Genomic DNA, 70606 nt, shown 5'->3' with positions numbered 1-70606 from the left:
GGCAGCTGGAAAACTGGAAAGGTGGTCAAAACACTGTCCTTATCCTCATATTCCAATAAATCTAACCCAGTGAGGCTTAGGGAGCGAACCTGGTAGACCTCCAAAGATTTGGCTTTGGAGTCAGAATGACTCCTGGCTTTGCATCCAGCAGAGTTCTCATGATTCATAATGCTAATGCTGCTTATTCAAGAGCCCAGCTCAAGAGGGCAGGTGTAAAGAAGGACACAGGGTGGTTTTGGAAGGCATTTCTCTCACCCCTCTCCTAGATAAGACCTGACATATTTATTGATTTCTATTTGGTATGGACTAGCATTTGCATCACTTAGTGTTACCCCACAAATGGAATAAGGAGATGACTCAGGTCACAGCTGGTTTCCCAAATATGGGTTGTTTTTTTGTTCAAGAAATATGCAGTTTCCAAATGACTAGCTCTTGGCCTTCTCTTCCGTGCTTGTATTCCAGTGACTTCACCTCCTAGCAATGGGGTGGGTTTCCTGGCTGCCAGACCACTTGCCTGCAGGGAAGTCTGTAAGTGATGCAGACACCTCCTCCCTTCTCTTCCAAGCAGGGTTTTGTTTTCCCTGTTTTTGACACAGCTGGTTTTGAATCTCTCTGTGGACAGCAGAGTCAGGGTAGAGGAAACGAACTACCTAACCTCACTCTTGCAGCAGGAGTCCAAGACCCAATGTATCCTTGTCAAATGCCAAGGAAAGCCACTAATCAGGATATGATGTTGGTTAGATGAAATTTGCTGAATGGAGGTTGAAACTGCACATTTATGCCTGGGGTAAGAAAAGTACAGACAGCAGAAGTGTTTCTGCTTTAGATGAATATTTCCACATAAGAGTTTACCTCCCTCACACCAGTACCAGCCTCCCTATCTCCAGTATCAACAGTCATCTTTCTGAAAATGTGGGTACACCTGTAGGAAATGCCCAACTCCACTGGAGGAGTGTCCAGTTTGGGTCCAAGATGGTGAGTTCAGAGGTAAGCAGCCAGGATGATCAGGGAGACACACGGCATGAACAACAAGAAAAGACTGAAAGAATTAGGGCTGTTTCTTGCTAAGAGAAAGACTGCGTTCAAATCAGATAAACAAAGGAGCAAGAGGGAGGGAATAGTTTGCTTTCTGTGTCCCTGGTGGGCAGGTTTAGAATACGATGCAGCAAGAGAGATTTAGGCTAGACATTAGGCAAAGCTCCCTAACTGGAAAGAGTGAAGCAATGTCTGGGGAGGTGGGGGATCTCAAAGACTGGAAGAGTTCAAGACCAGGTCAGGTGAAACACCTCTGAAGAGCAATATGGGTCTTGCTACTTCTACCCTCAGGAGAAGGAATGGCTACGTGACCCTACGGTGCCCACCCCAGCCCTGTTCCCAGGGATTACATGCTATGTTTCCAGGTAACCAGAACCTCAACTAGAAAACAGCCTTCACACAACGAGACCTTTGGTTTCTACTGATCAAAGCCAGACTCAGAGGACTGACTGAGAGCTTACTGACTCCGTGGCTGATCACTCCTCAATGCTTTCAGCTTTAATGAGCTGTCTGTGAGGAGGAAAGGGAGACGTGAAGGTGCTCTGCCATATTGAGGTGACACAAACATGTCACTGATGCCTCCTTTGATGGCCTTTTACTTGGGGAATGTGCTGCAGGGAAGCCCAGCTTGTTTGGGGTTTGTATTTTCTGCCCCTCATCATTATCAGTCTTTGACATGTGACAGCAACAGGTATCACCCTACGGAAACAGAAATCATGCAAAGCCACACCAGCAAAGGAGCAAGGATAAATGCAGCAGGAAGCCCACACAAGAAGGCCTTGTCTGCAACCCATCCACCTCCGTTCAGTGCAGGCAGGTGGCACTGAAGATGAATAGAGATGGCAGGGCTGGCAGAGCAGGCAGAAATCCTCAAAGACAGTGACATCAACCGTCAAAGCCAATTATAGCAGAGCTACCGAAAAGAAGATTCTCTACTTACGCTGGTCTTTTCCAGATGGGGCAGCCCACAGGTCCCAAGACTGTCTCCTCCACAAAGTGTCTAGATCTCCTCTGTTGTGGCAACAATCTGTGCAGATGTCATATTGCTCTCTACATACACAGATCCATCAATATTTTCAGTAATTTCCAGCCCAGGACCCAGAGTCCCTGTTCCAGGCAGCCTAAGGAAGGACAGAGATAGGTTTGGGAGTTGAGGTCATGTTTTCCATTAAGTCCAGGAGAGACACCACTCCCAGAAATCCACGCAGGGCACACCACATGAAACTCCACCTATACACCTAAAGCATATTGGGATCGACTATGCTCCAGCCAGAATCCTGGGAGAGCTGAAAATAGGAAACAGTACAAGCTGAGTAGCAGGATTGTGAGCCTGAGTGGAACTGTTTGATTGGAGACTGGCAGATGTAGTTGCTGGCTTAAGAATACGCTAAATTGGACAGTTACAGGGCTGTTAGCCTGGTCTCAGGGGCATGCTACAAGCCACTTACTGAAGACTTGGAGCAAATGGTAAATGAAAGGAAATACATTTATTAAAGATAGGAAGTGTCCTTCTTTCCTGAGATCTTCCTTGGACAACAGATTTTCCAGAAAAAGCAGAATGCAGTAGGTCTCACCCAGCTGGATTTAGCAAAGCATGTGATGTGGAACCTCATGGATAATTACAGATGGAGCTGGAGAAGATAGGATCTGTAGGAGAACCACGAGGTAGGTAAAGAACTTGATGACAGCGAGGGAACAGTGGTTGACAGGGGAAATACCAGGCTGAAGGGAAATGAGTAGTGGAGTTCCTTAAAGATTCCTTTGGAAACACGTTTATTTCAGAAATTCATGCAAGAATTTCATTTCAAAGAGGAGGAGTCCGCCGATTAAATATGCTGATATGAGTTCAGGAGGCAAAACCCATGTCCAGGAAAGTGCTGGATGACCTTGAGAGATTGGAAAAGGCAAAAATGGGGTGAAACATAGTTATGCAAAGCACAAGACGGTGCATATATGGAGTTACAAAAAGATTCTCTGTTATAGCCTGGGAAAAAAGTAAAGGAAAGTTGAAGTTAGTCACTGTCTTGATACTATGAGATGTCACTGCATGCAACTGTCAAAAAAAGTGAAAGTGACTGTAAGATATACCATGGCAGGGATTTTTCTTAGAATTGGCCAAGGAAGAACATTTTTGCTCGAGGTGGGTATGGCAGAGCTGACACTGAACTGGGACAGACAGATGAGGTAGGGCTGGGGAAATGAACAACACAGCTTTAAGGAGTAAGCAAGAAGATTTTGGCTTGCTTAGTCAGCAAAGGGTGATCTGAGAGAAGTTGTGAATTATTTCTATAAATGTGCTGGGGACAAACATGAGGGAGGGAAAAGAATGGTTTGGACTGAACACTGTAAGTAACATAAATGAATATAAACTGTCCAGAGAGGTTACAGAGAAGTTGGATTCAGATTCTTCTTGGAGATGCACAGTGGTGGGTGGAGAGGGAACAGATGGACTTTTCAGTAGGGGAAATTTTCACTTGACACTAGGATAAAAATGTGCTCATGAGGTTGATCAGACTGGGGATTCAGAGAAGGTGTGGGTTCTCCATCCTTGGAGGTATCCAGATCCAAGCTGGAGAAGGCCCTGAGCATCCTGCTTGAGCTTTGAAATTGGATCTACCTTCAACATTGATATGCTTTATGCAGAGGTTTGAACAGGAGGTCACCAGATGCCCCTTCCAGCCTCCACTGGTTTTGGATTCTATGATTTAAAAAACAAACAAAAAAAGGCCTGAAAGTTCAAAGCTGGTTTTTAATTGACAATTTAATGAATATCTTGAGTACTGAGCCTTCATGGCTACCCTGACTACCCCAGGTTAAAATACGATTCCAAAAGGCCTGCCCGCCTCAACGTGTGATTCTGCTAATCAGTTTGCATTTCCTCAGGATGCAATCACATCTTATTAATTTTAAATTGCATGGGTAGTCATTACCTTTGTAATTGTCTGCTTAGTAAATACACTGATCCCCAAGGGCTTATTGAGGCTTATCTATTCCTAGGTGACCTGCGTGGGTATTGATTATTTGCTTGTTAGTCGTCATTAAGTATGGTTTTTAATAAACAATTGGAAGATAATCAAGAATCAGGCAGAAGCTTTTCTGGGGAAACATTGCACACCTACTTCAGACGGGCCATCTGAATAAACATGTTCATCTGCAGTTCTTCAAGGGAGAAACACTGAGTCTCGGCTTTGAAATCTTGACTTTTTTATGACCTGGGCTTATTTCTGCTTTATGGTGTCCTCCAACAATGTCCTCCAATCAGGAAAACATCCTCAGAACTGGTACCTGAATCACACAGTTTGCAACCTCTTAGAAATCAACTCATTTTCAGTGGGATCTCTGGGCTTTCCAGGCTGGATGTGACCAAAAGTCACGGATGCTCTGTGTGTAACAAGCTCAGCTCTGTTGTACTATTGGTGTTAATAAGGCCTTTTGTTCCAGGGATGTTGTTGTAAGCATAGTGGATGCAGAAAAACCTCTGCCCTAGGAGAAAGAGTGAGTTCCTCTTCTGTCCCTTGCCTTGGTCACCAGATGGTGGGACTGGACTAGCACCCCTTGAATCTACAGGACACAGAGGCAATGATGGTGCTGAATGTAACTTGGGAGAGGTGAACTCAGCTCCTGCCTCTACCTTTGCTCCCCTCTCTCTCCTTTGATGCCCAGGATTCTGGTGTTATGGGCTCAGTATAGAAACATGGGGCATCAAGTGTCATCTGAGTTGCCTCAAGGTATCTGGGACACCCTCCTGAGGCTGGCAGACGTTTTATAGGACCTGTAGGAAACCCTCTTGACCCTCTCTGGATCAGAAGCTGGAGGTCAAGCTGGAGAATGGAAATGCATAGACAATTGAGAGCCCCATCATTCCTACCCCTTCTCCTCTTGTCTCTCTCCTTCTACGAGTGGGGGCAGTTCTCCTACAGGCCACCCTGCTGTAAATGCACCCCACCTCACTGGGAGAGAGTGTGCATGTGGGGTGCACTCAGCTTGTGAAGACATGAGGGGTCCAGGACCTGTGCACAAGCTTTTTGGAGATGCATGGGTTGTGCAGAGAAGGTGACAGGACTGGAAACGAGCGTGTGCACATGGGTGAGGTTTGGCAGGGTGCATGTGGGCAGGCGTGGAGATGTCTGGGCATCTGCGTGTGCACCCGTGTTGTGGACTAGGAAGGGAAAGGACACAATACTCTGCTGCAAGTGGGGCTGTGGCCTCTCATCAGAGACTGTTGAGCAGGGGCTGTGCAGGGTTTCCTACATGGAAGAGGCAAGGGGGGATTTCTGAATGTGAGGCTTCCACCCCTTTCTTCCCAATGGCATTGGGAAGCACTGACTTGCCTTGCTGTCCAGGGGTACGTTTAAAGACAGAATTATGAAGGGGTGGGGGAGAAAGAAAGATTTCCCTTTTTTTGGGGCCAAATTAATGAAAAATCAATCCCGCCTCAAAAATCCATTAATGGTGATAATGCACTGGTTACGTAGCAGGAGCAAGAGCTGCAGCAAAATCCAATAGTGTGAGTTAAAGTGGGCCTCTCACACCTTCCTGGAGTCATGGTAATTTGTTGGGGATCATGCAAGGGGCAGCAGATTCAGAAGAATACAGCTTCTGCATTGCCTCTTTCTAAGATGTCCCGGCTTCCTGCTGTGGCCATGCCTAAGCCTCCCACGACAGGTCCCTCCTTGCCCAGAGCATGATGCTGTTGTGAACATGCATTTGTGGGAGGAGAGTCCGCATGCGAGTCTGTGGAGTGAGGGTCCATGGTGAGGGTGATGTCCCTGAGCAGAGGCAGGGCTAGGACTCCTACCCCCAAATTAGCTGCAAAAATTCCCTCACTCTTTGCACAGCAGAGATTACTAATTCAATCCTTATTTGCTCCTTATTCCTTCTCATCATGGCTGTTTCCATGCAAGCAGACACCTTGATGACCATTTAATGTTCACAGGCAGACTAATCTCTGCCCCATCTCCGCCCCTGATGGTGCAAGAAGAGATCTTTGCCTGACTGGTGAAGATCCCTCAGGAGTGTTAGCTCTGCAAGGCTTTGCTCTTCTAATCCAACAGCCAAGTATTCCACGGGTCTCTGAAAGGATGATGTGGTTCATTTTCTAGAGACAGCCTCTTCCCAGATGTACCAAGGTAGAGACAAGTCCTCCCTGCCCTCAGTTTGGGGCACTCTGGAGTCTGTCACAGGCTGGATCCGGGCTGTCCCAGAGTCCTGGGATGTCCCAGACACCCTCAGGGAAACAGGTCCTGTTTGGCTGACTTCCCCGGGGGTAGGATACAACTTCTAGAAGGAACGAACCTTGGATGAAGGCTGCTTCTCTGCAAAACATTTGACCCCATACTGCGAAAAGTAAGGAATTCTTGATCTTCAGACATGCAGAGCTTTTAATCAGGATGCCCCAGGCTAAACACAATGTAGTGCCATGAGCTTTGAGCCCTGTACAGAACTTTCCATAGGGTGCAAAGTTCTGGGACAACATGGATCACACCCACCAGCTGAGCTAGGCACATGGTGTCCTTGAGTAAGTCCCAGCATATCACAGCACTGTCCTACATATGGGCATACAAGATCGAGGTCTGGGGAGACAAAGTGAGCTCTGGAGCCCATGTTTGGATGACCATCAGCCCCCCCAGAATTGCACATCCACATATCCCCATCCTCTAGCCTCATTTCGTTACTGATGGACCTTTCTGATTCCACATGTGATGAAATTTGTCTGGCAGGTCCATCCAGACCCATGAAGGTTCCCCCTTTCCCTCCTCCTTCCCCCAGCCCAGCCTGCTCCCCCACACCCCACCACACCAGATCACTGAGATTTATGAGCCAGACTTGCATTATGAGGTGAGTGACTTATCGGTCTGTCAGGGGGAGCGTTTTAAGACATAATTATATGGGAGAGGGAAAAGATTTTTACCAAATTAATGAAAAATCAATCCAGCCTCAAAAATCCATTAATGGTCATAATGCACTAGTTACAGATAGAGAGATACCGCAGAATCCAATAGTGCCTGTTAAATACCTCTCCTGGAATGGAGTGTCTGGGATATAACTCATTCATTAGGCTGCCTATGTTTACTTTTTAAAGTGACACCAATCTCTGTCCCTGCAGGAATCCATGCAGCATTTATAAGCCACATGCCCCCAGTGCCCATCTCCGGGGCCAGCCTGGCCTCCACCCTGAAGGAATTGATCCTCTGTTCCCTTTTCTCCCTCTCCCCAGGACAATCCTTGCTGAGGCTGTGCTGGGCTGACTCCGTCCCTACAGCTGATAGCTTCCACCCTTCCCCAAATGCTGGCTTTCACCCTAAAGAGCTCTCTCGAGATCTGACCTACAGCTGAGTGTGTCTTCTTTCCACTTTCCAGGTCTTAGCTTAGTGCTTGACTTAATCTCTCCCCCACCAGCCCTGCCAGCAGTAGCAATACTGCTCATCCTGGGGACTGGCCCTGCTCCCAGCCCAGTGTCATCCAGCTGTGGGTAGTGGTGATGGCTCTGGGGAGACGCAGTTATCTCCTGTCTGTGAACTGTTGCTGGTGCTCCCTCGTCTCTCAGCTTACTGAGGTACGTGCTTTAAGCCTCTTAGCTCTCAGATGGATGGGTAACTTGACATCTGGTTTGAAGGGTCAACTTCAGCCACCTCATCTCTTGAAAAGCATCCTCTACTCCATCTCCCCTTGCTTCTGCATGTGTGGGCTGTTGTGTGCTCTTTATCCTGTTCCGCCCCACACTTCAGACCTCTATCTACCCCAGTTGTTTCAGCCCCCGTGGGGCAGGTGGGCTTGGATGCCCAACACCCCCTGAGTTGGAAGCCCAGATCACACCAGCAGGCGGATCTCAGGTGGCTTGTGAAGACAATCACCCTCTCCCCATCTGCCCAGATGCTGTCCTCAGCTCTCACTTACTGGGTCTGCCTGGTCGGAAAATTCAGCAGATGCAAAATACACAGCAAGTCAGGGCCAAAATCAGACTAGGAATTGCAGACAGCTGGAGGACATTACGACCTCCTTAATATAGGCTCCCCCTGCAGTGGTGAGACCCTAGCAGAGAACAGTATGTACCTTGAAAGAATGGTTCACACCATTCCTCCCCATTATTGGATCTCCATGGAGTCGTCCAATCTTCCACTTGCTGCAGAGGGCACTACAGAGGGCCAAGTCATGAAAAATGCGTGGTACTGTGGTAGCTTCACAATATTGAATAGTCTTAGAGATGGAAAAGAAGGTGCCTTCCTTCTGCAGAAGGCCTAATCTCCTGAGTAGACAACTTGTCTAAGATCATTGCTCAGCCTGGGGGAGGTTGGATGAACCACTCCCACTGCCCAGCGTGTCCTGACCACAGGCTGGAATGAAGTGGGAATTCTGCTTTTCCCATGAAGCTGAACGACAGTGTGGCTAAGGATGCAAGTGCTGGGCAAAGTGAAGTCAGACAAGAAGGACTCTGAATCTACAGCCTTAAATGAAGACATTTCCCTTGGGGCGGTGTCTCAGTTGTATCTTGGCTTTTTGCTCATGTTATGAGGATCCTCAGAGGTCACTGGATCAAACACATCCAGCTCCAGTTGTGCACTGACGTATCAGAGAACAGCTGTGCGCATTTGATGTGTATCACATGTGTGTTGCTATACTTTATCAGGCCTGGAAAAAAATCTCTTCCTCCCACTGTCATGGAAAAGTGCAGAATGTTGCATCTTGACTTGTCTATGAGCCAGAGATGAGGTGCATTTGGTACTACTCTGATCTCTCCTCCCTTTGCTTCACAGCCATGGGATTCCTGCACCTGCCACTGATCCACTCCTGATTTATGCTGGGCTAAGCAAGGGTGGGATCAGGACCCAGCGTGTTTCGGTGTGATAGAGTCAGATACACATATCGACCCTGCTAAATGTCATAATGCACTAGGGTTTTGTTTCCTTTAAATCTTTTAAAAAGCAATAAAAGGACCCAGAATACTCGAACTACCAAACATCTAGCAAAGTGACAGGCTGTCAAAGCTGCCTCACCAAGAAACCCTGGGCCCAGCAAATTTTAAGCAGGAAAATTTATTCCTGTGTCGCTCATCTCTCCGAGTGAAAAATGGCCAGGGCTCCTCTTTTGCATGAAGTCTTGAAACCACCACAGTGCTCAAACAAGCGGATCGGCCTGAAACAGAACCATTCATCATCTGGAACAGGCAGCTGCGACAAGCACCACCACCACAAAGAAAAAAAAAAATTAAGTTGTGGGTTTTATCCAAGCTTAAATGATCCTGCCCATTAATATGACACGTCAGGCTGCAGGGCACGCTTCCTTGGCTTGGCCAGTAAATGGCTTCACTGATATCTAACAGAGGTCTCCAGGAGAGCGGCTCTATTACCTGGTCACTTTGCTGCCATGTACCTGCATGGGGTTTCCCAGTTCCATCTCCTCCCCCCACCCCCCCGGGAATTTTTCTGGGGGATTTTGATGACAGACGTCTGCTGCCCAATGTCCATGCTGAGTTTGTGTAGTGTTGACCTCTAGGACGGGGCTCAGAACATGAGGGCAGGATGAGGAGTGAAGAACAAGAAGATGTGGAGGGAGCACTTTCTGAGCAGAGCTTTCCATGCCTGGGAGATGGGTTGGGAATGGATTTTGCTGGTGAAGGTTTTGAGTCAGCAGATTGACTCCAGATTGGCTATATATATATTCTTTTTTATTTTTTTCTGTACTGCTTGTGCCACACTTCCAGCTTGACTTTTGTTTGACAGCGGGCACTTTGGGATGGACTGCTTTTGAGCTTAGAGGAGATGATCCTTGTAAAGCAACTAGCTCTCCTGGACCCCTCTTCTTTCCAAGGCTGCATCGCATGGGATTCTTCTGGACAGCCCCAGGTCTTCTCTCCAGATGTCCAGGGCTGTGATCCTGCTTTTTGTCTTGTTGTCTTCCCTCAAGATCCTGAACTTCACGATTTTATAGTCAGTGCAGCCAAAGAAAATGCACTCTCTGACTCCCTGAAGAGAAAAAACATTTACTCAGAGGCTGTGTGTGGCTTGCCCATCCACCAGATCTGAGGCTTAGGCTTAGTTCAGAAAGGTGGAGACCAAATAAACCAGCTTTTGTTTCAAGTTCAGACTCTAGATGACTTTCCAAGCCACTGAGAAAAGCCACATCGTCTGCATCATGATCTATAGGTGCTGCATTGCTCGTGGCAATTTCTGAGCTGAGCACACCATTCCCAGGACACCGGTCAGTGGCACCAGCCCAGTAACTGGGCACCAGCCCAGTTGGCCTTAGCTGCCAACTGAAATGCTGAACTGGTGCTGGAGTCCTCTGCCCAGTCTGATCTCAACCCCTAAGCTCAGCTGAAGGTTGCAAAGCAGCATTTGAGTTGGGGACACCACACCTGGGACTTGCACAAGATGTTTCTATTCCCTGCGTGTCCCTGCTGGTGAGCAAGAATAAGCTCCATAGAGGTGGACCAGTGGTAAACCCAGTTTGCTCTTGCTGGTGTTACAGGACGGTAGTGGCGGAGTTTGGCAAGGTGAACACAGAGGTGGGCTTCTCCAGGAGGTGACAATTGGTCACAGCTGCAGCCTGAACGTCTGACCTTCATTCTGGGCAGGGGTGCGATACTCTTTTCTCCCACCCTGCTGGGATTTTGCCAGGTCCCATCACGCTCGGTCCCGTCACGTGTAACACAACACTTGCAGGGCAGTTCCACAGACTACAGGCGGATGTGGATGAGGTTTTAATTTAGAAATGCTGACAGGTAAGGAGCTTAGATCCGGCATCACGGGCAAGTACATCTTGTGGATGTTAATTCCCATGGAGGTTTCAAATGCAAAAACAAAAAAAAAAAAGAAAAAAGATGAAAACTTCACGTTCTTCCCTAAGCCTCCTGCTCTCAGACCTGTATTTAAAAGGTTGGGTTAAAGACTGTCTTTAAAAAACAGAGTCCCCAAAGGATGCTATTGGTCCACCCGGTGTCAGTCACGCAAGATGAAAGGATTGTTGGTTTTCACTCCATTATCTTCTCTCTCTTTATTTCTGTAAGAAACCCTCTGGAAGCACAAGGGTACAGAGGAGACGGGTATTTTGGTTCACTGTGTGCCATCCTTGCCCAGCCAGTGCTGGCAGAAGGTCAGCTGAGACTTCAGTGTATCCTTCTCACCTCAAAACCTATTACCCTGTCAGTATTATTTCTTGCCTCATGCAAGTCCCCTGCTAAAATCAGACCCCAGCTGTGCCTGCCATTGTGCAAAACCCAGGTCCCAGCCTCACAAACCGTCCTATGCATGGTCACAGAGACCAGAGGGGGCTGGCAGGGGATTTGTCTCCTGCAGAGCTACGTGCAGTGGATCTGCAGTGGTGTGGAGGTACCTGCAGCAGATCCATGGTGACCCTTTGTCCCCCAGCCAACCGGGCCTGTCCCATGTTTGCAGCCCTGTGTGGTGGCATCCTTCCCCCTTTGCAACCCCAAGTGCAAATACGATGCTCTCAGGGACTTGCACAATGATGAAAAGCCCGAACAGGAGCCTGACAACATGTTTCCCCGCTGTACTGTGACCCATGGGTGCAGACATGTTCCCACCACCCCAACCAGGCTGCTTTGGCACTTCCTCAAGCCTGGGGAGACTATGGGGATGCGCAGGTGCTGCAGCCAAACCCAGACACGCCACACAGCCCCACTGCTCACACGGGTAGGAACATCACAGGCTTGAAGATCTGCCAGGCAGATCTCTCCCTCCCCTTCCCCAGGACTTTGCAGCTCAAACAAATGTAGGATCCTCTTCAGTTTATGGTTTTTTCCTCCTCTGTCCCGGTCTTTGTGAACCCAAGGATTCACTGATTGCAATAAGTTTTAGGCAGAGCCTGGCACCTTGCCCTTGGCTGCACTGCGCGGGGTAGAAATGCTACTGGGAGAGATGGACGGGGAGCATCAGCACTGGGAACGGCACCGGTGCTGAGATTGCTTTTACAGCGTTCCTCTGCTGTGTTAAAGCACATAACAAAAAAAACCCCAGTCCAACCTTTTATTTTAAAATAAAATCTATACGTTGGGCTTAGCCAGACCTGAGAGCACCTCTTAATTTTTCTTTAAATAACAAGTTGAGCGCTTGCCAAGACAAGAGGAGGAGAAAAGGGAAAAAATCAAAAGCATCTTCCTAACGTGTTTGGGAAGCCAAGAAGTCCCCTATTACACAGTCGCGGTATCAAACAGCCTTTTTCCCCATGCAGATAAAATAATTCCCTAGATCTAATTTTAGACAATTTGCCGTTTTGTGTGGAAGCTTAACAAAAATTTAACTGGTGTCTCATGAAAGTCAAATCGAGTTGGGTCTTGGGTCTTTTTCTTTTTTTTTTTTTTCCTTGAAGATGATTTTCCCCTTTAGATTTTAATATATCTTGGTGTTCTCAGTAAGTGAAGCTGTGAACAAAGTCCTTCAGCCCAAACTGAGCTCCTCCTCGGCTGCTTTCATGCTGTGCTCGAATATGAGAAGGAAATACATATATATATGTGTCCATGTGTGTGAGCAAGAGATACTTAAGACAGTGGTTTTATTTTTTCAGATATTAATATTTAAGCTGACCCACCTCTACAGTCCACCTCATTATTAATGTTATCCAATTTAGAGACGGGCAAACTGAGGCACACCAACTGCACCCACATTACGGGTTGGATCCTGGTCTCAAAGCACCCTTGACAGGACAAGCATCCTCCAGTGACAAGGCACATGCCTGGACATCTGGGGAGTGTCACAAGGCAGAACCGCTCGATGACGCTGGCCCCACATGGGGAGGTTCCCATGGCTCCTGAAGTAATTTGTAAGCAATTTCTGACCAGTCAAGCATTTAAATACTTTGCAGACTCAATTAAAAGGTTTGGGGGAGTTGCTGGGTTTGGGGTTGTTTTTTTTTTTTTTTTTCCATAAAAGCCTTTTAAATACCAATAAGAAAATCTTTATTCATTTCTGCTAGTGTGACTGGCAGAGCAAGGATGCTGAAAGCCTGGGGTCGTTCGGTAAGCCATTAATCCTGCTGGACATAAGCTTTGTTAGCAATATTTTCTTCTCCAGCTAGGTGCGATCCGACTGTCACCGAGAGCCTGGTGGAGTCAGACCCACCTTTGGTCTTGAGCTGGGGCAGCGAGCATTAAGGCCATCAGCACAACACCAAGTCAGGCTGTGAGAAACAGCATACAGCCAAGACACGAGGGCTTTGTGACAGCAGTTTCTCCTTGCTGGGAATTTCCTTCTCTCTTCAAGCACTGTTGCCCTCTCCATTTGGTAAAACACAAAGATCTGGGCAAGTCTTGGCTGTTGGCTCATGCCAGAGGAGCCCTGAAGATGGGCAGGGCTCTTCCGGTTGCTGGTTTAGCTGGCCGCATGAATTTGGGTCATTCAGGTGATTGCTTCAGCTTTCCTTTCTGTTAGACCCATGGCTAGATCCACTGTTAGATCCACAGGGGATATTTCATCTGCAGCATCACATGCATGTCACTCAGTGTTGAACCCTCCGGCTTCATGGAAACCAAATCTGAAGTGCTGCAGCTCTCAGCGGCTGCCTACCGCAAGCAGAAAGCAGGACATGCTGTGTGATGAGGACTCGTGCTGCTCAGGTCCTCGTAGTGGCCAAGAGGTTTTCAGCTGGCCAATCATCTCCTGAGCTGGGGAGGAAGGCTTCCCAGGTCCCTGCCAATCTATCCCGGTGAACAAGGTTGCTCCTCCGTTCCCCTCCTGGGATCGGTCAGTCTCTGAGCACCCGCCAAGTGGTGGGAGGATGCCCTGAGTTCACCTCTGCTTCCTTTCCACGACATCACATTTCCCACTTGGGCTCATTTCTTGCACTTCTGGCAGTTTTGGAGCATCTTCAGGAAAAGCAAAGCTTGCGCTTTCCCCTCCACCACCCTCCACCACTGCCGTCATCCCAGTCAGTCCAGGATGCTGTCCATAGCAATACTTATCATTGTCAATACTGTGTTTGATGGCTGGGTTCACCAGGGTCAGTCTGGTCAGAATTCACCCCAGAATATTTTACAGCATTTGTTACAGATAAAAACAATCAATCCATGAATGACTCATTACCAGCAAGTATGGGTTGGGCTTTCTGGATCCCATTGCAGTGTGAGATTGTGGGATAAGTTAATTTTCCCTTTTTCTTGCCCCACCCCATTCCCCCTCTACACCACCCCCCCGTCCCTTCAAATATTCATATTTCCAATCCCAAGTCTTGGAAGGTGCCTCTAATGAGCCAGCTGGGCTCCATAAGCTTTTAAGCAGCTCTGGACATGCCCACGTCACAGAAGCCATCACTGTGATAGTGGAGGTGAGCGGGACAGATTTTCAGAGGAGCTCATCTTCCACTGAGATGCTCCAAGGCTTGGGCAGACATTGGATTAGGTGCTTATTATCCTCCCCCAGTTATAGCAACACATAATCCAGGGATGATATTTTTGACAGGCAGGGATAAGCAAGTAGACCCATTCCTCCTGCCATAAGGTGCTTCCAGCAGCTCCGTAGCTGGCCAGACCCCCATCATCCACTGGGCTTGCTATGTCAACCCTACCCTGCGTCTAGCTTGCTTCTGCTGAGGTTCCTAAGGGTCCGCACCCTTGCTGCTGCTGGACCATCTCCCTAGATTTCAGCTGGAGATAATAAGCCCCTTTGACCCCCTACCAGATTTGTGAAAGGGTTTCCAGTGGGACCAGAGGGTTTCCAGCAAACGGGAGGGACCGTACCTTGAATCCCCCCATTCCTGGGGACGGCGGCTTTGGGACGGAGCAGCAGGCCAGCAGCTCCTCAGATTTTTCCTCTAGTGCAGCAACTGACTTGGCACTTTTGCATCTGTGTACTAACAAAGCAGTGATTAATTTCACTGGGCCATGCTGGGATCTTATTAAAGAGAGAGCAAGCACATCCCGAACCTGTCTCTGGCTCCCCTAGAGTGGGGCTCGGCTCTCTCCTCTCCCCCCTCCTTGCTTTTCCACTCTGCCTTCTCTCTCCTACTAAATTAATCTCCATTGCTCCAAAGGTCTCTCTCGCACACACCGCTGACCCAAGCTCAAATTGATTTTTTTCCCTTACCCCTCACCCCCTGCTGTTTTCTGCCAGCAAAGCAGAGAGAGGATATTTTTTTTACTAGTATTATTTTTATTTTTTATTTTTGGAGGTACTAAACTTTGACCTTCTGGGCTCTGGAAAAAAAAAAATAATTTAGAAGTGAAAACTAATTATTTCAATGCAGGAACGTGGGGAAGGAGCCTGGAGGGTGGGGGCCCTTTTTATTGACTGCTTAAGGGGTGAAGTTATCAAGCCAGCTGCTGGGGTTTCATTCTTTCTTGGTTACTCTCTGCCTGCCACAATTCAGCTGTGGGTTGGGGCCATTTATTTCTTCTGTTTCAGACAGAACGGGGCAGCAGCATCCTGTCCTGTGGCTCCGACGCATTACGATGATCTGTTTTTTGGTAAGTCCTTCAAATTCACCCTTTTTGGTGGATATGTGGTGATTTTGAGCAGCGGAGCCAGGCATAAGGCTCTGAATTATAATGATGCTGATTATGGTGCCTTGGGAAAGAGCCTGCCTCTCTCCTCCACTCTCTACCTCTTGTTAGCAAAGAGGGCCCTTGCAATTAGGTCATCGTCCTGGGGATCTGCTGCGTGCCAGTCTCAGAGCTACCTGGGAGAAGTTGCTGCCAAGACTCAGCACCATCTAAAATCCTGGTGCTGGTCAGTTTATCGGCTCAGTGGAGCTGGTCTCTTACCTCATCCGTCCTTAGCAGCCCACTTCACTGGGGGCTTCTTGATGTGGCCAAGAGAGAAAAGAGTTCTGCTGCAAAGCTTCCTTCAACAGGAGATGCTCGGAAATTGCCATTCAAATCCTCTTGCTGACAAAAAAGGAGGCTACCTTGGCAAGTGCTTGCTTTTGATGAAGTTTTTCAGGTCTCCAGAAAGAACAGGCAGTGGAAATGTTTCCTGCAAGAGGAAACCAAAAGTTCTCATGTCTTTGTAACAGAGACATTTAAAGTTTTCTGTAAAAGAAGAAATCATCATGCTGGCATGTGGCAGGATGGTGGGGATGAGAGCTGGTCGGTCTCCACTTTCAATCCTCTGCATAGAGGAAAATTCACTGGCAGAGGGAGCAAATGCATGCATGAAGGCAAAGGAAATCTAATTAGTAGCCCTGTTCAATAAGTCATGGATGAATTAGGCAAATAACAGGTTCCTGGTGTTTAAGAAAAGCCACAGGACAGAGAGATGAAGATCTGGGCATGGGAAGGGGAGCTGCAGTGGGGTGGTTATGCTGTTTAGGGTGTTTCTGGTGGTCTAACATCACCACCAGCATGAAGGGGATGGCTTTGCTGATGGGGCAAAGCTGTTGCTGACACACAAGTTGGAGGAAGCCCTGCAAGGGCCTTGTCCTTGTGCATTGGGGCACTTGAAATGCAGGGTGTCCCTACAGCATCAGCCATCAGCCCCTTCACTGTTCTCAGGTGTGTGTGGTCTGCTAAGGGCAGGCACAGACTGGTGGGTGCAGGGAGCAGGAGGAAGGAGGAAAATCAAGGAGTGGCTCTGATCCATTGACTTCCACCTTGGGGTTGAGGGAGTCTTGTCCCTGCAAGCATCCTCCCATGAGTTCCCCATCTCTTGTGGGGTCAGGTGTAGCACAGGGGGTGCTGGATCCTCCCTTTCTCCTCCTCCTCCCACTCCGGAGGGTAGAGAGGCTGAAGGAACGTGTCCCATGGAGGAGCACGTGGGACCGTTGCTTTACTTGTGCAAAGAGTAAAACATGCCACGACAGAGCCTCTTCCCTCCAAGCACAGCATCCCCATAAGGAGTTTCCAGGCTGCTCTGGGCATGCAGATGGGATGTTCTGGAGCCTCTTACATGCAATGTGAGGACTGTTCTCAGCCCTCTGCATGAAATGGTTGGCTCACCATTCTTCTTGTCCAAGGTGTTTAGACAAGGAGATGGTCACACTTCAGCAGGTGCACCGAGGGCAGCGGTTGTTAAACTGCATCAAGGCCCAAGGGGATTTGTGCAGACGAGGGTCATTCTGTTGTTCTTTGGGACAAGTGGGTCTGAAAAATGGGTGGGAAAGTTTGAAAGCCTGGCCTGATCACACCACAGACAGAAGTCTGGGAGCAGCATCCCAGCTGTCCACAGCAAAACTCCTCTCTGGCAGGGACAGGACAGTCAGCCTCCTTCCAAGGGTCAACCTGGTGTTGGATTTCAGCTCCAGGGTGCAGGTGGGGAAGCTGGCCCCAAAATGCCTCTGTGTGTGAGCGCAGCCAATGCACAAAGTCAGCAGCTCGGGAACTGGCTCCTCAGCAGCTTCTGGGGGACGTCTCAAGGACAATGCTCCTGCAGAGGCCACATGGGGCTGCGATGCCGGGGTGCCACACACAGTGTGGTGTGGCCAGTGTGTGGCAGGGGTGGAGTGGAAGGAAGAGGGCAAGCAAGACGTGCAAAGAGTTTGGGGTGGACTCATCCCTGAATCTGGGTTAGGAGCAAGTCTGGGATGGGTGGGTACTGGGTGAGTGTACCTTCTGCAAGTGACTCGGGGCCATCTGGTCATCAGACAATTTGTCTTCCTGCTGAGGAGCACCTTGGTCAGGGAGTGAGGGGTTCAGGACACCCCTTACCATGCCCGTAAAGCAGGACTTCTGGGGCAAGCTCTGCATGGGGACAGCCCCTGCTCCAGGGACTCCTGGTGCTCTTGGAAAAGTGGAGGGAGGCGTGACCTTCAGGAGGGAGACAGAAGTGACGGACTGAACGCACAGGGGCTCTGAGGCACCAGGGATCTCCAGAGTCCCAGCCTAGTGCATGAGTCAATAAGGAAGAAAAAGGCACCAGGTTGATCCCAGGCAGCACCGCTGTCCTTTACAGGAAGATTTCTCCTTCTTTTGCTGAGCACTAAAGCTCTGGTGCCACGATGTTGTCAAAGACAATGACAGTCCAACAGGAGAATGAGGCTGGACTTAAAGTCATTGAAAACAGCCCAAATTCAAGCCTCCTTTCTAGACTCAAATGCAGCCAAAAGAGGACTTTTTTTCCCCCACTGAAAAATCATGGGAAAACATTTCCTTGGACAGCAGAAGTGATATTCACAGCTTCTCTATCCTTTCTCTAAAGAGGTCTCATGTGCTCTGGAGGGGCTTTGCTCCTTGCACCCCACCAGAATCACCTCCCAGCTGCCTCCATCTTGCAGCAGCCCACGAGCGAGTACAGCAAGCCAGGGATAAGAAAAAGGAAGGTATGGGGAGCAGCAGGGATGGGCTCAGCCATTCCCTGAGCTGTGTAAAAGTTCTTGCTTGGTGCTGGAAGAAACCAGCTCCTTCTCCTACAGCTCTTTACGGTTGGCACTTCACAGCCTGGAGGTTGGTGGGGTCAGAAAAGGGTTGAAGCACCCAGAAAGGAAATGCTTTGGGGGCTCTTCTGCAGGGTGAAATATATCCAGGTGGTTATGTTGTAGTCTCAGAGGCAGCTCAGGTTTCTTTTGCTTTGCTGTGCAAAACAGCCTGGGGTTGGATGGCAGGGGAAGGGAGAGGTGGTAGCTGGGAGACAGAGATGCTGGGGGACATGTCCAGCTGCTGAGCAATATGGGGATGCAAATGCCCAGGTACTGCTGGCCCACAGGTTAGGGTATCCGGCAGCCAGCAGAGTAGTCTGCAAGGCAGGATGAATACCATGAGCCTCCCACAGGGCATGGTGGAGATGGAGGTGTGGTGCATCAGGTCCTTTCGGTTGTGCGCACATCACAGCCAAGGGTATCAGCATAGGCAGTGTCCAGCTACCCTGGACTGGTGCAAAAATGGACACAGCCCAGTTGTCAGGGCCTTCAGACAGGTTGGGTGATGGTAGGAAGGCAGTCAGTCATGCAAGGTTAGGGCCAGCCTGGGCACTGCAGGTTGATGCTGCAATCCTGGCAGATACATAGGTGTAAGCGTGCCCTCTGCCTGCCCATTTGCCCCATGCCTGCAGGGGGGCCAGGTGAGAGCATGGGGCCGATTGGCCCCGCAGCTTGTGAAGAGCAGTGGGATTTTTTGGGTGAGGGTCCCTAGGTGTCAAGGCAAGGCTCTCCCTCTCCTTAGCAAAGCCTCTTGGTCTGCATCAATGGGATCCACTCAGATGCCCACAGCATGTGCAGAAAGGAGCAACAAAAGAAAACAAAACCCAGCAACACAGCGTTTACCCAGATGAAACATTTATATGCCCATTTGATCTTGGAAATGTAATTACTGCTGCTTGCCCATTGATCGCAGGGAGGCGCATTGACCTGTCCTAGTGCTCGTGGAGTCCTTATTCGACTCCACTGAGCAATGTATCGCTGAGGCCAAGGCCAGAGCCAACTCCCCCCATGGCCCTAGCCCCTTACGGTAACCCCACCTTGATGCGCATCACCCTAGGGACAGCAAATGCCTCTTTGCTCTCAAAAAGGGTTGTTTTAGGATGTTGCATTGTTTTTCTTCCGTCACCAGCTTGGCTCCCCTGGGGCCCAGATGGATTGAACCTGCATCTCTTTGGGACAGGAGTGTCTGGGGTGAGCCTTGGCGTGAAGTTGCTCACCTGGAACCAGCTCAGGAGCTGGAGTGGTGGAGAACAGCTGGTAAATTGCATGGGGTGCCAAGCAGAGAAGCTGGGACCACCTGGGACCTGGGCTTTCAGTCTGAGGAGAAGATGCCTATTGCTCTGGTCCCAAGGATTCAGGAAACATCAGCCTTCCCGAGGGCTGCCCATGCATCTGCAAACGCACACAGCAATCCCACGTATGAAGATTTGTGTGGGACAGCCCTCTCGTGGGCACCCACGCTTTTGGGGGAAGTGGAGACCTGCGCCCCCGCCTCCCACCCACTGCTGGCGGCCCTCTGGGGGTTGTGCTGAGCTGGTTGCACTTGCAGCTGCCTGTTGGCAGGGAGAGCAGCAAGCTCACACGAGCAGAAGGCGCTCGCTTCCCTCTGGACGTACGGGTGCATCACTTCCCTTGGGTCTAGGATGGAAAAACCCAGAGTGAATTCACAAAACTCCCCCATTCCAGGGCAGCCATTGCTTCCATGACCTGTATAAGCTTTCAGCTACCCGAAGGTGAACATACACACTTCCAGTGTATTTCCCACCCTCTGTGCAATCCTAAACAGGGGGAAACCCTCTGATTTCAGCCTTAAAAACCCCAGAGTGGATCAGATCAGCCACTTTTTGCACCCCATTTGCACTAGTGAAGTAGTTTGTGTATTCACTAACAAGGGCATGAAAATCTATGGTTTTAATGCAAGCGCTGTTTTCTCTCATTCATATTTATTTTTGTTGAAATTCTTCATGTTTTCAGTGAGAAAATGAAAATGCAGTGCCTCAACTTCCGTGTCTTTGATAAACTTAAACACTTTTAAAAGCAGATTTGATAGTTTTAAAAAAACATGCCTAGATAATACCTTGAAGAGGTCAGTAGGATTTGGGTTTTTAAAGAAGACCATCCAAACACCACTTTTTCTGGAAATTTTTCATAAGCATCAAATTCCATTTCCCAACTACTTCTTCTTCAGGTGAAGGTTTATGTAGGCTCCAGAGGGTTTTCATCTTTTTTTTTCCCCTTTCCTTTTCTTTCTTTTTTTCTTAAAAAAAAAAAAAATCTTTTCATTTAATATTTCTGAAGGAAACCTACCGTTAATCTGTCCAAACGCTGCAAGTAAGGGCTGCCCGGTGTGTGGTAACAGCCATCTACCTTACAGCAATAATACTGCAAATGGATCCCCGAGGGCAGGTGAAAATCCTGATATACTGTCGGCCGCGGATCTCTTTCAGCAGAGATGTAACCGCTTTACAACCAGGTAGGATCGTGGAGAAAGTGTGTGTGGCGGGGGGATCAAACTGGAAAGGGATGAGCATGGGGACCAGGACCTCTCTGGCTGTGGATTTTTGTGGTTGCTGGAATATGAGTGGTGGCACTTGCATGGTGACACTGGGGGACACTGTCAAGTCTCTCCTGGCTTAAATCCACGCAAGTTTGGTCATGCCACGAAAACCCCTCCTGGTTTCCACCAGTGAGCCCTGCATTAAGCAGGGATGGGCACAAGATAAAGACCCCGCAGCGAAGGCTCCGCTGGAGAGTAAAATGAGTGGGGTTGCTACTGGGGAGAGGGCAGGGTGTTGGGGTTCATTTCCCAGGGGTCCTCCCCCAAAAAAGATCCCCTTCTGCTACTGGACACTTTGGGAAAGCGGGTTCATCCCTACCCTGCACCTTGGTTGCAGAAAGGGGTTCACACCAATGGCTCTTGGTGGTGCTGCTGCAGGACACGGAGCTGTGTTGGACGTGCTCTGCAGATGCCTCTGGTTTCTGAAATCCTGAATTTTTCCCCCTCTGAAACTGCTCTGAAAGCAAGGCAGCCCTGTGGGGGACACATGGGGAGGTCTGAGGGTGTGCTGGTCTCTGGGACCATTCCTGGTCATCACCATCCTGCTGAGCTGGACCTCTCTGGTCTTACACTGGTCTGAGTCTTGCATGGGCACTTTATACTCCTAGGATGCAGGGGGATGAGGAAAGGGTTAAGAGGCTTGAGGGCTGCTCAGGCCTCCCTGCTGTGGGGCTGGCAGCCCCCCCATCATGGTCTCAGGGTGGAGAGGAGGGCTGCGGGTTAAGGACACCCCAGGGAAGGCTGCCTCGCACGCAGCCCATTTCTAGAGGCTTTTTCCAAGCCGTGCTTTATTTACCTGTTCAATATCGGAGAGCAATTCCCACTGCAGCCTTAACGTTACACGCTACAAAGTGCTAACTCCGCGAAACACGGCTTCCTCTTAAAGGAGCACGTGCCATAACACCCTGCACCCCACCGGCATGTGGGGCACCCGTGCACCCCAAAAAATGTCCCACGAGGGGCCCGCAAGCCACACGAGAGCATCTGCATATAGATTTGTGCGCACAGCGTCTTCCCACATGCACACAGGGTGCATTTGCATGCTTGGAGGTGGACGGCAGCCCCACGTGCATGCTTGCAGCAAAGCTCTGTTCATGGCATATTGCAAGCGTGCACTGTGCACACACATGTGCACACACACGCACACACACACGCACGCACGCATGCAGAGCTGGTGGGGGGGGGGTGGCATTTGTTCAGATGCTGCCTGGAATTTGCTCAGATGCTGCTGTGGGCTCCAGCGTGCTTGTCCTGTGCCCATCTGGCTCCAAAGCTGTCCCTTGGAGGTTGTCCAAGGAGGTAGGGAAATGGTAGCCCACTGCAGCAACAGAGTGCAAGGGCACAACAGAGGACAACACATGGAGGGACAAGGAGGAGTGTCCCAGAGCTCTGTGTGTTGCTATATTTTTTTTCCAGTGGTGTCTGGGTGAGCTCCGGGGAGAAAAAGGGCTGAGAAACCACGGCCAGGATGAGAAGACGCTACAGGGTGGCAAGTCCTGTGCAGCACCTTGCCAGCAGCAATGGGCCTGTGACCCACAAGTCTCAAAAGACCTTGCTAAGCCCTGGGTGCTCCCTTGGGTGCACCAGCCCTGAAGCCCGTGGGCAGCCCAGGAGCCCTTGAGCCACCGGTAGATCCCATCTGCGGTGTGACACCCCTGTCCCTCCCCAGCCCCCTGATTTGTACCATTCTTGATTGCATCTGCTGTGGTACTGGCTCATGTGAAATCCCATCTCCATCCCTACCGTCAGCCTCAGTTGTGTCCCAAGGCAGGGAGGAGGATGGAGGATCATGGGCATCACAAGCTGCTATCCCTTGCTGCAGCTCCATCCCCCAAAATAGGTGCCTCTCCCTGGAACCCAGGATATTGCCTAGGATTTTCTGGTACTGGGGAGGCCCTGGAGTCCCCCCTGCCTGCCGATGACAGATGTGCTTATCTGCTGGTGGCTTGTGTTGCTGGTGGCTTCCCTCCTTGTGCCGGGGTGATAAATGGATTTACCCTGCATGAAATTGCTGGCAGCAGCTCGGCCGATCCATCAGCTGCTCCTTGCTCACCACTTTTCATTTCCCCAGGTAAGCTTGGTATCCACAGCTTTCCCTTGAGGTTCAAAAAGCCTGGAGACAGGGATAGGGACAGGAGGAGCTGGGATCCAGGGGAGAAGGGACAGGCTGGTAGGGTTCACACCGTGGGCTCCAGGGCTTGGCATGTGGCGTCAGTGCTTGCAAACCAGCCAGAAAGCTTCTTCACATCCATATTTTTAATTCCAGATTTTTAATTTCAGACTCTACTGGGTCACACCCCAGCTGTGTGATGGGTCTTGTGCCCTTGGAGACCCTGATCTGAGCGGGGGGGGGTTAGCTCTGCCCTCCATCCCTGAGCCTGGCAGAGGGGTGATGAGACAGGCTGTGGGGTGGTGGAGAGGGACGGTGGGGCCAGGGGGAGGCGGTGGGTCAGGGATCATGCTGGGGAGCTGCTCCCTGCCTTGAGCTCGTGCCCATTCTTGGCGGAGCCGAATTCCACAGAGCCTGAGGCTTAATGCTTGTCCTTGCATTTCCGATGGAAACCTGTCTGCTCCGGAGGAGCCAGCTTGCCTGGTACTTTTCCTGCATAGGCCTGGATGCTGGGACAGGGAAAATCCTCCCTGGGAGGATGCTGCAAGGTGGTGAAGCTCCAGCCAAGCCTGCTCTTGGGTTGCCATCATGGCACGGGGCAGCAGCTACGGATGTCAATGCAGCATTGACCTGGATTTGGATGGGGATGTTCATTCAAAGGGATGAGGAGGGTTGACAGCAGGGTTAAAACCTTCAGCCACAGCCAGGAGAAACATGAAATAAGTCCTGCTAAATCGTGGATGCCCAAACCCCCAGCCAAGGCTTGAGGATATTCTAAATGTCTCCACCAAGGGGATGCACTGATTCACTTCCATCAGTTTTCGCTGAGCTGAAACCTTTTCCCTCCTCCTCTTGCCCTAGACTTGCATTCAGATGCTGCCTGCCAGGGCTGGGAGCCATTTCATTCTCACCCACAGCAGCCAACGGGAAGGAAGAGCAAGGACAGGAAAAAAGTAAGATTGCAGCTCCTGGGTCAAGGATTGCCCAAAGTTCCAGCCCCCCTGTGAGCAAGGACTCTCCTGTTCCCTGCGGGTGAGGTTTAAAAGAACAACTGGGCAGCTCTGACAGCTCACAAGGAGCATCCTGATGCCTCAGCAAGGGTGTCCCTGGTGAGGGGACCCCCAGGGTGCTGCACCCATGCAAGCATTGCTCTTTGCCACTGGAGCATGGTGTTGGGGCTCAATCAATAGCCCTGGATAGAAAGAGCTGCAGCAGCAGCGTTGGCGTGGGCTTGGGCAGGGTAATGGATGGGAAAAGCCAGTTCACCGAGAGGGAAAGAAAAAAAGACAGAAAAAAAAAATCAATGGGCAGGATTGAGATGACATCATATCGCCATTATTATATCATCAGCCCTGCGCTACTGATTTATCGCTCGGGTAATCACTCTCCTTCTGCACCCGGTGACCTCGGCTTGGCGTCTCCTGCCCTACTTGCCTGAGAACTCTCAAAAAGCAGCTCTTGGGTTAAAAAGCAGACACCGGGGCCATTACGGGCCCTGTAACATCCCTCTGGCCTCCTCAACCTCTCTGCAGGTGTCCCCAGAGGGATTTGGGGAAAACAACGCTGCTGGTTCTTCACTATTTGCTTTTTCGCCAGGACACAGTGGTGCCTCCTTTGGGGATGAGCTGTTGCTTGAAGGCTTCCTGAGCTGGTGCTAATCTCTTCTCTCTAATCATTTTTTCATTGTTTGCCTTTTCTTCTGCTGAGGGAAGCACGGAAAGGAGAGCCCAATCCCCTTTGAAAGGGTAGATCCTCGGTGGGGGGATCAAAAACCTTCTTTCAAATCTTCTGATGCATCATCTGTTATACCTGGTACCAGGATAGAAATTCAGCTTGTTGACTTTCCCACTTTCCCAGCCTCCTTTCCCGTTCCTTTCTGTTGGATTTTGGAGGAGATAACATCAGCACAGCACAACACCTGCAGCTTTTCACTGTGAACATGGAAGGGAAAAGGCCACGGTGAAGATGCCACCTCCAGCTACAGTTTACTCTTATAGCACATAAATAATCGTGTTGGCCTCAGTCTGATTTAAATAAAAGACAAAAAAAAAAAGTCAGGAGAAAGTAAACACACCCTAAATTGGGCAATTAAGAACTTCAGGTCTCTGTAGAAACATTAGCTTAGTAGCATTACACATGTATGGCAATTTTTAATGGCTGTTCAAGCAGTTTAATATGCACTTTAATATATCTGTGTTCTCCACAATACAGGGCCTGGGCAGGGAGGCTGATTTCGTCTCAGCAAGGATTAAATGATTTGGTTATATCGCATAAGAAGCTGAGGAAATGCCACCTCCCAGCCCTCAACCGATTAGAGAAGACAAGGGCAGCAGCAGACCCAGCCCAGCCTGCTGACGCCACGTGCCTCAGTTTCCCCCCTCTGTAGAACAGACTGTTCCAAGGAAGTCACAGTATGAGAGTTTTGGGGACCCATCTGGAGGGCCAAGCCAGCTAGACATGGGAAAAGCCAAATTTTCATGCAGGGCTGAACTGAGTCCAAGTAAAGCATCCCTCCAGAGCCCTTGCAAGCCACGTAAACCTCCTCCCTTTTTTTCCCAGAGCCCAGAAGCACCCTCCCAGCCTGACCAGCCATTCCCACTGCGAGAACAGGCACTGAACCCCCCCAACCCTCCCAGTCCCGCCACCTGCTATTAATTTTTGAGCTTTGCCAGGCAGTGACTCACCGGTTTTGCTCATGTCCTACTTGCTGCAAACGTCACTTTCCCTCTGCGGCTAATTTTGTTGCCTTGTTAACAGTAAAAACAAAACTGTGGCAATCACGTTCGTTTTGGCAGGCCGAGACCACACAAAGCCCCTCGGCCTTTTTTATTGCTGTGCTTTCGCCGTGGGAACAGCCCCCTTCCTTGCCGTTAAACGCGAGTTTGCGATCCGATCCCCAAAGCTCGGCACTTCAGGGCTGCAGCGGTGTTGAGGCCGCACAATCCCGTTGCACCTGACTCCCTCCCAGGCTCTGCAGCATCCAGATGTGGTGGACTCAGCGTTCAGCGCCGCTGGGTTTGGTGTCCAGCTGTGCAAGGCTCCACATGCCTGTGCGGAGCTCAGTATCCAGCTGTGCAAGGCTCCTGATCCCTGCATAGGACTCATCACCAGCCCACGCAGAGCTCAGCAGAGGGCTGAGCAGCATCCATATGCGCAGGGCTCGGCATCCAGATGTGCTGGATACGCTGTCCAGCTGTACCAGGCTCCTCATGCCTCTGTAAGACTCAACACTGGCCCGTGCACAGCTCAGCATTAGGCCTCACAACGCCCAGATGTGCAAAGCTCAGCATCCAGCCACGCCGGAGTCATATCCAGCTGTGCAAGGAGCCTCATCCCTGTGTAGGGCAGCGTAGCACAGCTCAGCCTCCAGCTGTGCAGCACCCAGCTGTGCAGCATCCAGCTGCGCAGCACATCAGGGCTCAGCATGCAGCTTGCAGGAGTCAGCATCCAGCTGCGCAGGGCTAAGCAACTGGGCTGCCCTGGGGTATCCCGGCCACGCGGGGGATCGGGCTTGGACGTACATTGGACATCCTCACCAAGGCAGGAGTCCAGGGAGAGGCAGAGGCGATTCACAGCCAGCGGCTGACGGCAGGGATTCGCTCCAGGGAAAGGGCAGGGAAAGTTTTGGCAGAATGGAAATGTTTCATCACCGAGATAACATCAAGCTGAGATCTTTCCTCGGGGAATTTTTTTTTAAACAAAACATTTCCAATGAACATTTCCTTATCTGAAAGAGTTACCTGCATGTTAATGGGGGTGGTGGGGGTGGTGTTCTGCAGTTGGTTTTTCTTTCAAAAAGCAGAAGACCTTATATTCCTGGATATTATGGCATGAGAGGTGCTGCACACCAATGTACTCATTGACCCTGCCTGCAGCATCCGCGTGTCTCCTCTTGGCACCTCGCAGCATCATCAAGAGGTTAATGAGGGAGGCAGAAGGGACCTTTGAGACCCCGCCAAGCTGCTGCCTGGGTTCCAGCAGCCTAGACCATGCTCCCCAGCTGAGCTGGTGGCCGGAGGTGGCAGATGCCACCACTCTGCCCGGCCGCATGGCTCTGGAGGCAACAATTTCCCCAGGGCTTGGCAGCACAAGGTTATGGACTCTCTGATTTTTAATTAATGCGATTGGCTCGGTGCGTGTTGGGAAAGGGGAGGGCCGGGGACGGGAAATTGTCCCTTCGAGGGACAAACCCTGACAACCTTGTCATCCCCAATTAGCGGGTAATTACCTCAATGACGTACATCTTTATTAATCCAATTAATAGAGCGGGTGGCGTGACCTCGGCAGATCTGCTGACTCAGGGTGATGCTCGCCAGGAGGGGACGCAGGAAGGGGGTGGAGGAAGGAGTGAATTCCACCTCTCCCAACCCCTCTTCTTCATCACTAATTAGAGAGGCTGTTTGTGAGCCTACACTCTGGCATGTTTTGAACAGACAGGGATGTCTCCCAGCCTGATCCTAGCTCTTTCCTCTTTCATTCCTCCTTTCCCTATCTACTGCCACCTGCCTTCTTGTCTGTTTGCCCCCTTATTCGTCCATCTTCCAACAGACACTCCTACAGGGAGAAACAACCCTATCTCAGGGTGTCTAACCCCAAATGGTGGTGATCCATGACACGGGGATATCTCCCAGCCCAAAGTGTTGGGGTCCTCCCTGGTGGCTCCTTTAAAGAGCTGCGAAGGTCTCAATGCACAAAGCTTCTCCCTGGATGGAGAAAAGCTCAGTGCTGGATGGCAGGATAGATGGAGAGATAGATAGATAGATGAACAGATGGATCAATGGAAGGATAGAGAGGTGGATAGATATATAGATAGATTGATAGATGCATGGGTAGATAGGTGGATAAATGGACTGGTAGCTAGATGAATGGGTAGGTGGATGGAGAGATGGGTGGACAGACTGATGGATAGATAGATGGCTGGATGGATAGATAGGTAGATAGACTGATAGAGGTGAATGAATAGATGGATGGATGGATATTGATGGGGCTGAGGTAAATAGATTGATGATGCCGATGTGAATAGCTATGTCTATCGGAGCACGTGTCTAGGAACCTACGGGAATAGCTGGACAGACTGATGGGTGACTGGAGGGCCACATGCAGGCCAGATGGGTGGGGAGACAGTCAGATCAGTCACCCAGGCCATACCTCTGACAAGGGCAACGCAGAGGACGGGCAGCCAATGCTGCCCAGGAGGAAGCTGGTGCCGCCTGCACAAGCTGACGGGCTTTGTGGACCGTAGCTGCTTGTCCTGGCTGATCGTAAAGGAGACACCCTTGCAAAGCTGGCGGGGATACATCACAAATGGGGGTGCCCCTGTCTCTGCAGCAGACCGTCTTGGGGTGCTGGTGGTCTCCCCTAGGGAGGGAACCCTCTGAAGGTCCCACATCCCCAGGGCCACCGGCTGGGGTGTGATTTGCTGCTGGGCACTAACCAGGCAGGGCAGGAGCGGGGGAAGGTAGAGAGCGCTCTTTTTTTTTTCATAGCTCTCTTGTGGAGCGACCTCTCCTCTGTCTTTCCCCACAGATGGAGCCTCAATTAAATTCGGAAATACATTTTTTAATAGGACTTTCACCTCAGCTCCCTCCCGGGCTATTAAAGCCATTATGGCAGAGTTAAGTAAAGAACTAGCGGCCAGGCAATAAGCTTGAGAGCCTCTGTTGCTGTCATCATATGTTTATGGCCCAGGCAATGTTTGCTTTATTAAAGATTCAGGAGCCATTTCCGAACGGCTCAGTTCTGTCCTTCCCATTAAAGACTGGGCCCTGGCGAAGGAGGCCTTTCATGAGTGCAGGGAAAAAAGAGGAGGAATGCTCCCGAGATGGGGAAAAAAATAGCCTGAGTTTGTTGGGTGAGTCCAGGGGCATGGCAGGAGTCGCTGCACGGCAGCAGAGAAAGAGGGAAGAGGCAAAGCAGGGACATGTCACCACAGCACTGCTTTGCATTTATTGCCCCTGGGTGCTGCAGAGAAGGGGCCCTCCATATTCTGCAGGGTTTGTTTGCCCCTTGTCCCCAGTAGTTGAGCAGGACAGGCTGGAGAGCTGGGCCAAGGGGAACCTGGTGAAATTCAGCAAGAGTAAGTGCAAGGTCCTGCACCTGGGGAGCAACAACCGCCTACACCAGCACAGGCTGGGGGCTGAACTGCTGGAAAGTGGCTCTGCTGAGAAAGACCTGGGAGTGCTGGGGGGCAGCGAGGTGACCCTGAGCCAGCACCGGGCCCTTGTGGCCAAGAAGGCCAAGGGTATCCTGGGGTGCATGAAAAGGAGTGTGGCCAGCAGGGCGAGGGAGGTTATCCTCCCCCTGTACTCTGCCCTAGTGAGGCCACATCTGGAGTGTTGTGTCCAGTTCCAGGCCCCCAAATTTATGGACAGGGAACTGCTTGAGCAAGTCCAGCACAGAGCTGCCAAGGGGATCAGGGGACTGGAGCACCTCCCTTGTGAGGAAAGGCTGAGAGATGTGCGTTTGTTCAGCCTGGAGAAGAGAAGACTGAGGGGGGATTTCGTAAATACCTATAAATATCTAAAGGGTGGTATCAGGACGATGGGGCTTGACTCTTTTCAGTGATGCCCAAGGACAGGCCAAGGTTGCAGTGGGCACAAGTTGGAATGCAGGGATTTCCACTTAAACATGAGATAAAACTTTGTTCCTGTGAGGGCGGCAGAGCAGTGGCACAGGCTGCCCATGGAGGCCATGGAGTCCCTTCCCTGGAGACATTCACACCCCGCCTGGACGTGGTCCTGTGCCCCCTGCTCTGGGTGTGCCTGCTCAAGCAGGGGGTGGGATGGGATGATCTCCAGAGGTCCCTTCCAAACCCCACCATCCTGGGATTATGTGACCCACAGCTCCCAGAGGGTAGTGCAGGCTGCTGGCTTGGCTCAATGCAAGGGCACATCCCTGCCTAGCCCGGCCACTACATCCGGGCATGCAGAACGAGGTCACACCAGCTGGGCTTGCTCTGAGACATGAGGGATCCCAACTAGCTACCAGGACCCTGAAAGCCCTCTTTCCTCACAACACAATCCCCTTGCTCGATAGCATGACCCCCATTGCCCCATAGCATGACCCTCTTGCCCTGTAGCATGTCTACCTTATGCTATAGCACGACCTTCTTGCTCCGTAGCCCAACACCCTTGACCCACAGCATGACTCTCTTGCTCGAGAGCCTGACCCCATTGTGCTATAGCATGATGTCCTTGATGAATAATATAGCCCTTGCATCCATAGAATGACATTCTTGCCCCCTAGCATGATCCTCTTGCTCTACAGCATGACCCTCCATCACAGCATGACCTCCTTGCCCTATAGCATATCCCCCTTGCTCCATTACATGACCTTCCTTCATCATAGCATGGTCTCCTTGCCCCACAGCATGGCTGTCTTGACCTCATTGCTTGCTGTAGACCCAGACTGGTCTCCCAGTGCACCCTGCAAAAGTCCTACATCCCTGCTCTGGCCTCAGCCACCTATGCCAGTGGAGTTTGTGCCGCAGTGGAAAACGGCACACCTCTTGTTGCTGCTATTGCAAAGAGACGGTCAGAGGCAGCTCCTCATATGGGGATGCAAAGCCCGAAGTGCGGCAGCCTTGTACTCTGTTTAGGGTAAAAATCTGCAGATTAAAGTAAGGAACTGGGGGCTGTGTGAAAGCTACTACCTTAGAAAAGGTGACCTATGATGTCAGGACAAGTTCTGCTGATGAACCCAGCAGAAGTCCAGCAGAGGACCAGGATCCAACCCCATCCTTTTTTGGACTACAGAGCACAGACCCTTCAGAAACACTCATGTCCCACAGAAAACAGGGCACAAGGAATCAAAGGAGGTTTCCTTTCCACCCCTGCACCGCTGCCAATCCAGGTCCACCCTGGGCCAGGTCTAACCCACTCCCATATGGGAGGCACTTGCTCCCATGCACGGGAAGGTGGCCGAGCACTCCCCAGGGACCCCACAGGGGTGGGGAGTATCCCCAGACACCGCTTTTATCCCTGGTAGGAAGCAGTTGAGGATGATGGGCCCTGGGAACAGGCAGGTGCCTGGCAGGTCCCTGCTCGCGGCAGCTCGCCTCCCTTCCTCTCCCGGCAGCACTTTTCCCACTGGGTAAATGCAAGAACACTTGCTGTTGGGCAGCATCCAGGCAATTGCTAGAGCAAGAGCTGACTTGGGTGCAAGCAGGTAGAGTGGTTTGCACAGTCGTGTGCACAGAGCTACATGCATGGGGGGGGGTTATGTGACAATCTGGGACTCAAACACCGTTCCACCCTATGCTGGGGTGGCTTGGGGTGACCAAAGGCGGACCAGACTGTGAGGAGCAGGATTCAGCATGTACCGACTCTGCCCTCTAGTGCAATGCTGCCAGCTGACATCCCCACCAGCTCCTGAACCTGCTGGTCTCTTCCCTGCAGCCCCCAGCACCTTGGCTGCAGCCCAGCGTGGGTCCACCCAACTCTGCTGCCCTGGTGGCTTCACACCCCTCTGGCACAACCCCTCTCTCGTGGCTTCGCGCCTGATGAGCTTCCTAGCGCTGTTTCCTGCCATGCTGAAAGGCTTTAGCACCTCCAAGCTGCTGGGGAGCCAGGGCCAAGAGGGGACCTTATAAATCTCGGAGAGCACCTTGGCAAAGCTTTTAGGGTCAGCTCAGGGGAGCAAGCCCCACACTGCAGCCTCAGTGGGCCCCAAGGGCCAGCTTGCAGGAGCAGGATGGGTGCTCCCAGTGCTCCCAGCAACATTTCACCCCTTCCTTTATGGGGTGGATGGAGCTTGCCAGGAGCTTAGGGTGCTCTACCCCAGAGGATGCTGCACTGCCAAGCTTGGCTTTATTTCTTCCACAGTTCCCCCACAAGGACCTTGCTGGATATATGGTTTAAACCAGCTTTTAATGCCATGGTTTGCAAAGCACTGGTCTCCAGAGCACCCCAGGGACACCTGTACTCACCTTTGGGTGGCAGCATGAGTCGAGGGGTGCCAGCCTCAGTGGGCAGATGTGGGGTGCTGGTGCTGGTAGCAGCAGGTACGTCGGACAGGATGCTGCTGCCCTCCAGTGGGCTCCGCCTGGAAAGGAGGGTGGCAGTGGGCGCCCTGCTCTACACCAAGCACATGGGGTGCTCAGGATGACCAAGGTAGGACGTGGGGCTGAGGATGACATCTTCCATGGGATGCAGTGAGCATTGGACAAGGGACCAAGCAGGCCTGACATCATTCCCCTTCCTGGAAGCAGGAGAAAGCCTGCTCTGCCTCATCCTTCTCCTGAGATGACCCCAGTGATCTGCTCCTGGCCCAGGACTGTTTGAAAGCAGCACCAGGTGCTGCTGAAGGGCCTGATACCACTAACAAATTGCAAATTAACTGTAGCAAGCACCTTGCACAGGTGCGGTATCCCAGCACGAAACCACGCCAGGGCTGGGGGCCATCAGCCCAGTAGCTGCTTTCCTTCTGTTGTCCCCAGGGACAGGCAGGAGCATTAATTTGTAGCCAGCGACAGCTCTAGAGGAGCCATTATGGGTTACGGCACCAACGAGCCGTGAAGCGAGGAGGCAGGCACACGGCCGTGGCTCCCGACACCACGGATACCTTCCCCTCTTCTATTAAGAGAGCCGTTGTGTACTTAATGAAGGGGAAAATCAAAACACCTTCCCACCATGCTGGGAAATTTTTATTATTGAGCTTGAAGCTCTGAGAGGAGGAAAATTCAACCTCGAAGGCAGGAAACTCGGCTGAAACCCCATGGGTTTGCTGGGCTCTCCCTGATGGGGGTTTCCAGGATGGTGGGTACCCCTGTTTTCTGTATCAAGAGCCCTAAAAATCAACAAGGGATAAAAATAAACCCTCTTTGCACCTCCTCCCTGGTCATAAGATGCTCCTAAGCGTTGCATTAACCAGTCCCAGCCCAGGACACCTGGAGCACTGTGCACAGCCTCAATTTATGAGCACACCTGGAGCTCCTCTCCACAGGGCCAGAGGTTGGAGACATCTTAAGTTCTTGGTTACTGTAAAGCTATTTTTGCAATGGTTCTTGTGCTTTCTACCCTTGTTGGCCCCCACCACTTGTACGCTACAGGACCCCTCCACCTCCAGGTCCAGATGGAGAAGACAAGCATGGAGTGATCCAGCTCCGTCGCCTCCTCGCAAAGAGGAAGGGAGCACCAGGCTCTTGCTGATGGAGCACACATATCATCTGAAAAGGTGTTGGGGGGGGGGGAGGCGATCCCAGCTATGGAGTCACGAGTTTCCCACATCCACTCAACGTAGGTGGGAAAGGGATCTAATGCAGAACTTCCTGTGGGTGGCTTAATAAAACTCGGTAGGGCTTTGGGGTTGCTGCTGGGTACAGGAGGTGTGATGAAAGGGGAAACACCTTAAATTACAAAAATATGTCAAAGAAAGTCAGGTGCCATTTTAAGCCTGGCTTGGTAGACAGAAGAAAAAGAGGCTCCCCACCACCCTTTCATATATCAACCCAATGTTGAAAGCACTGACCCTGGTTCATTCCCATCTAAGAGGGTTTAAACCCACCTCTGTGTCTCTGAAGGGGAGTTACTCTGGCTTTTAACCTCCTGTGGGGTGCACTGGGGCGCATTCTCCCTGAGCAAGGGACTTGTCTGGCTACCAGCACCCATGGTCCAGCCCCACAGCCATGGGCTTGGTCATCCTTCCAGCATGATGGGGAGGTGGGGTCCAGTGAAACACAGACCCCCAAGGGAAAATGAGGTGGGGGGCAGTCTCATATCAAGGCTTTGCTGTTTACCAGTTACCAGGGAGCTCCTCCAGCATGAGTGATACCCTCCTTTTCATTGATGTGCTCTTCCAAAAACAAGGGGTTTGGAAACGCTTTTTGGCAACCCAAAAACAGTGGCTCAAAACATGCTGCGTGAAGCAAAGATGACTTTTTTGGACAGTTTCCCTTTTTTCCCCCCAAGGAAAAAAAGCTTCCCCCCCCAGGATCCAGCCTGAGCCTCACCTCCTGTTACTCCCATGAAATAACTCCTGTGACAAAACCACCAGCACCTATTACACGACGCTGGGGATGGAGAAGATGGCTCACCAAGGGCTGTCGGGATGATCTGGATGCTCAGGAGCTCAGTTTGCCTTGGATTAGGTCATACTAGAGCAAAACAATCCCTCCCAAACTCAAGAGCTCCAGATTTATGTAAAAATGACCCCAAACTGACCCATTCTGAGACCCAACCAGGGATTGCTCCCCTCCGCAGCTGGCACACGTAAGTCCGCCTGCGATTTCGCAACGGAGATGCACGCTCTGAAGTGTTCTTGAATCAGTGCTTTTTAATCCATAAAAGGTGAGAGTCCACGTACAAATTAAAAGCAAAACAAAACAAATCCACCGGTGTTAGGGAAATCATCCAACTCGCACGAAACACAACCCCTCCGCCAATGCCAACGGAGGAGTCGGGTGGCGCGGGGTGGGAACGCGATGCGCAGGCTCGCTGCTTGTGCATGGTTTTTTTTTTCTAAATAAATACATCTCCAGCTCGGAGACACCCGTGTCGGCAACACGTTTAAGACTGGGGGAAGATGCTGCCCGGATGCTTTACCAGCAAGGTGGCCTTTTCAGTGAACCTACCCCGCTTCCTCACCACTCCCGCGCCAAGCAGCTGGCAAGATTACGTAGAAAAGCTGACTGCACCAGATGGCCTCGTGGTGGCAGCCGGATCTGTAATCCGGTCTGATGATGTCTCGGTCTACAGAGAGGCCTCTTGGTCAATAACACAGAGCTAGAAACCCTCCTTTTTCTCCTTAAATAAAACTGGGGCCGAAAGCTTGGCACGTGGGCACTGAGCCACCGAGGAGTAGTCGCGGTACAACCCCGGGGGGATGCTCCTGCAACGATACCCTGCTGCCAGCGCGCGTTCACTTCATTAAACTACCACTACAAATTCGTCACGACTTAAAAAGTACAAAAATACAATTGCATCTCTGAAGGGTATTTTATACCTACCAAGATCATCCAAGCACTGAAGACCAGACAGCTCTTTAGCCTTCAGAAAAATAATGCACAAGGCAGAAATGGGATTGAGAAAATTTTGCCAATATATCTAAGCGCGTATTCGGAGTCTCCCAGCATTTCCAGTACAATTACTAAGATGTATGTATCCATCAGCCCAGCTCTGGTACAAATGCTGACAGCACAGTGTTAGGGTATTAGCAACGTGTGCAAGATCCAATACTAGCACAAATTTAGTAGTTTAATAATCTGGAGGAGCTATCTTCCTGGAATTTTAATCTCATACCAAGAAAAAAAAAAACCAAGGCTCTTAGCTATTAATCTACTCACATATTTAGGGCAATCCACCTCTACTGATTAAAAAAAGCGAGACAACAAATGCACGTTTAAGTCTTTCCCTTTTCTTCCAAAGAAGCAGACTGTGCAGCTGGGCTGTATTTGCTGGGCCAACCTAGGTGTCCATTAAAAAAAACAAAACCCAAAAAGCACTAAAAAGAATGGTCAAACCCATCCTAACTTCAACCTATTTCACTGGGACATCCCTAACGGGTACCACGGCAGAGATGCTCAGCCCAGTGCTGCCTGGGCAGGTCTGTGCTGGACCCCACAATGGGATCACCACGAGCCATCGATGCCCACGCTATCCCCTCTCCCAAAACAGGGGAGTTGAAGGTGAGCTCCAGCCGGAGCTGCTGAACGATCCCGCTCCACCGGCAGCTCTCGGCGAGCGGCGGCAGCGGTGCCGTCTTCTACCTTGCAGAGAAAGCCTAGGAGATGCTAAAGGTTACAGCTTTTGCTTTAATGGCCGGGGCTTGGTTTGGCTGCTCCTCGCAGTGAGAAGACACAAACCAGTCCCTGCTTTATACCAAAGCACAGCTTCCCCCAAACCCCTTAAGAGAAAAAAAAATAATTAAAAATGAAGATTAAATCAGTGTTTCCCCATATTGTTTAGCTGAGGATCGTTTAACGCAGGAGCTGGGAGATGGAGGAGCCCGGCGCTGTGCATCGCTCGCCTCTTCGGAGAGGATCCGACCAGCGGCATGTCCCCGGGGCGGGGGGGGTCCTTGCAGCACCGACACCAGCACAGCCCGGACAGGCCGGCGGTGCTTGCAGGGGTTCACGGGAAGCCAGCCCCGGAGCTTGTGGGACACGACCTAGCCCGGTGGTCGCTTCAGTACATGGGCTCGTTGTCTCCCACTGCGGTGAAGGGGATGCTGTAGGTGCTTTTCTTGCTCCGCTTGCTCTTCTTGCTCCAGACCAGCAGCGTGCTGGCGCTCTTGCTGTTCATCAGGCTCTTTCGGCTGTTCTCCTTGTTGCTCTTCAGCATCCCGCTGCCCAAGGACATCGCTGCTGCCTTCTTGTCTGCCTGTTTGGGAAGGGGAGAGGGGGATGAAGCCAGGGCAATACCCGGGCTGCAAATACGGTGCCTGGCTTCAGCCCTGCACCATCATCCTGCGCGCAGGATACTGGGGAGCCTCTGCCCCACGTGGAACCACCTGCTTCAGTGCCCGGCTTGAGGCTAACAGTGAAAGAGCAGAGCTTTCCATCCCTGGAAATCCCGCTTCGCATTTGCTAAGCCAGCCGCAAACCAACCTGCCACGCTAGAGACAGCGCAGAGCCTCGTTTAAGCAGACCGCAGCCGGTTTCTCCCCGCAAGACCTGCGGGTTTCCCACGTAAGGCTTGGGACGTGACTTACGGCTTTCGGTCCCTCTGAGCCCTGCAGGGTTATCACACCGATCTCCACTCCCTCCTCCCCAGTGCTCTTCAGCAGCTGCACCACCTCGGCGTGCTTGGACCACTTGCAGTCCTTGCCGTTCACCGAGATGATGTAGTCTCCCTCCTTCAGCCCGGCTTCCTGCAAGGGAAGAAAAAAGATGCTTTCATGATGGAGCTCATGAATGCTGCTGCTCAAAGCCTCTTTGATTTCCACCCCACCGGTCCCTGTGGAGACAGAGGCCGCAGGGAAGGTTGGGGTCCACCCTGCACCTACAGCACCAGACAGCTGATGCCTTCATCATCCTAAAGATTTTACATCTGTTTTGCAGTGTGCGTACAAAAAGTGGGATGCTCTACAGACTAAGGACCTCTTGTGCAGCTGCTGGCAACGGCCACGCTTGACATCCAGCATGGTGTAAACTCCCAGCCCTGTGACTTTTTGCGGCCGTACAAAGAGTGCATCCAGCTCTGACTCTTTGATAAAGTTTAAATGTTGCAGGTCACCAGAAAAAAAAATAATAAAAAGTGTATATATATATATAAAAATATTGCCTGCAAGCCTCGATCCTCGCAAAAACAGAGCCCAGGGGACACAACTGCCATCCAGCTATGGACTATATATGGTCTTTAAAAAGATTTTAGTCTCCCAAAAGGGGATGTGATCCTGCTGCTAAGGAGTGTGTGGTTACAGAGGTGCTGGGCTTGCTACTAAACAGCGCTGAGGGAGGGGGAGACCTTTCGGGGGTCCCACCAGGATGCTCCAAGCAAGCTTCTGCTGAAAAACAAAGTTGCCCCCGATACATCAGAAAGCCCATTGAGTGAGTTTTCACTGAGATAACTCGTGTTTCAGACTTGCCATCTCGTTCCATCCACTGCCACGTCCCAAAATGGGGGAGAAGAGAGCTGGGCGCTTGCCAAAGAGAGGTGGCCAGCAGTTAAAAACTGAGCTAACCTATGTATTTTTTTCTTAGCTGTCTCCTATTAAAAAAAACATAAATCTCAATTCTTTCGTGACATCCGTCTCCAAGTGCCGGGCTGAGATTCGCAGGGATGAGTCTCCACCTGAGCGCACCAATGCAGTTACCAACTGAGCGTTAATACCTAAAAAACACGGGGTACCCCTCAGGTCGACCCCTGACACCTCATTTCCAGCATCCCCACAGGGACAGCAAGAGCCTGGTGTACTCACGGCAGCGCAGCCCCCCGGGATGACACCGGCAATGAGGACGGGGGAGTCTCCTCGCAGTGTGAAGCCAAAACCGTTCTCTCCTCTCATCAGGTGGACTCTCCGCACTGGGTACCACTTGTTTTTGGCCGAGAAAACCGAAAGGGGTCCCTGGGGTGAGGTAGAAACACAGAAAGCACCTTTTGGTGCAAGAACGACTCCCTGGGGATGTGCAACCTTGCAAAACACCCACTGATGGGGAAGAGGCAGAGCGAGAAAACCTGTCTTTCACGTTTATTTAAGGATGTGATTTTGAACCTGCCTAGTGTGTTACCCTGCAGATTTATGCACTATAAAGCTAGAGGTACTTAAAATCCCATATCAGACATTGGCTTTATAAGCAGCAGCAGGTTGGGAAGGGCCTTGGGAGGTCTCTGGTCCAACCCACTGCTCAGAGCTTAGGTCTGGACATCCTCCTGGCACTACCCTGCTCCTGCAAGGCTGGAGGAGGAGGAGGTCTCAGCACAGTCTGCGAGCCAGCATCAGTTTAGACACTATAATCCTGGAGCAAATGAAACAGAACACTCCGGGGGGCAGAGCTGGCTCCTCAGTTCCCCCCTTCAGGAAAAAGAAAACATCACCCAAGGAAGGACGATGAGGTTTGATGCTTTTCACTGCTGCCCGGCTCTGGGGCATGCAGCCCGGCTCAGGTGGTCCAGCAGCAGGGTGCGAGGTGGTAGGACAGGCCACCTCTTTAGGGCCAGATCCTCCCCAAACCTTTCCCATTTTCCTGTCCTTTTCCTACTTTTTTATTCCCACAGGAGCAGGATATACCGGCCTGCCCTGGGGCTGCTCAAAAGCAGAGATGCCCAACCCCTCCCTGGGGTGCTACGCAGCCCTTGGGGTGCCTGGGGGTCAGGGACAGCACAGCCAGGTCCCACAGCAGCCCTGAAGCCCAAGCCCTGCTCCCTGGGACCCTGTAAGTCTAAAGAGGGTAGGGATAAAGATCCAGTGGGATTTTCCTGGTGCCCAGCTGGCACCATCCTGCTCTGCTCCCCAAACAGCTTCCTCTAAAGGGCTGCTTTAGTCCTTCTCATATAGAGCCCACCCAAAATGCCTGTGCCCGCTCTCCCATGCGCCGGAGGAGCTTCACGACCCATTTAGGTCTTGCAGAGACAGATCTGTGCCCTTCCACCCCTCCTCCTGCCCAGGGCCCCTGCCTGCGAGGAGGTGGCTCGTCCTCCTTGGAAAGCTGCCTGTGAGCGCAGTGGCTGCACCGGGAGAGGGAGAAGAAGCTGCACCGGGAGGAAGGAAACCAGGCAAGCAGAGCATGCAAGGGAGGAGGAGGAGATGTCTGCTCCCTTGGGGCAACCTCCATCCCATAGCTGTACGTACCAGCCTGTGGAAGAGGTCGGTCACCTTCACCTGGGAGAAGTTGGGGGGTTTTATCTCTGGTTTCTGGTGCGTTTTGGCTAGTGGTAGGGAGAGAAAAGCACGAATGCATGGTCAGGTAGTTGCGGCAGGTGCTGCCTCTACATCAAAAGCTCCCCGAGCAGGGATGGTGTGATTCATAAGAGCTGGGACCTGCTCAGGCAGCTGCCAGACATGCAGCCTGGAGCTCTCACTCCCACCCGTGAAGCTCCACCACCATGCAGGGAGCTCTGGTCCACAGCGACACGCCACAAACTCACCGTGAAGTTCGCCCACCCCACGTAACCGGCCACAAACCCCCTCCCCAGCTGCATGCCCAAAAAACCACTTACGGTGAACGTCCGGGGCATCTCCTGTTTCAAAGAAGTCCTCTTCGTGGTCGATCTCCGAGTATTTGCTCAGCGAGCGTTTGTGGGCAAAGGAGAGGACCTCCTGGAGGATATCCATCTTCCGCAGGATCTTGCACAAGCCGTGGATCCTCATGGCTTCCTCGTGCTTCATGATGGCTTTTTTCAGATGAGCTTTGCCTGCAAGGGAGCAGAGAGATCGCAGCCGGAGCGGAGCAGCCCTGCCGCCACTGCCGTTCCCTCTCCGCTTGCTCGGCTGCCCACGGATGACAGCAGCCTCCGCGGCTGTGTCAACCGATGTGACTCAGGGACAGCCCAGTCACGTTCGCAGCCTGCCAGGCGTTCAACGTGCACTAAATGGAGTAGGTCCCAGCCGTCAGCTTGAGTCCTCGATGTAGGGCTGGGAAGGGACCTTGAAGGGTGACCTACTTCGCTCCCCTGGCGCCGGTGGCAGAGCTGGCAGATGTTCCCAAAAACCACCGGCGAAGGAGCCGCCACCACGTTGCGCCGCCCCCGAAGTCCCTCCTAACGCTTAACCTCAATCTCCTCTGCAAATTAACTTCTCTCCATCGTCTTGCATCCCCCGGTGGGGGGGACACACACGGAGGACAATCGAGCCCCGTCCTCCTGGTGACAGCCTTTTAGCTTTGGGAAGATGCAACACATCTCCCTCTTTTCTAGGCTAAGCAAAGCCTTTTCCCTGCCCTGCAGAGGTCCTGCCTTCCACCCTCTTCGGCATCCGCTCTTGCTTTTGCTCCTCTCAACTTGCCTTCAATGTGTTTCCACCCTCTTGAAAACAGAGTGGCTGAAAAACGGCTGGAAGAGATGAAATCACGATGACCCATGGGTATCAACGCAAACATCTCCTTCGCAAGAGACTGCAACCAAGATACCCGTATCCAACGCTAAACTACCGAAAAAGATATGTATTTATATACACACACGTATCATAGAAACACGTGTGCCTGTAGCATTTCCAGTTTAGGACACACGGTGGCAACATAAGCCAGGGAGATGGTTGGAATTTGCTCCAGATTTATGAGGACCACAGCCAGTGGCCTGAAGACCTCTGCTTTCCCCCCATGAGAAGTCGCAGTCGAGGAAATATATCGAGGCTGGATGGAAACCAGAGAGGACAAGATTCTCCAGAATAATTTAACCACATGCAATCAATCATATTATCAAAGCACGCACAGCCAGCCCCATCCATGGGCAGGAAAGCAACTGTTTTATTGAATACCATCAGCTCCTGCTATTTTCAAGAGAACACCAGGAATTGAGGTCAAGCATGGAAGCTGGGCAAGCTTTTAGCTCCATTCTATTGAATATGGTGGAATAGACCATGTTTGATCAATCACGTTCTAAGACTAGGAGACAAGGGAAGGTGGAAAAAAAATACCCTTTCAGGGAGGTGGTTTTAACGCTGCAAGTTTCTTCCCTTCCTGTAAACCAAAACCAGAGCTGAGGCTGGCACCCACACGTTCCTTTTTCACCAGCAGATGCTGAATGGAGCCCGCTCCCTCCAAAAGCAGCGGGCAGAACTGGAAGCTGGGTTGATGCAAACTGGGAAAGCAGATGACAGCAGCTGAGGGCATCGGGGTGGAGTTACCATAACGCTCTGGTTTTGGGGTTCATTTAAAGAATCTCCTCATGCACATCCTCCACCTCCCATCCCCCAGAGGTGAAATCTGGCCGAGCAGCCGGGAGGACTTTGCTGGGGCCGGGGACGGGACAAACTCATTCCTGGTGGGACCTGTCTCCTTTCACACGTTGTGCAACGAGGGGAAAGAGCACCAGCTCGTAGAGGAGGCAAACAGGAGGTGACACCCCAAAATCAGGGCGCTGAGCTTGTTCTCGTTGCATCCTTGTTGGGGAGGGGCTGCCAAAACACGACTTCAGCTGAATAAGCAACGCTCTGTTTTTCCCCTGAAGCTGAAAATCCGCATGGGAGGAAGCTCCTGTCTCCCAAGCCTTCTGATGCAGCTAAAAAAGCCACCCCCTGGCATCTGCTGTGTCTTCTTGTCATCGAGCCAAGTCAGCAGCAAGCCCAAGCCAAGAAGCTCCCAGGAACTCTGTGTCCCTACGGATTTCTCCATGCTGTGTTGGGTGATGTTACCAGGCTCAAGACACCTCGGTGCCTGAGGATTTACTGTCAAACGTGGCCGGACAGGTTGGTGCGAGCACAGTGAGTTAGTCCTCAACACCCTGATAGGGAACTGTGACACTTTCCCGCCTTCCCAGGAGAAGCTCTTTTCAAAGAAAGCCCCAAAAAAGGTGTCTCTGCAGGGAGGCATCCCCCAACAGCTCATCACATGGCTTCGTGGAGACCATGCCTACGTGGGTAGGGTTACGATGGGGCTCACTGCCCCACGCATTGAGGCCTCATTGCTAGAACCAGGGGCTTTGTCCCCATGGATGCACTTACCCAGCTTCCTCCTCTCCTCGGGGTCCTGCAACAGGACACGGAGTGACGGTCCCTCTGGCATGGTGACGTGGAACTGGATAAAAGCCTTCTCCTGCTCCGGCAGTTCAGCGTCAGATGTTGCTGTGTGAAAAAATTAGGTGGGGGTGGGCTTAGAGAGAAGTCAGGGTGCTGCTCGGCCACCCAGACCCCCATGGCGGTGGGGACAAGGGGTCCAGGAAGCCACATCCACGTTCACGTGGCCCCAATAACTTCGGCAGCGTCTCCCTCTCACCCAAACACAGCCAGCAACGACCACCAAGACATCACTGATGGGAAGGGGGATGAATTATCACATTCAAGGCTGCAGCAGGCTTTGAAATTAAGTGCAGGATTTGTCCTGTGCACAGCATAAGCGTCCGGCTCTTTTGCCTCCCCCTCCTTTGCTCCGGTCTGGAAGCAGCCCTGGGTTTTCCCCACCTGGAGGTTTGTGCTACGGAGCCAAGTCAGACAATAACTAAAGCACAAAAGCAGGGCAGATTAAAGTGTAATCTGGGAGCTGAGCCCTCCTTGCCGTGCCTGGGACCCCTGCATGGGCTTGCAGTGCAACCCAGACAGTCCTTCGATGGAGAAACCGAGATGGATAAGAGCTTGCACAGGCACTCCAAGCACTGCTCTGGACTCTGTGCACATGATTTTTACACCCTTATTTCCAGCCAAAGCTTTTCCTAATCCCCTTTGGCTCACAGGGAGCTCAGGGTTGGATGGCAGCCTCCTCGCTTGGGCACAGGGTGCGATAGGAAGCAACCCAGAGGGTTCCGGGGAGCCTTGTGGACTTGCTGGTCTGAACATTAGGAGATCTCATGGCCTGGTGAGCACTCCCAGCATAAGCATCCAGTGGGCTGGGAACTGGCAACTCCAGCGCTGGCTCTTGCCATGCCAGCCCTCTCCGTGCCAGCATCCCTGGGGGATTCAACTACAGCGTAAGGACTTTATTGCCAGCCGGTTATGGGAGCAAAAGTTTTGTTACTCTGAACAAGGGGGCGAGGGAGAAGCTGCGAGTGGGCATGTGAGATCTCAAGAGCATGCTCTGGATGGAGAAAAAACATTGCCAAACACCCAAATTAGGCACCTCCTGCAAATCTGTGTTTCCCTCGGCACTTTAAGCTTATTAGGCCAAGCAAACAGCCTCAAAATTGTAGGGGAAAGGTTTGTCCTGTGCCTTATAACCCCGTGCAAACCCAGACGCATCACCATCCTCTGCTGGTTTTGTCTTTAAGCTGCTCCAGCCCCACATTACCCCACTCTCTCCCATCTCTGCCCCAGCAGCTCTCCTTTCTCAATCCTGCTTCTGCAACGCCCACGCAGCACAAGCCTGGCAGCAAGATTTTGGGCAGGTTCCGGAGCGGGGGAGGATGCTGGGACAGTCTGGCAGCCATCATCATCACCGGCATAGCTCTGCTTTCAGCAGCCATCCCCCAAGAAGTCCCCCAGCCTGCCCTCAGCCACCCCACCGAGCGATGGGTCGGCACCACAGGTCACAGCGTGCATCTGCCCGACCCAAAATTGGCTTGCACGCGTGTCGGTGATGGCGCAGATGGAGATCATGGGTCGCATCCTACATCCACACTCCAGCTGGCTCCATGGAGCCATGTCAGCCCAGCTCTGGCACAGGCAAGAGTACCCTGCTGCCAGCACCCCGCCACCCTGGGATTCCCAGGGCAGCCAGCCATGAGGCTAGAAATTAAATTCGAGGGGTGTTTTGGTTTTATTTTTATTTTTTGAAGCCCCCAGCTGACTCACCACATGGACCGGGATGCCTCTACAGGATGCCCAGCCGAGGATGCTGGCACACGTGTGGTCAGCAGGCAGCTGACCCCCCCCCCCCATTTACCCACCCAGCCTCAAAGGGGACAGCAGGTGACACTGCTACAGCGCCTTTTTGCTCACCTTCTTAGAAGGACTTTGCAAGCACTGCACAAACCAGAAATATGGGGAATATCTGCCCTGTGCATGAATTTCTGAGTCAATAAGCGAGACCAACAGCTCAGAGCATCCCAAAAACTTCAGGTTTTGTATCCGTCTACCCTGTGTGTATCTCCCTTCACTCCCTTTTTTGTAACCCCTCCCAAACACCAGGCTACTACGCGGAGCCAGCACTTGGCTGAGCAGGCAGCTGCCTCCAAGCTGTAGCACTCACCGGGGCAATCGCAGAGAGCAATGGCAGCGAAGTAGTGGGAGAGGGCTTTGAAATGCTCTGACTTGACGTGGACCATGGTGGTCCAAGAGAAGGGAACGTAATCCTTCACGTGGGCCTGGGTCATCGTCTGGTGCACCAGCGAGTAGACGTCTTCCACCTGTGGGGGCGTCAAGAGACAAATTGCTAAGCCATGGGTTGAGATGTAGGACATCCATCAGGAGACAGCAGGCTGTCCTCTTCTGGGCTGTTCTGCCAACCAGAGAAGGAGCCTCTCCAGCGGTGACAGCCCCACCAAGTCCTCTCCTCCCCAAGGCACTCACCCTGGCTGCCTCCTGCGCAAGCTGCAACTGGGAGAGGAAGTCGTGCTGGGAACGCAGCAAGGTCATCTTCTCAAAGACGCACTCCTGGACCTGGGCGACCATCAGCCGCACCAGCATGTTCAAGGAGGCAGCGCTCATGTCCAGGCTGGGAGCATTAGAGAAGTTTTCCTTCAAATAGTTAAAGGCACCTGCACGAGGGAGAAGCTCCTGGTAGCAGGCTTGCAAGCAGGAGTATCAGGCTTTTGGAACACAAAGGTTTCCCCACCAGCGGTGCAGAAGAGCCTCCAACCCAGCTCACACCTCAAACATCTCACCATAACCAGCAATAATATCCCACGGAGTCCAGGGGTCCCTCCCTTGCTACCTAAACCATCCTTGTGCCCACCACCTTCTTCTCCAAAGCCCTGGGTGATCGCAGTCCCAGGGTCCCTTTTTTCCCCACCTGCTTACAGACAGATCAGCACCTTTCCTCTCCCCAGCTGGGACATCCCTACTGCCATAAGACAAGGGAGAGCCCTTTGGGTGGTGGTTGGGTCACCCCAGCTCCTCTTCATAACCCAGAGAAGCACCACGGTGCCAACTTGTGCTTGGTTTGTGGCCCCTTGGAGATGCCCTGTCCTCATCCCTCTTTGCACAGCTGCTCCCTCCCCTTCTTGCACTCACGGGGATTATTCCCACTCTGTGGAAATGCTGCCTGCATGCTCCTGGGGAGCTGGGGAAGGAGGGAAACCCACGTACCGGCTGCCTTCTGAAAGGCATCGATGGCCTGGTTGAGCCCCGGCAGGGATGCGCGGTCCTGCCGCGCTCCGATCTGGGTGTGCAGGGCTCCGATGTTGAAGAGCACGCTGCCCTTCTCGAAGGCCAGCGCTCGCTGGTGGGATGGGACCCCTGTCAGGGAGTCGTACCTGGGGAAGGGAAGAGTCAACAGCTGCCCATCCCCGGGTCCTCACCCACAGATGTAGGAGCCTAGAGTGTTTTCAGTGCTCTGTGTGAGCTTCCAGCCACCATTCCCATCACAGCTCATCCCTGCCTCCTCTAACCAACCCACCCAGGGCAACAGCAAGCCTAGAGCAAGGGAAAAACCCGACTCCCCGCATTCACCAGCCCCAGCTTTGCTGCCGAGGGAGCGATCCTGTCGTGGATGCTTGGTCCTGACTCCCTCCCCACTTGCAATGCCCCAGGTGGGATGGAGAAAGCTGCACCAACCAGTGGAAGAAGACACCCAGGCTTTTGGTGGGAGGGAAGAAACGGCTGTCGAGGAAGTAGAGCTGGTTGTAATACTCCATCAAGAGCTCAAGGCCAGCTTCGTTGCGGCTCGGGGTACGCATCGCCTGCAGAGACAGGAGAGGAGACACAAGGGTGGGAGGAGAGGGGGAAAATGGGAAGAAAACATCAGATTTACGGAGCTGCGCATGCTGACCAGCCCAGAGAGGGAGAAACTCCGCCTGATTAGATCAACAAGGTCAGAGCAGTATGGTCAATAGGATTAGACCACTAGCAGATGAGAGGCTGAGCAGTAGCAGGAGGCAGCACCCCGGTACAGCTTAATCTACAGGAAAGGACAGGGAGGCACCAACTCGGTGCTGGGGCACCCAAATCCAGGGCCAGCAGCCCGGGAACCATGCTGGGAGCCTCTTTCTTCCCGCTCTCCCAGATCAAAGCTTCAGGGCAAGGCAAAACTTGAAGTTACTTATGAGTGCCGTTTCAGAGGAGAGGAGAAAATTCACCTTTCCCAGATTGCTTTATATTTCCTCTTCTCCAAGCGCTAGCTGGAAAGAGGGCAGTTATTTAGCCTTGCCCGGGGTAAACTAATATTCATAAACTAGTAATTGATTGCACTGTATCTTTTATTGTTGTTCAGTTCTAGGTTAGCAGGGCGTTAAAGGACAGGGAATGAAAGCAATTACTGAATGGTCTGTAATATTTTGTAACCTATGAACAGAAGCCAAGATGCTCTAGTGCAGGAATCCCATGCCCCAAGACACAAGGATAAGGGTGCAGTTTGGAGAGAGGACGAGGGGACCCCCGGAGCAAAATGTGGCACCTCCAACACGTGTTTCTGGACAAGCCAAAGCGAGACTTTGCAACTCAGGGGACACCAACCTGCCGCAGCTCCATGAACTCTTTGATTTCTTTTTCAAACAAGATTCCCTCCTCACCATAGTGTTCACTGATGAGATCCTGGATAGGGAAGCAAAAGAAAAGAAAACCCTAAGTCACCCTTGAGAATAGATATTCAAGGTTTTAAGGGTGACTTTGGGTGATTCTGTATAGGCAATTTGCGAGCTATCTCTGCAAGAAACCTGTACCAAGGAAAGCCATCTCCTCCCCTGCCTAGCTCTTGCTCTCCAGCATCTCCAGACCCTCATCTCCCACTTTCCCATGTTTTAAGTCCAGCTCCTCCCCATAAACCCATTTTTTTTTTGCAGCTGTTCCAAAATACAAAACATGTTGCAGCTGCTGCAGCATCTCCTCTACAGCGCCCAACCACACCCATGTGCTGAAACATCCCTCAAAGTACATGGTCACTCCCTTCCATCGTCTTGCATCGCATCAAGCGAGCAAAACCCCAATGCTCACCTTCAGCGGTGCCAGCAAATCCAGCTCCTTTGTCTCCTTCAGGCCCAAAGGGATCATGGGGACGCTGATGGACTCGCTGGAAGAAGACAGCAACCTATTTGGTGGTTGGTTTAAAAGCCTTGGAGAGACCCTGTGTGTCAGGGATTAAAATGAAGCAGCTCTTTGACCTGGGCTTGTGCTGCTCCTATTAAAGGTAAAGCTAGAAGAAGACCCAACTGCGCAGCAGAAGGATGCTCTTCCCAATGTGATGTTGGGAATGGCAGCACGAGAGAAGGGATTCACACAAAATAACCTGAAACCATCGCCCTTATTCCTCCAGGTCAGAATCACAGAATGGTTTAGGTCGGAAGGGACCTTTAGAGGTCATCCAGGCCAACCCCCTGCAGTGAGCAGGGACATCTTCCACTAGATCAGGTTGCTCAGAGCCCCGTCCAACCTGGCCTTGAATATTTCAGGGATGGGGCATCAACCACCTCTTGGGGCAACCTGGGTCAGTGCTTCACCATCCTCGCTGTAAAAATTTTTTTCCATATACCCAGTCTAAATCTACCATCCTTTAGCTTTAAAACCATCACCCCTTGTCCTGTCACAACAGGCCTTGATAAAGAGGTTGTCTCCATCCTTCCTATATTCCCCTTTAAGCACTGAAAGGCAGCAATAAGGTCTCCCCACAGCCTTCTCTTCTCCAGCTGAGCAACCCCAACCCTCCCAGCCTCTCTCCACACCAGAGGGGTTCCAGCCCTCGCACCATTTCCGTGTCCCTCCTCCGGACCCCTCCAACAGGCCCGTGTCTGTGCTGTGCTGGGGACCCCAGAGCTGGACACAGGGCTCTGGGGGGGTGTCACCAGAGCGGAGCAGAGGGGGACAATCCCCTCCCTCACTCTGCTGGCCACACTGCTGGGGATCCAGCCCGGGGTACAGTTGGCTTCTGGGCTGCCAGCGCACATTGCCGGCGCATGCCCAGCTTTTCACCCACCAGTACCCCCACATCCTTCTCCGCAGGGCTGCTCTCCACCCCTTCACCCCCAGCCTGTATTGATATCAGGGGAAAAAAAACTTCTGGCTTTCTCTCCAGAACAAGTACAAAAGCACCAAACTAGGCTCCAGTAACAAACCTGCTTTAATTACCAGCCCTTGGGAACCGGGCGTGATGCGAGCACAGGTCACGGATTCACCCACTCCTATGTGCTAATCTAGGCTTCCGCGCTGATAAGAACTTGCTTGAGCTGCAGCACTGTGCCTGATACTGAAATTTTCTACCTCTATTAAAAGCAATTGTCTAATAATAGCTCTTATCGCAGAGCCCGTTTGATACTGTAAAATGCTGAAGATGACGACAACTCTGGGAACACCCAGCTGGGGAGTGGTTTGTGTTTCAACATTAAAACAGGGCAGTTGTGCAGCACCGAGGAAGAAGCGCTGCAGGATGACAGCCAGAAATGACCATTTTTGGGGGGGAGGGATTTAGCAGCTATTTTGATTTTCTGCTGCCAAGAAGTAAAGAAGCAGCCCGTATAAGACGCAGAGCCTGGAGCATGCAGAAGATTACAGCCCTGCAAAAAGCACGGAGCGGGACCCATCGTTCGGCTCCCGTATACAGAGATGGGGGTTGGGAACCCGCGGTGGTACCTGCGGCTCACGTCGGCTCCGCAAATGCTTCCCCGATACCCACCTACCCCTTGGGGGATGTCCCCAGCCCTGGCACTGAGCCACATTACCGCACCCCCAGACCCTTGGCTTCCCAGGGGACTGGTTTAAAGAGACGATAAAGGTTCAGCAGAGTGAGAAATGGGAAGCGGGTAGGGCAGGATCAAGCCCTCACCAGCCCAGGTTTGCACAACAGCCCCTTCTCGTTACCTCAGAAACCACTGATAACTTGTTAGGACATCACTCATTAGTCCATGGGGGAAAAGCATCAAAGTTGCAAAAACCTGGGGAGCGAGGCAGGGAGATTGCGCCCACATTTTCATCTGTTCATACTGAATAACAGCTTCAAGAGCTATAATTAGTGCAGAAAAGCCATTATTGCTCCTTCCCTAACAAGATTTCCGCTTGAATCCAATGCCTGGAGCAAACAAAGGGGCTTTTGTTTGGCCTGGGAAGGGTTTTGGGGTCGCTGCTACTGTTTTGTTTTTAAACCAGCAAACAAGTGGCGAATTGGGAAAGCTGAGCCTTCCCGAGAGGCAAGATAGGAGAGATATTGCATGCACCCCTACTTCTGGCACAGAGGGACTAACATCCAGGATTATATTGAGACTGCACCACCCTTGTTTGCTGCCCCAACAGCATAGCAAACACCCAAGTGTGGTAGAGAGATGGCCTCCCTTGGCTTTCTCCCCATAGGAGAACCCTATGACTCTAACACAGTCCTGCACCCAGATCATCCTGGTCCTACATTTAAAATCATTGCAGCAACTTGCAGGATGGAGTCAGTGATACTCTCCTGGTCTTCGCACCTCTCTCTGTCCCCAACAGCACAGCAATCCTCCACCGAGGAGGACCGTGTGCCAGGAAAAGCAGGTGGGTGAACGCAGACCCATAGAATCATAGATTAATTTGGGTTGGAAGGGACCTTTAAACATTATCCAGTCCAACCCCCCTGCAGTGAGCAGGGAGAGCTTCCACTAGATCAGGTTGCTCAGAGCCCCATCCAACATGACCTGGAATGTTGCCAGGGATGGGGCATCGACCACCTCTTGGGGCAACCTGGGACAGTGTCTCACCACCCTCAGTGTAAAAATGTTTTTTCCTGATACCTAGTCTGAATCTCCCCTCTTTCAATTTAAAACCATCACCCCTTGTCCTATTGCTACAGGTCCTGCTAAAAAGTCTCTCTCTGTCTTTCTTGGAAGCCCCCTTTAAGTGTTAAAAAGCCACAAGAAGGTCTCCCCGCAGCCTTCTCTTCCCCAGGCTGAGCAACCCCAACTCTCCCAGCCTCTCTCCACACCAGAGGGGTTCCAGCCCTCGCACCATTTCCGTGTCCCTCCTCCGGACACGCTCCAACAGGCCCGTGTCTGTGCTGTGCTGGGGACCCCAGAGCTGGACGCAGGGCTCCGGGGGGGTCTCACCAGAGCGGAGCAGAGGGGGAGAATCCCCTCCCTTGCGCTGCTGGGGATGCAGCCCAGGAGATGGTTGGCTTTCTGGGCTGTGAGTGGACACTATCAGCTCCCATCCAGCTTTTCACCCACCAGTACCCCCACATCCTTCTCTGCAGAGCTGATCCCTCCATCCCCCAGTCTGTACTGATACCAGGGGCTGCCCCGACCCAGGGGCAGGACCTTGCACTTGGCCTTGTTGAGCCTCAGAAGGTTCTCCCAGACCCACCCCTCCAGCTCATCCCGGTCTCTCTGAACGGCATCCCATCCCTCAGGCACGTCAACTGCACTTTGGTGTCAAATGCCATCCACCCATCCACCTTGGGAAGGGAAGGAGAAGGCTCCCACGTTGCTGCAGCATCCCCAGTCTGTTCTGCCTCGGGGATTTCTGCTTTTCTCAGCCAGTGAAAACAGCGCTGCCGAGCCGCCCCAGCACATTGGTTTGCTGCTGGTGAGCGCGCTAGGATTACTGCTTGGGTGAGTCAAGCCCTAGGTGACTGGGTAAGCATTTCAAAGCGACAGAGTGTTTCAATTAACAAAAGGTCTAACCTTGGAAAGAAAAAAAATAAACTAATACCCCCAACTGGAAAAGAAATCGGTGAGTAATCTGCTTCGGGAACAGCCAGAACAGGAGGTCGGACACCTCAGCAGCCACACTTTTAATTTCTTCTGCTAAATAATCTCTTTCTTCTGCTAAATAGCTTATTTCACCTGCTGGAAAAAACTTACGCTCTAGTGGGATACTCAGGAAAGGGGGATGATGCAAGTGGAGTCGGTTATTTCTGACTTACTCCTCCTGATTTGGGACATCAGTGTCCAGAGAATTCACCATCCATCCCCATATGCCTCCTAAGTATCTGCTAGGAAAAGCTGTTGAGTTTGCTCTGCTTGCAGCCCTATGAGTTTGGGCTCCTTGCGGCTCTATAGATGAAACATGGATGTCCCCTAGATGGAAAAACTGTTTCCAGCAAATCCAGCCCATGCCCAAGTCACCTGCCAGAGGGCCAAACCCTGCGCAGAGCAGGGAGGCAGAGCAACGGGTACGAAGCGAGAGGCTGCCTTGCTCCCGGAAAAATCATAAGTGAAATAATAAAAATAATAAAATAACAAAAATAAAATCCCAACTGAGCAAGCTACTCTTCCCACACCGCAGGCAGCTGCCTGGTGTACCTGTCGTTCTGGTACACGTCCACACTGCTGTTCAGCTCCTCCAGCTCCTCCTTCAGCAGCTGCAGGTTGGAATTCACGTAGCTCAGCTCCAGAGCGACCGTCTCTTTGACCTTGTGGTTACTGGTGGCCCTGCAAGACAACACGGTGTGGATCAAACCTCCCCGTTTCACCAGCGCCTTTATTTATCATCACTTGATTGAAATGATAAATAGAGATTAATTTATTCAGCAGTGCAATACCACGTGCATCCATCTAAATCTCCCCGCAGAACCGTGCCTCTTGCTCTGCACGTGATCATAGAATGATTTGGGTTGGAAGGGACCTTTCAAGGTCATCTAGTCCAACCCTTTTGCCATGGGAAGGGACATCTTCCACTAGATCAGGTTGCTCAGAGTCCCGTCCAACCTGGCCTGGAATGCCCCATCCCTGGAAACATCAACCACCTCTCGGGGCAACCTGGGCCAGTGTCTCACCACTCTCAGCGTAAAAAATGTCTTCCTTAGATCTAGTCTAAATCTACCCTCTTTTAGTTTAAAACCATTACCCTTTGTCCTGTCACAACAGGCCTTGCTAAAAAGTCTGTCCCCGTGCTTCTTAGAAGCCCCCTTTAAGTACTGAAAGGCTACAAGGTGGTCTCCCCGCAGCCTTCTCTTCTCCAGGCTGAACAACCCCAACTCTCGCAGCCTTTTGGGACCAGGGAAGCCAGAGCATCCAGACCACTCTGCCATGGAGGCTGAGACCAGGCAAGACTCATTAGTGTTGCACCCTGCTCAGATGAACCTGCTATTTTGCCCCAGAACAACCTTCCCCTCTTGCCCATCCATGCTCCCACCTCCGGCACAGCTTCATATTTGGCTATGAGCATTCAAGGTGTCCACCCACGCCCAATAAAAATGCTTTGTGGTTGCATTTGAGGAGGAAAAACTTATTTTTGGGTGCAAACAGCTCTTCTGCAAAAGAAGAGGCTTGCTGTCCTCGTCCGTTAGTAGAGCTGGACCCTACCCTCCCTTCCCCACTCACGCACATGAGATGTAAACACCAAGCATTGATTTCAGCTGCCTGCTCCCAGCAAGACAAGCTCCCAGGCCGATTATCACCTTATCTGCTCTGAAGGAAAACAGAGAGAGAAAACCCAGAGCTGGCAGCGTGCAGTCCAGTTGTCAGCTCAAAGGGGCTGCGGCTGCTCACAGCTAAATCACGCCGGGCTCCAGGAAAAACACCACAGGCACGAGCTCTGCTCGGCCAGGGCACCACTCTCCCCCAGCTTTTGCAGAGCACGTCACCTTCAACTTGTGGTTTTCTGTGCATAACATCCTTCAGGGGCTTTGCCCTGACCTGGCTCAGGGCAGTAGAAGGAGCTACGCTGTTTTTTTCTTTTAAGATGCTGGTCTTTTGCAGCTCCTCCCCTGACTCTCCCTTGCTGGAATTTCCCAAGACCATGTATTTTTTTTTTAAATTATTTTAAACAAAAAAATGCAAAACTACAGCAGGCCCACAGATCACCACAGCTGCTTAAATTTAAATATCCTTCAGCATTTCTGCAACTCCCTACACAATATCATCACAGTAACAACCCTCTTTCCATATAAACCAATATTCAGTCACCATTTCAGTCCTCCACGCATCACACCACCTCCAGGACAGAGGTGCATCACTGCTGTTGCTAAAATTTTCTTCCAGTATGAATTAAAGAGAGTTTTCTCTTGTCCTGGCTGGCAACACCTTTTTTCTTCTTAATTTCTCTTATTACCAATAGCTGATTTGTGCCGATTTACAACCCAGCAACACCAGGGTAACACTTGCATATACACATGATATATTTCTGGCCAGGACTTTCACCTCTCCTCTGCAGCAGAAAGGACGTATCACCCCGCAAAGTCTGATTTTGCTCTGTGGGAATCTTGCACGTACATACAAGTTTTCCCAGGATTTGTCACTGGGTTAAGGTTTTGAAGCGCAACGCTGCTCCAGAGCACTTCAGTTCGGCACTTGCAGAGTGCCACATGCAGCAGTTAAGAGCACGGCACCTCTCAGAGTTAATTTAGGGGAGCATTGAATTGTTTCTTTGAGCAAACTTGCACTGAGGCACTTCGTGCTCCCTGCCTGGGAGAAGCACTGATCTCCATATAAGCACACAGAGCCTACGTGTCCCCATCGACCTCCTCGGTGAAGTTACCAGCTGTTTGCTTCGCTAACACCAAAGATTTCAGATTTATTTTTTAATTTTTTTTTTTAAGAAACCAGGTTATTGGCAACACCTTTATCTCCCCCGATTGCTTCGCTCAGCCCCAGTATTTGAACAAGAAAGGAAAAGGTTTCCGCTGCCTCTTCCCATTTATTTATCCAGCAAACAAACCCTCTTAACACCGCTGAGCAAACACCACGTGCATTTTTTGTTTCCAACACATCATTCATGGCAACGTCTCCAGGAAAGGGGACAGATATGGTGAGATCGGGTGGTTCAGGAGATCTATTTTTTTCAAAAGCAGTGAGGGTTTGTGAGTTTTGGGGTTTTTTTTTTTTTTTTTTTGAAGGTTTGAGGGTTTTTTCTGAGGCAAAGAAACCAGCAAGTTCAGCTGCAAACTCTGCTCCAAGCTGGGCAACCCACAGCTTTTTCTATTTGTATTTAGCACTAGCCTAGAGAGATGTAAAGGAAGTTTCCCCATGCAACTCAAGTCTATAATTTAAACAATAACCTTTAGATTTACAACATAATCCTCCCCTCGGCCTTTAAGTTCAGGCACGAGCTTGATTTCTACCCCCCACCCCAGATTTCCCATATTTCATGAGCTCTGAGCACTGTAGCACCCAGAAACCCACATTATTACCCAGCTGCAAAGTGGACTTGTGGGAGGGAAGAAAAGTGGCTGCTACCAAAGGACATTCAAACTGCTGATCCAGCAAAAAAAAAAGAGCCCCATCAATGCATTTCCCTGGCAGAGTAATTAAGATGTGTTTTGCATCACATTTTTGCTCACTCCCCTGCACGCAGCTCTGATTCCCGCTGTTCGCACCAAAACCGTGGCCAGGCACGTTTCTGCTGAGCCAGCACATTTCCCCTCCCCACCCCTTTTATTTTTATAATAAAGGGGAGTTTCGTGGAGCAGCACACATTGGGATTTCACGGTGGATTTTTAATTACATGAGGCACGGCAGCCTGGTTGAAGCAGCGGGGGGTATGGGGGATGTAACCTCACCTCCCCCAGGAAGCCCTGCTGTCCTCATCCACTGGTAAAATACCATTTCTTCCTATGGTCTGATGGAGCAACTATTACTCCCTTCTTCCAGGTGCAACAAGCACATGCCACAGGTGTTAAATCGTTTGAGTTCAGAAAATAAAAGTCAATCTTATTTTATTGCGGGGGGAATCACCATACTGGCAAAATATGCCAAAAGCGCTATTTTAGGACAGCCTTATGATATTTTCTTATATTAACAGACCTGCACAGGTGCTCCAATATCCTACAGGAACATGAGATACACACAGGAGCTACGAAAAAGGTCATCCTCGGTTAAAAAAAAGGTAAACTAGTGGAAAAAAAATCATGTGATGGCATCATGAACACTTTACAGGGGAAGGCAGTAACGAGCTGGCTCTACTTGTGCTGGACCAGCTGCCATCTGAAAGCCATGCAAAGGCACCAGTTTTTGCACCATCCCATAAATGCATCCTCCCAACAGGGTGAAGAGCCACCGAACCGTGCCCATCTGCAAAGACATACGTGGGTTTTCAGGTTCTGCTCTGGTGGAAGCACCGGGATGGGGATTTTCAGAACTAAAGCTGGATTTGACCCATTGCTGGGGGTATCAGGCAGCTGATACCACACTCCAAGCTCAATCCCAGTTCAACATTTATTCCCATTATTCCATCTGCTCACACCCTGCTTTGTTCCAGGCTTCCAGGGTGTTAAAACGATAATTTTTCATTAAAATACATAGCAACAGTGTTCCACCAAATGGAAGGATGAATGCTGCAAAGTCAAGGGAAGACTGAGCAAACCCCCACCATAGCCACGGGAGTGCCAGCACCAGTTGCCTCCTAAACATCAAGACCATATTTTTCACCCCCAGCCAAATCCCTGCACCAGAGGGATGCTCCAGGGATGAGGACTCACCTGAAGAGGTTTTCGGCTCCCGCTCGCATCCTCATCTCCTTGTTGATCTGCTGGTTAATCCGCGCTCGGCGATGCTGCAGTTTGCTGCGCTGGGTCTGGGCAAAGGGGTCGCAGCCCTGCTGAGAGAGAGGGGCAGGGTCTCACCAAAAAAAAACCACCCACCATTTTGGGATTAAAAGTGGCACTTTCAGAACCTGGCATTGCGCTTGAAATAAAAGTTTTCTTACCTAATACCACACATTGCTTACAGCAGTTTATTTTCCAAGTTATTCAGAAAAGGCTTCCCAAATACAACCATGAAGGAATAAAAGAACTAAGCATCTCCTTTCCAGGGTCTTGCCATCCAGACACAAGACAAGACCTGGGGGGCTGCAGGTGAGCTCAATATAACCTTCGAGCTTGAGAACAGATGTGACCTTCTGTCTGTAAGTGCTCCCATCTCCTGCTGGCTATAGGGGATCAAGTGCAGGCAGCAAGTCAAGAGTTCGTGGGGGTGGAGAAATGAGTTGCAAAGCAGTAAATTAAATCCATCCCTGCCTCCTTCTTTGGCTTCTGCTCAGACTTTCTGTAGACAAACATGTTTAATCTCCGACTTCAGGAAATAACAGATGGCAATATCCCTCTGCCTCACGGGGGCAAGAGGTTACGATGGCATGCCCCAGGCAGAGAGGCTGCCCCGAGGAAGGTCTCTGAATCCGAGGACATAAAAGCTCTGCCCAAGCAGAGATTATTTCTATTGTGCAAGGAGCAGTTCAGATGGATGAGATGAGCCCCTAGAAGGGCCCTGGATAAAAAAAACCAAGACCACCCTATTTAGGGGAGCACAAGGCTGGGCAGTTTAAGGGGATGGAGACCTCCAAGCCTGCTTTTCATACACCAACACAAAGCATGGGCAGATCCACTGTAGTACTAAAAGAAACTACTCAAAGCCTCTATTTCACCCTCTTGCTTCCCTCAGAAAACCTACATTTGCTGTGCACATCAATCTGACCCTTCTCCCTGCTGCTCTACCTCCATCACTGCTAGTGGACACCTTGCCTCCACATCAAGAGGAGGCTTTGCCACCCAAGACACCCTACAGAGCTCCAACAGTGCCCGCTCTCAGCCTTTCCAAAACACTTTCTCCGCTGATTTCTTCCATGCGGAGACCTTCCATGCAGAGACCAGGTGGGCTTCACCTGGTCTCACATCATCCTCCAGAATGAGTTGCAAAAGTCTCCAATCCAACAAGTCAGGGTTACCTCTCCAGAAGACACTATAGGTCTCAGTGTTACCCTGGGAAAACTTACTTCTAGCATATGATTTGATTTTTCTGGGGAAGTAGGAAAGGAAAAAAGGAATTGAAAGAAAAAGCATGAGACCGACTCTGACTAGTAAGTAGGGATTGGGAAATTTTGCATTTTCAAGGACTTCAGCTTTCTGAGAATTAATTTCTCATATTTGAAGTCCACTAAGTGGTGGCCCCTTTGAAGAGGGTCTGGGATTAATGTCGGCATTTTCATTTAAGTGAAAGATTTGAGCTCCTAATTGGTACATTTGAGACCGTGGAATCAGAGTCACTCCATCTGGTCCATAAATCTGCAGGCTTAGTGCTTTACAGTAATCCATGAATTTGTTTAAACTACTGAAGGAATAAGTTGGAAGCAGGAGGTCCCGATTATTCTGGAAAAGCAATTAAGTGGGAAGTTACAGAAAACAACCTAACAGCTGCACAATCTTCAGGTGTGAGCAAATACAGGAAAGGCTGATCCAGAAGCACCACTTCTGGATTTACCCTGGGGAAACCCACCCATCCTGCACACACCATTAGCTCCCCAGGAGAAATAAAATCCAGAAATTGGAAGTAAAAGGGAAAAGATGAGCAATTCCACACCATGGAGACCAATAATGGACCATGCCAGGTTTTCTCCAGCAAGAAGGAGCTGGGTCATCGCTGAACACGGCCCTTGGAAAAAAGAAAACCCAACCCAACCATATAACCATGTAAGCACTACTCAAATCTGTCTTGTAAGACCCCAGAGGCTCCCAAAGTAAAGGAGATGGCACCAAACTCTTGTCTAGAATGTAGCTGCTCATGCAGATGTAGTCCAAGATATCACCACAAGTATTTCTTTCATTAATTAAAGGCTGATTATGAACATTGTGCCTTCAATGATGTTTCTTCATACAGTTGAAGACATTAAGCTATATATGGAAGTTAAAGCTTAAGGTGGGGAAAGGGAGCTGTAAAGAAAAGATGGTGCTTATTAAAATTCCAACAGCCCCTCAGGTTTACAGATGAGAGCTGTGTGCGCTTGTCAGCGCACAGAGACACACAAGCCAACTGCATATGCAAATATATCCAAACACACACGAGTGAGCAGGATCCAGGCCCTCTCTCTCTGCCTCCAGAGCCATAAAAATCCATCCAAAACTCAACAGCCCCAGTGGCAACTCTTAGAGGTGGAAAGCACTTCTCTGCCTCCAGCTCTTCCTACAGAGGCTTTCATCACCTTTGAGACATCTCCACCTCTTGCTAAGGTTTGCTTGAAAGCAGTCAGGGGACTTCAAGATCTTGTTTCTTTTTTTCAAGGGGGAAGAAGAGCAAAGACTATTTGAATACATGAGCATGAGGCCAGAGGAACTGCAAGTGAGAGATGATGGAAGAGGCCAAAGTGGAAGGACTATCCAAAAACCAGAGAAGGTCCATGAACACCCCCTTGTCTAGAAGTGAGGCAAGGAGAAACTAAGTAAGGAAGAAGTGAGATGCAGAGCAGCATGAGAAGACACTAGGATTGCTCTACTAGACATTAAAAAAATAGCATTAAAAACTCTTCACTGCAAAAGCAATTAAAGGGTTTAGCTAAGTGACTTGGCAGCTCCCCACTTCTCCCATGCTCAGCTTGAGACAACACCAAGGAGAAAAATTTGAGTGGCTACAGCATCAAACCTGATGACCAAGACCCCTCTCAAGCACACAAACAGAGCAGCACTGACAGTAATTAATCACTTTGGCTTCCCACAAGGGCACAAAGGAGCTGCCCTCCAGGAACGCTTGCAAACCCTGATGCAGCTCACAACGAAACACAGTTCAACAACATCCAGGACAGCATTTGAATTTGCTTCAACATGGAGAGGGAAGTGCTGGGCTCTTCTCCCTGGGATCCAGCAATACAACTCGTGGGAACAGTTCAAAGCTGCGCCAGGGGAGGTTTAGACCAGACTTTAGGAACCATTTCTTTCCCAAGAGGGTGGCCAAACACTGGAACAGGCTTACTAGAGAGGTGGCCAATGCCCCAGGCCTGTCAGTGTTTAAGAGGCATTTCGATAATGCCCTTAATAATATGATTTAACTTTTGGTCAGCCCTGAATGGGTTAGGCAGTTGGACTAGTGATCATTGTAGGTCCCTTCCAACTGAAATAGTCTATTCTGTTCTCCCTCCAAGAGACACTAAACCATGTATAGAGCTGTGAGGTTTTTCTCCCCCCATCTGAACACTGGCTGTCTTTTCAATCTGATTTAATGAGATAGCTATCAACTCCCATCCAGGCTCCTAAGCCGACAGCAAAAGGGTACCAGAAAGTCAGGTATTGGAACGCCTGATGTAATACTAAAGCCTTGTGAGGATGTCGAGTCAGGATCTTGAGACTTGCTGCCCTTAGGGCCTTCAAGTGATCTCCCTGCGCTCTGCTTTCCTCCTCACCCTTTATGAGGTTGGGCAACTGCAGTAACCCATGGGACTAGAGCATACCACACCTCAAGAGGATCTGCTGGCAGTCCCAAAGCATCATCCCTGGCTGGCACAGACCAACACACTCATTATGCCAAGGCCACAGTGGGGAACAACCAAGCCTAGTCTGCAGCTGCTCCTGGAGCATTGCAGAAATGACATTATTTCACAAATATTGGAGCAAGAAGGAAATTCAGCTTCAGAATAGGATGCTTAGTCCAGATTAACTTACATATGAAGGGAAACACCATCACAAGCAAAAAGGCCATATTTAAATCAAAAGTTAGGTAGGGGAGGTAGAGAGTCAAGAAGAGAACATGCCCATCCTCCAACAGCTTACATCCAAAGGAACCCAACACTTTGCTTGTGCCCGTACTCTCCAAGTTGCAATCAAAAGCTAAGAACTAGAGCACAGAGCTTCTAAAGTAAGTGGTGATGGATTTAAGCATACCTTACATAAGGGGGGCATAGGGAAAAAACCCACCCAAACCCGCTCTTTGGTTATAAAAGGGATTTTCCTTGCTTAATTCTTCTTTGTACAAGCTCTTGAGGTCAACCCTTTAAGGTCAGGTGAAAGATATGTTACTTCAACCAGCCTCTCAGGCTTTAGGGTGCACCTAGGGACATCAACAGAACAGTAGAGTTGGGTGCTTAAGAAGTAGCCAGGTTGAATGCGAGATTTCTTAGCCTTCCTAGTTTAAAGCTTTTACAAAGGAGAAGCAAGCACATAACTCTTCCAGTGGGAGGCCATAAATTGTGTAGCAGCCAGGGAACAGCACAGCTTGTATGTACGCAGAGGACAGCGTATGTTAAGAAAGCCATGAAAATGAATAAGGTATGGGTCATTAAGTTATACGAGTTGTGTCCAGCTCTGAAGTTTATTGCCTCTGACAAAGCGGGATTAGAGCCAGTATTATTGTAGCAAGGCCATTTTATGCTCAGAAGACATCTGCCAAATAATGTTGCATTCAACCCTCGGCATGGAAAGATGACAGCGTTGCGGAAAGTGCTCAGCCACTGCCTCCACGTAAGGAAAAGGGAAGAGGCCAGAAGACCCCTCCCAGAGGAGGCCAAGACAAACAGATCCCCTTTGAGGGATGTCAAGGCTTCTGCCAACTCAAACCCTATCTTTGCAGGGAACATAATACAATGATGTAACAGCGGTGTTAACTCCCAACACCTCTTCCAGCTCAAGAGCACCCATCTGGGCTGTTCAATAGGGCAATTACACGGTAAGGTTTCCTTCTATAAGCAAGCCCTTAGGGTATGTTTGTTTAGAGGTGATCACCAAGTGTACTTTGCACTTCACAACTCCAGTAAAGGCAAGCAGGTGAAGCCTGGATTTGTCTTGGGTGACAAGACACACCTAGAGTGTTATTTGTGACCCCGGTGCCAAAACAAGGCCGCTGCCTCCCAGCTTTCCCAACACTAACAACAGAAAAAACTAATCACCTGTAGGAAGAGGTGGATGCCAGCAAGTCCAAAGGGCAAAGCCACACACAAAGGGACTAACTTCTGCTCTTTCGTTTCTGCTAGAGGAGGAACTCAGTTACTGGAAGGAGCTGAGCAAAAGGAAAACTTACACACGTGAAGCAATCAAAGGACAACTGTGAGCTGTTACCATGACACTTGTGAGAAGGGAAAACACAATCCTAGGACATGCTGTTAAAGTTATAGGCAAGAGAGAAAGAGACCTCTGTCCAGAGGAACAGGCACAGATCATGAGCATGCTGGTAAAAGCCAGGCATGAACCTCTTCAGAGAGACAAGGAAGAGGTCTGTAGCTGGGAGTTAAGTTGCAGCCCCAACAGGTATCACAGCAAAAGCTCCCAACTACCTGAAGAGCTTGGCCAGATCACAGGAGGTGCTCCACAGCCTACCTGCTGAAACATGGACCAAGCCATGCCACCTCCAAGACCAGCTTTAGCCACGGAACAGTCACCACCAGGATTATTGCCAATTAAAGCATCTGGAGAGTGCCCACAGAATAGCAGGAGAAACCAAAGAAGTTTAATTTGCACATAGACTGGAGACATCCATAATACAGCAGTGGTGAGATGAGTCGTCACCTGGTGCTGACTTAAGCTATAGAGCCAGCCCCACTGCTGAGCGGGCAACCTCCACATCCCCAAGGACATGGAGGTTCAAGGAGAAAGCTGCAAGGGGAGCAAGGCACCAGCCAGCCTTGTATCACTGCCTTTTGGTTATACAAACATATGGAGACCCTTGGTGCCAGACAATGCAATACATAAGGGAGGAGCTGCTGCTTCAGGGAAGTCAAGCATTTCCCCGCACAGTTCTCTCCCCATTTTCAATGAGGGAATCACCTGGTTTCACAGAAATCAAATTATCTGCCCCAAAAATTTGTTGTTAGGGTCATGCACTACACATGGCCAGCAGCACATCTGCACCGCAGCCCTGGCACCCCACATCAGACAACACAGGCTTGGATCCAGTCTCACAACAAGAGTGATATGTGGTTGATATCAGACAACCAGAGCTCAGGGACATACCTGAGAACTAACAGCAGGATTAGACCCATCTGAGCTTCCACTGCTCAGACCAACTCGGGAGATGATTGATACCATGAATATGTTAAGAATAGCCCAGATGCATTTAGCCAAGGGATCACCGATGCTCATCTGCTACAACCACTGAAGCCTTCAGCATTTCCATTGTCCCAGACTGCTGCATATGTTCCTTAAAGCCTTAAGGATTATTTTGTTTTAATTTTATAATTTGTCCCTCTCAGGGACTAGACAACTTATTGCCTTTTTTTAAAATGGAGGGAGTCAAAAGGCATCAAGAATTTTACTGTTCAACCCTTCCCTAGGGAAGGAAGAGGACATGGCTCAACTCTTCTGTTGGATGATCCATTGCAATGTCACTCATCTGAGCTCTCCAGTGCTGCCTTGTTCCCTCCTCACACCAACCAGTTGCTGAGGTTTGTTGCTCAGGGCATAACACACCCCTCAAAGTGGCAGGAGTTCTGCTGGAGCCTGGCTCCCCATGACTCACCTCCACCTCATCTCCTCCTACCCCAGCAGCTCCCACAAAAGCCACCCCAGGTGCCCTTCTACCCACAGAGAGAACTGGCAGTCAGAATGAAATAAATAACATAAAAACCCCTTTGGAGCCAAAGGCAAAGCCAAGCAAGGCTATAAAACAAGCCTAAGATATCTCGGTTTGACACCTGATAACCATGAGGGCCATGCTCCAGATGAGCCACAGCAACCTTTGGACATCATGAGTCAGCCCACCCGCAAACTCTCCTCTCATTCAGAGCAGAAATTCTTTTAGGTAGGACCGGAATTCATGGGCAATGCCAAAAGCTGTGCCACACTGGGTTTGCTGCTAACCCTAAAGGTCCCCAGTCTTCAGATGCTCCTACAGCATTCACCGCCACAAAGTGAGCGACCAACCAACATTTCCAGCACTACCGGTCTGCGCTCACAATGTAATTAAAACCAGCGCACGAAGAAGCACAAGATGATAAAGCACAACGAAAATGGATGGCTTGTGCCCAGGAAGCCTTCAACCCCAGCAGGGATGGTGGATGAAGAGTTGAAGATCAGTGCTTGGGAGGGTCAAGCACCAACCACCAAGCGTGATTCAGGCAGAGGTGGGCAACTCCATGAGGGCTGGTCAAGTCCAAGCCGCGTTTGCTCTCCACTAACTCCCCCAGCTTGCATCAAGGCACATAACAGAATATGAGCATTTGCTCTATTGTTAAAATTAGGGCAAAATACCTGCGCAGAGACAAAGAACAGCCAAAAAAATTATGATTTCTGCATCTGTAGGAAGCGCTGACATACAAGCTACCACCGTCATTAACAGAGGGACCCTTGATCCGTGACCCAAACCCTGTGCATTGAGCACATGGTCTCCAGCTGCAACCTCAACCCTACAGGTTTTACCCAGCCATTGCTTACAACGCCTCCCACTGAAAAAAAATAGGCAGGTACTTATTTTCATCCACCTCGAGAAGCAATAATATTTCCGAACACTGAGTTTTGTCCCCAAAAAGGGGAGACAGACGATCCAGCAGCTGGAAAACTTGCTTTAGAAACGGGGTAACCAGAGCATCAAGCTCTCAGCACCTATTTTATTTCTAGAAGCACGCTGGTCTAAAAGCTATTTTGAGAGAGTCAGAGCTGTCAAATGGGATTATTATTCCTCTTTGCAGCCCACGAGTTTGAGTCAGGCCAGCACAGGACAAGTGGCCAAGTGACCCCAGTTTAGCCGCGTTAGCCTGTGGGATAGAGAGCAAAACAAAAGCTGGAGAACTGCTCCGCACACAAAAAGAGGCTTTAAAATTGTCTTTTTTTTTAAAAAAAGAAAAGATTATTGATAATTTCCTTCTGCTCCCAGCCAAGGGCATTTCAGAAGGTAATATGGGTTGTTACTACAAGACAACCAGTAGATCACAACAAATGTTTTTGCTCCCTGAACATCTATTTATATATAAAAGTCCCTATCACGAAACTAATCTCATGAAGCACTCCAGCTGGAAGCTGTTTTTCTGTGGGAGACATTACCAGCTAAAACCTCTAAAACCTTTTATTGAGAATATGGTTACATCACACAGCCTTTTAACAAATGAGCTGAGGATTAAGGTTTTAAATTTCCCAAAGAAATGCCCTCACTGTTGGCTAATGCACTCGGCAGGAAAAAGGAAACATAAAATGGGGGGGGGGGGGGGGAGATAAAAATATGGGGGATTGGGGGGTTTTTATACAGCAAAACCTATATCTACAACTTGAATTTTAGGAGCATGAAACTGCTCTGGGGAGCTGGGGGAGGCACAGGGCACCATGAGAGCTGGGGCAGGGCGCCAGCAGGAAACAGATGTATTAAATCTTCAGCTCCGGTACATGAACCCTGACAAAAAGAAAGAGAAGTCACCATCGCAACAGCGTTCAGGATCCCCTGCAAGGGAGCAAACATGCGGCGGCCCCATCCGCAGCCCCTGATGCTGTCAGGGTGACAAAAAAAACAACTGAAGAGGCTATACCGAGACTTTCTTTTAAATAAAAAAAACTTGTATCAATGATAGGAAATCTAATCAGGTGCTTTGTCTTTTAATTAAAAAAGTAATCATGTTATGACAGATGCTGCATATCCCCCGCCAGTTTCCCCCCCACAAAGCTTCACAATATTTTCCTATGTTATTCTCCTCTTTGCTACCGTCCAACGGATCCAAACAGGGTAAACCAACCGCTCATCTAAGGGAAACTGTGCATCCAGACACAGAATAAATGGAAAAAACCCTCCTGCTAATCTTGCCTTACAAGCAGCACCTGCTATTTAGACAAGGCCCTGGGTAAACTCCAACCTGGCTTAAGGTTGCAACCTCTTTAGCTGCAATCAGAGAAGCCAGGCTCAATGACTCAAGATCAGATTGATACTTGTTCAGCCCAGGTTGCAATCTCAACCCTCGCTCGGGACAAAGACACCTCTAGAGCCTGACTGAGATTTGCTTTTTTGGGTTGTTGGGGGTTTTGGTTGGTTGGTTTTTTAAGTTGTGGGGTTTTTTTTGTTTTGGGTTTAGTTGGGGTGGTTTTGTTGTTTGTTTTTCTATATTTTTTTTTTTGCCAAAGGGCTGCAGAAACACAGCTCTTTGCTGAAGAACAAGTTTTGAAAATTATATACTTGCAAGAAGAGATCAGATTACAGGGCAAAACTCACTGCAGGTTTATAAAGCTGGCTCCCAGGGGACAGATCTAACGGGAGACACACTTAAACAGCCTCAAAACCTAACATTTACCCATCTTTTCTCCCAACAAGTGGAACTCTTTAAAGCCTCCTCGACCCCAGGAGCGTGCATCGACGACCAAGGGGCAGCGGGGAAAGTCGAGCAGCGGGTCCACAGTAGCTTGAGGACAATCCCTGTTGGTTTCACCCCACTGTTACTAATTAAACAAGTGACGCCAGCGGAGCTATCGGCCCCATCTCACACGCATAGCCCAGGCCGTTGTTCCTTGCGGGCAGGTCCCAAGAGAAGACGCGTGTCAGTAAGCAAAACCCTGCCTGGTACCTCCAACAGTGAGGTGGGGGGACAGGCAGCGCTTGGCTGGACCATAATCCTATGGGCAGGAAGGAGAAAAAGCCAAAATATAGGAGAATTTGGTTAAAAGAAGTCACTGGGAAGCTTGCAGATGGAGCTAGTGGAGGAAGATGTGATAGAGAAGTGGAGTTTAAGAGATGATGAGCTATGAGATAGTCATGTAGGTCTGCTTATGGATGAGCTACTGGCCACATTTCTACCCCACATCAAGCCCTTCCCCAGCCAACCCCCTACCATGCCCTGACACCCCCCAGCGCTGTTTGATGGCCAGGATGGACCTGAACACCCACCCATGACCTGCAGCACCCATGGGAACCACCATCCCCATGGACCAGACTGGGATACCCAGCCCCACAACGCATCTGTTGGGTGCTTTGCCATCCTGCCCCCACCCATGGCACCCCACCACCGTGCCTCACCTTCCGGGTGCTGCCGCTCTTCAAGGCTTGCAGGAGGACGAGGCCACCGTCCCCCTCCCCGCTGCCGGCCAGGTTCTCCTCCTCGGGGGGCATCATCTCCAGGGGCACAGCATCCACAGGCTGAGAGGGGTGCGCCCACAGCTGGGGGCTCCTGCCTGACCCCACGGGGTGGGCTCTGGGGCTTCGTGTCCGCTCCTTGGGCTGCCCTGGTTCTCCTGGCTTAGCCCCACACCCTGCCAGCCTCCGGGGAGCTCAGAACCCAGCCCTGCCCTGGGTGGGGGCTTAAACCCCCACTAGCACCTACCCCCTGATGCTGCAAACCCCCATGTACCCAACATTGGGCTAAACGCAAGCCAAAGGCCTGCTCCTCCCCCACCCCAGCTGCAGGGGGGGACAGACACAAGCCCCACAGACCCCCTTTGCAGAGCTACCCCAGCCAGAGTGGGGGGAAACCCCCCCAAAGATCCCTTGCAAGAGCTATCCCAAGTGAAGAAGCAGCTCCCCCAAGCCCCCCTTGCAAGAGCTACCCCAGGTGAGGGGGCAGCTCCCCCCCAAGCCCCCCTTGCAAGAGCCACCCCAGGTGAGGAGGCAGCTCCCCGCCCAAGCCCCCCTTGCAAGAGCCACCCCAGGTGAGGGGGCAGCTCCCCACCCAAGCCCCCCTTGCAAGAGCCACCCCAGGTGAGGGGGCAGCTCCCCCCCCAAGCCCCCCTTGCAAGAGCCACCCCAGGTGAGGGGGCAGCTCCCCACCCAAGCCCCCCTTGCAAGAGCCACCCCAGGTGAGGGGGCAGCTCCCCGCCCAAGCCCCCCTTGCAAGAGCCACCCTAGGTGAGGGGGCAGCTCCCCCCCCAAGCCCCCCTTGCAAGAGCTGCCCCAGCGACCCCCCCACCCTAAACTGCCTCACAGAGATGCCCCAGCTGGGGCGAACCCCTCAGCCCTACAGAGCTACCCCCCGCCAGCACAAGCCCCGGCCCCCCGGAGGCGCTGCCCCCGCTCACCCCTCGGTGCCCCCGCACGGCCCCGCCGCCACCGGCCAGGAGCGATCGCGGCACCGGCCCCGCCGCGGCGCGGGGCATAAGGAGGGCAGTGGGGCGGGGCAGATCGCCGCTTCGACCAATAGAAGAGAGGGAAGGCGAGGATGGGCGGTGTCGCTGCCCAATGGGAGCGGCAGGACGGGAAGAGGCGGGGGGAGAGGAACGGAGCGGGGAGGGGAGGGGCGGGGGGGCCGTCGCCCGTGGCAACGGTGGGAATTAGAACGCCGGTGATGTCACGGGAGGGGCGGGGCCTCGCGGAGCCCCGCGCCCCTCCCATGGCCACAGCTGGGCGCGCCCGCCACCCCACATCTGGGCGCGCAGCCACATCTGCACGACCCCACCTTCTACAAGACCCCCCTCCCCCCGGCCACATCTGGGCCCCCCCCCTTCGGCCCCTACAACCCCCGCATCCCCCTCCCAGGCAACCCCCAGGTTTCCTCCTCCCCCCCGCAACATCTGGGCTGCTGTGGTGGTGGTGGGGTGTGCAATAAGGCAGCACCCATCGTGCCGCCCCCCACTCAGCCTGCTCCAGCTGCCTCCTGCCCCAGCGCTGTGGCCCTCCGTGCGGCCCCTTGGCCACATCATATCCCCCACGCCCATTCCCCCCAAAAAACATCTGGAAGGTGATGCCACAGCTCGCACAGCTGCCAGAGCCATTCTGCAACACCTGGGACTGCTGTGCCCGTGTCCTGCTATAGCTGTTAAAAGCTGCTCCCATACCGCTCTGTACAAAACGCAATAAAATATAAAAAATAATACAAATGCAAATAAAAAGTTAAAATAAAGCCTATTTTCTTACTGTTTCCTGCCAGATACAGGAAAATCCTGCCCCGCTTTCCCCGCTCTGAGCTGTCTCGTTAAGCCATAGCAGGGTTTTACTTTCAAGGATACTCATAAAATAAGAGCCGGCCTAGGCAACAGCGTCAAAACTAGCAAAATTTTATGGAAAAGTGACCAGGGGTTGGAAAAATCCAATTCCCAGGACACACGTGGCACCCCAACACGTGCAGTGCCCGGCACAGGGATGCTGAGGTGGGTTGTCACCGGAGTCCTTTAGTCTTTATTGGGAGCTGGCTTCGTTTCTATAACGAAGTTAATGAGACCGCGCTTGAGCACAATGAATTTTATTCGTGTCAATAGGGCACGGGGAACACCGTGCAGATTCAGCTTTTTAACGAGGGGAAGTAAAATTAGCCCGGCCTACATTAAACCTTTTATATTGCATGAATTTATTTTATAACTACCTGAATATATTAAAATATTTCCACCTTTCCCAACCAATTTTTCCTTGTCAGGGCTTCGAGCATTGCACGCAATCCTAGGGAAGGGAATATGTTAGGAAGTTCTCTCCCTCGTACAATTCCCAACCCGGAAGGAGCTGCTGGACTAGAAAAGCAAAATTACTATTTAATCCACCAAACCGTGCACGGACCCCATTTGCAGGCTGGTTTTCCCCAAGGATGAGCCAGACCCACTTTGTGGTCCACGTTTCCCCGCTGCAGAGCCCTGGATGGAGCCATCCTGCTCCCGCCTCCCCCATTGCAAAGAACATCCTCAAAGGGAAAAATATATAAAAGATATAAAATTCATTTTATCGTTAAGAGGTTTAACCCAGGGCAGGATGTATAGGCAAAATGGAGCTGGTTTACATCAGGACAGGCTTCTCCCAGTTCGCCCACCCTGCAAATCCCATTGTTTCCCATCATGGACATCCCAACTGACACGGAGAGCTTGAGAGAAACCTTCACCACGCATCAGCGCTGAATAAATCTATACAGGACCCAGGGTGAAAATAGAAGAAACTCAACTATACGCTGGTCCCCGGCTTGGCAGAAGGCGGCTGAGAGCGGACAAGCCCCGACACGATGTCGTCCTCTCCTGCTCCCTACCCCGGGGCTGGCTCCCATCCCTTGACAATTTTTACTCATCCAGCAAGAAAGGTGGCTTGGATGCCTTTTCCCCCGGTGGCGCAACGGGGATCAAAGAGGCTTTCCTGGGAGCCAGCCCTGCCTCTGGGGGTTTCCGCTCCCGGCCACGAACCGGCCAGCACCTTCCCAGGGGAACGCGTGGCCCCGCTACTCGCCCCGGCTGGGGATCTTGGCGTGGGGCAATGCCTTTTTTTTGCCCTAAAACCCAGCGTTTTTAAGGAAAAAAGCTCATGTTTCTTTATGCTGTGTAAACCCCCCTGTGGCCCCTTTGCATGGGCCCCTTTCCCAGCAGCGCTGCTTGCACCGGGTCGAGGATGGCTGAGACCATTTTGAGGCTCAGCTGCATTGAGGTTCTTGATGGCAACGTGGGCAGGTGAAAGCAATAAACTCAGCTGCATGAATAGGGCTGGAGAGGAGTGGGATGGGTGAGTGAGTGCTTTGGGATGAGGTTTATGGGCACTGGTTTATGGCACCCTGTGGGATTTGGCCTCTGTACCCAGTATCTGGGCTTAAAGACCTCTCCAAATCCAACCACGGGGCTCTGATGGGTAAGAAGCAGCTGAGAAAGGCTAGATTTTGGGATTAATTTAACCATATAATTGGAGAGGGGATACCTCCTGGAAGGTTGATTTCCCTAAGCTGTTTTTCAAGCAATGTATTCAGCCCAGTTCTCCACCTGAGTGGTGCAAAGTATTTCCCCCCCCTCACCCCAAGCAGGTCTCCTTGTTAAGGAGATATTGGCCAAAGGTTCCTCTCAAATTCAGGTTTTGGGCTAAAACTCCATTTCCCAGGGTGCATCTTGGGCTGGGAGCCTCCAATCAGGGCTGAGGGAGTCTTTAAATAAGCTGCCCCTAGGGGGGCATTGCCCTTAGGGAGGCAGCTGGGCAAGGGGTGAGGTCCTCTCCAGTCTGGGTGGTTTCGAGAGAGTATGTCACCCTGTGCTTGAATGAGTGTGGTCCTACCGGCAGCTGTAAGGGCTCACAGCTTGGCAAAGGCTGGTAAAATATAAAGGCTTTCAATGTTTTTTTTACTTTTTGGAGGATATCTCATGGTGCTTTGTAGCTTGTCTTCTCTCCTTAAAAGGTCCCCTTTTTTCCTCAGGGGTGAAGGCCCTTCTCAGATGGGCACCACCTTGGTGGTGTTTGAATTTGATCTCTATTTCTTGCATCCTCTGAGCCCTTGAGTTTTCAGAGGGAGCAGTGATGGGGGCGGGGGGGGGCGGTCTGGCTGCTTCATCCATGAGAGGTGGTGGTAGCCCAGCTGCCTGCTTTGGGTGGGGGGAATCAATATCTCAATTTTGCTTTTGTCTTTTTGTTGTGTTTTATTATTTTTCTGTGGCTTTCTGGGTGTAATTAGGACCTGGATAATGTGTGCTGCATTCCCTGGGCTGCTCTGAGGCTGCAAATCCAACCCTGCATGTAACATGCACCTATCTACATGGACCTGTGATTTCCTATGCTATTTGGGGGGGGGCTTTTGTTTTCTTATAGCAGCAATATTATTTTTACCACCCGCAACTCAGCTCAAGTCTCTTCCATTTGATGCCCTACTCAGGTCCTTGTTAAAGCTGAGCTTAACCCTGCCGGTATCTGCAAACTTCAGGGTTGAGCTGTGGAGGGAGCATCTCTTGGGGTTTCCCCTGAAAGCAAAACCGGGGTGCTACTGGCCATGTGCTGTCTCTATCTTGTTGCAGTGGCCATCCTCAGGGACGCTGCCTTAACCCCGTGTCACATCTTGAAGAGCTGGTGGATGACAGAGCCATGGGGGTCTCGAGGGCCGGTGGGGCAAAGAACAGCAGCAGCAGCAGGTGGGTACCATGGGGTAGGGGATTTTGGGGGGCCTCTAGCATTATTACGTTTACTGATGGTCAGCTCAGCCTTAAAATGGTCAGCAGGGAAATCCCTCCAAATTTCCTTTTGGGAGCCCTTTTCTGATGCTGCTGGACGTAAGGGTTAGGC

The 70606-nt window shown here is 51.1% G+C and overlaps 1 protein-coding gene across 2 annotated transcripts; it reads right to left on the bottom strand.

The window, feature by feature from the left end:
- Positions 1-34254: 34254 nt before the first annotated feature.
- Positions 34255-65940, bottom strand: RHPN1 (rhophilin Rho GTPase binding protein 1). 2 transcript variants are annotated; one of them, XM_075085953.1, is made up of 15 exons: positions 65690-65940; positions 55495-55613; positions 51380-51508; positions 47115-47190; positions 46638-46715; positions 45741-45865; positions 45273-45439; positions 44535-44722; positions 44215-44371; positions 42039-42158; positions 39599-39793; positions 39231-39307; positions 37860-38006; positions 36651-36809; positions 34255-36319 (listed from the first exon to the last, which is right to left on the bottom strand). In XM_075085953.1, exons 1-15 carry the CDS (start codon positions 65783-65785, stop codon positions 36125-36127), a joined length of 2028 nt encoding a protein of 675 aa, XP_074942054.1. In that variant the 5' UTR covers positions 65786-65940; the 3' UTR covers positions 34255-36124. The 2 variants fall into 2 exon arrangements, with proteins under 2 accessions (XP_074942054.1, XP_074942053.1); XM_075085952.1 differs by having other exon boundaries at positions 55495-55610; positions 65690-65883.
- Positions 65941-70606: the final 4666 nt, after the last annotated feature.

This window comes from Phalacrocorax aristotelis, chromosome 2 (genome assembly GCF_949628215.1).
Source record: "Phalacrocorax aristotelis chromosome 2, bGulAri2.1, whole genome shotgun sequence".
Taxonomy (NCBI): Eukaryota; Metazoa; Chordata; class Aves; order Suliformes; family Phalacrocoracidae; genus Phalacrocorax; species Phalacrocorax aristotelis.
The sequence above is the reverse complement of the archived record's forward strand: the minus strand, read 5'-3'. Positions and strand labels throughout refer to the sequence as shown.

Bases quoted from the DNA above. Each gene is read 5' to 3' on its own strand.
- RHPN1 (XM_075085953.1), bottom strand. From the start codon at position 65,785: ATGATGCCCCCCGAGGAGGAGAACCTGGCCGGCAGCGGGGAGGGGGAC. The intron at 44,372-44,534 runs GTGAGTGCCTTG...ACGCCCCCACAG, and splicing joins TTGCGCAGGAGGCAGCCAGG to GTGGAAGACGTCTACTCGCT. The intron at 36,810-37,859 runs GTGAGTACACCA...CTTCCCTTGCAG, and splicing joins TCCCGGGGGGCTGCGCTGCC to GAAGCCGGGCTGAAGGAGGG.